General features: G+C 41.5%; 2 protein-coding genes and 1 long non-coding RNA gene across 7 annotated transcripts in view; 1 reads left to right on the top strand and 2 right to left on the bottom strand.

Annotated features, from left to right (window-relative positions):
• The window catches only part of LOC124864476, a 26,533-nt gene extending 21,276 nt beyond the window's left edge, over nt 1-5,257 (top strand). Inside the window, exons 5-6 of one of the 2 annotated variants that reach the window (XR_007037311.1) lie at nt 2,420-2,599; nt 4,826-5,257. This is a non-coding gene — a long non-coding RNA (uncharacterized LOC124864476). The remainder of the gene's footprint in view (nt 1-2,419; nt 2,600-4,825) is intronic. The other variant, XR_007037313.1, reaches the window with a different exon arrangement.
• LOC124864475 (neurabin-2-like) overlaps nt 1-16,791 on the bottom strand; it is a 48,802-nt gene extending 32,011 nt beyond the window's left edge. Inside the window, exons 1-5 of one of the 2 annotated variants that reach the window (XM_047359265.1) lie at nt 16,642-16,791; nt 7,135-7,530; nt 6,841-7,049; nt 6,433-6,765; nt 5,661-6,347 (exon numbers count right to left, since the gene is read on the bottom strand). In XM_047359265.1, coding sequence (XP_047215221.1) covers nt 5,661-6,347; nt 6,433-6,765; nt 6,841-7,049; nt 7,135-7,444 — 1,539 coding nt within the window. In that variant the 5' untranslated portion in view covers nt 7,445-7,530; nt 16,642-16,791. The remainder of the gene's footprint in view (nt 1-5,660; nt 6,348-6,432; nt 6,766-6,840; nt 7,050-7,134; nt 7,531-16,641) is intronic. The other variant, XM_047359267.1, reaches the window with a different exon arrangement.
• A 22,779-nt stretch (nt 16,792-39,570) lies between these two features.
• On the bottom strand, nt 39,571-68,025 carry LOC124864032 (calcium-regulated heat-stable protein 1-like). 3 transcript variants are annotated; one of them, XM_047358638.1, is made up of 6 exons: nt 67,713-67,883; nt 48,211-48,360; nt 46,837-46,945; nt 42,613-42,735; nt 39,841-40,036; nt 39,571-39,712 (listed from the first exon to the last, which is right to left on the bottom strand). In XM_047358638.1, exons 2-5 carry the CDS (start codon nt 48,290-48,292, stop codon nt 39,874-39,876), a joined length of 477 nt encoding a protein of 158 aa, XP_047214594.1. In that variant the 5' UTR covers nt 48,293-48,360; nt 67,713-67,883; the 3' UTR covers nt 39,571-39,712; nt 39,841-39,873. The 3 variants fall into 3 exon arrangements, with proteins under 3 accessions (XP_047214594.1, XP_047214593.1, XP_047214592.1); XM_047358637.1 differs by lacking the exon at nt 67,713-67,883 and adding an exon at nt 67,890-68,025 and having other exon boundaries at nt 39,571-40,036; XM_047358636.1 differs by having other exon boundaries at nt 39,571-40,036.
• Between the last annotated feature and the right edge of the window lie 4,064 nt (nt 68,026-72,089).

Here is a 72,089-nt window from a genome sequence, read left to right as displayed (position 1 = left end):
CAACTAGTTGCTATATCAGAAGATAGTCGTCTCTAGATGTTATTGCAAAGGCAAGCAGCATCACAGTCTGCACTGCCCCTACTTACTGTTCTGCATTCTGGGTTTTATTTGCCCTGGTAATCAAAACCGTGAGCTGGGACTGGCGTCACATCCCAGTGAACGGTTTTACAGGTGGAACAACCATGCAGATAAGATGGTTTTTCTGGTGCTGGGCACATTTACCAGGCAAGCTACCATTAGCAAGCAGGTCACATCCATTTAAGTGTGTTACAATTTATTTTTCCTGTACAAACCTTTAAGCCTAAAGCTTCACAATATACATGTACTGCTTTATTGTCTCAAAACTGGTCACCCGTTGTTGCACCTTTCGGCTGCAGCTTGCCACCTCCATGTGTTGATGTGTCCTTGGTCAGAACACTGAAAAGCAAGGTGACTAGAACTCAAATGGGTGTAGTCCTTTGAATGGTCGTTTGATAAGAAATAAGTTCTGTCCGTTTACCATATCGAGACAAAGCTATGCAATCAAGATGGAAGATTTATAGGTAAACCTACCAGGATGTGGAAGTGAGAGGAAACCCCAGGCTGAAATAAAGTCTAGGAAACCATCTAAACCCATTTAAGCTGAAGTCCAAGGTCACATCTGATCACAGCATCTGTTGCATTTTAAAAGAACACCACGTCTACGATGATGCATGAAGGAGGCCAGGTTTTGTTTAGGTTTTTTTTTTGCTGAACTTTGAATCTGTGTAAAGGTCTGAAATTGAGACTGTATCACACACATTTTCCTTTCACTCAACCTTCCATTCATATGTCTGGATACAGCACTCTGACCAGCCAGCTTCTTCAGCAAAGATGCTCCTGTTGGAATTTTGGGTTAATGTAATAAAATAAGCCATGATGAATCCAAACATTTTCCACCTTTAATGCGACGTACATATCTGCTGCACAATTCAACTGAAAAGGAAACAAATCTGTTACAGGATAAACTATTTAAAAAATCCAAAAGCTGCAATAACCTGGTTGCATAAGTGTGCACACCTGTAGAGAGATATTATGCTTGATTCACCTTCTGATCCAGTCTCAACATTTAGTCTTCTAGAGGTCACACCTGCCTTCACTTATAGTGAATCTGATTAACACTAAATCCGTTGGTAATTGGAGAAATGATGGAACAACAAGGACATTATAAAAGCTGCATATTTTTACAAATATAAGAAGTCAAGTCAAACTGTTCAGGGAGGCTGCCAGTAACATTAGCTGGAATTTTTGGCTGGTGCTGGTTATGCTGGTTCTAAATGTGACAACAATCTCATATACTCCCCATATGTCTGGACTAGGAGTAGGAGTAGGACTGAAGGACAGAAGCCTTTTCCAAGCTAAACACCCAGACCTGCTTAAAATCTTCTCAAACTTTGTGGGAAAAATTTATTCTGGTCTGACGAAACCAAGGTTCACATTCTGCCCACACCTCCAAATGACACAAAAACAACCCAGAGGAATGTGGTGGTGGCAGCATTATGCCCTGGGCTTACTCTTGTTTAGATGGAAATACTTTAGATGAAAAAATCATTTATTTTTCTGCATCACTGTGAGTCTAAGCATACACTGAATTTAAGAAAAGAATAGCATATGCAGATGACAACTGAAGATTTTGAATGGCCTACAGAGAGAGATTAGAACTAAATGTGACCAAAGAATCTGTGAGGTCCATGAGGAGGTCTGTGGACAAGAGATGCCTTCACATTCTGAGAGATTTGGAGAACGACTGCAAAGCAGAGTGGGTAAATATTATCGGGTAAAGATTGGAATGATGATGGCTTCCCACCACAGAAGACTGAATGTTAAAACTGAATCAAAAGGTGAAACAAATTAGTATAAGAACTTCTGGACCCACTTCTGGAACCAGACTGTTGCAGCTTTTTTACGTTTTACGCGATTTTTTTCCCTTTGATAGATTTATTTTTATTTCTTTTGAATTGTACAGGATAATTATCCCATTCTATACAGAAAAAAGGTTTGAAATGATTTATCAATTGTTACATCACAAAAACCTGACATTTTAGCAGGTCTGTATAAGATTTTTATATCCACTGTCAATCACAGTGTAGGAAATCTAGTTTATTGACCTAAAAGCCTCAGTAAGGGTACCATTCTTTCTATGCCATTTTAATTAAATTATATGATAACTGAATAATAATTATTAAATTAATCAGAATCAACTAACAAAAAAGTCTGATATGGCATTAATATGGAAAAAACAGGTATGCTCAAAGAGTTTTGGTAGTTTTTGTGATTCACTATAGACTTTAAAAGCTGCAAAATCATTGCAACACAAAATGTTGCGTAAGCTGTTTTAACCTCAGCAGTGACTGTATCTACAGTAAAATCTATAAAACAGCTTCTTTTCCCTCTTCTACAGACGTATGGCCAGAAAGGCTCTACAAGCGGACATGTGAGGCTTTCTCTGTGGTTTGGATGTGAAATATAAATCTGAGATGCACACCTGCAGCACGTGCCGTTTTAAACTGTTTAACTGCAACAGCTAAAACGCCTCAGGCCATTTCTGTACTTTACGCTGCCCTGAGGCAACACAATAGAGGTGAGTGGTTAAATGTTTGGATGGCTAGGAAAATAAAAAGAATTCCCTCTTCACATGAAAAATGCATTAATTTCTACAACCCTCATCTTAAAACAGGATGAGTAAGGTGATCCTCCTAATCTATGCACATTATCTTATCTTAGCCTTCTATCTTCTCAAGTGATATTAAACTGCAACACTTTCTAAACTTTTATTGTTCTCTGATAAGCCGTTTAATGCCCTGCATAACAGAGGAAGTATGTTGGCAATGTTATGGCTCTACCACTGCATGCAGAGACCTGTTTCCCAACGCTCAGCTGCAAACCTGCTGCAGTCCTGTCAGAAACAAGGAGAGTAGAGAGCAGGAACAAAAAAAGCTTCTGTCCAAAAAAGAAACCAAAAATTGAAAATGTTTAATCTAAACATTTAAAAAGAAGTGTTGAAACGTTTGACTTATAACGCACATCCAGACCTATGTTCTCGTACACATAGTCCCAGCTTGGCCTTCACTTAGCAGGAAATAGATGGTGAAAAAAATCCTCCCACTACTCTTTGTCTGTTTTTGCATTTGTATTTCTGACTGTTTTATTTGGATGAATTCCTGATTCTAAAGTGATGCAAATCTAACCTCAAGTATATAAAAAGATACACTATTGTGTTATTTATTCAACCAAGCTGAAGCACAAATAGAGAGGCCCTGTGTAAAAAGCAGCTTATAGAACCACCTTCAGCAGCAGTAACTTCAGGTAATTCTGGCCCGCGTTTTATTAACATTAAGTTACAGGATGTTTGTTGAGTCTGAATGACTATTCAGTCATTCTGTTCTAGATTTGCTGCTGTGTTTGGGATCATGGTCCTACTCAATGACCCAGTTGAGCCAAGATTTAATGTTCAAAGAGATGGTCTTGGTATACAGGAAATTTGTGGATAACTCAATGACTGCTGAGGCTTTTAAACAAGCCCAAATCATGACCCCTCCACCACCATGTACTGACCTGCTTTGTTTGTCAAACATCCCTAATTCTGCTCTCATCTTTCTGAACGACATTGTTCCAAACGTCTCGCAGTTCATTGAGCGGCAACGTCTCAAACCAAAGTCCTTTTTTTCTCTTAGCAACTAGTACACTTTTGTCCAAGCTGTTCTACAACTGAACAATATGATTAGATTTTACTGGAGATGGGGCCTGTAGAGTCAGAAATTGAGCTCTGGGTTGTTAGCAACTGCTCTGAGCCCACTGATCTGACCTTGGGGTGAACTTGCCATGTCCACTGGTTATCTGCTGTAGAATGACTGAATTCAGATTATTTGGAAACAGCTTTATAACACTTGCAAGATTGTTGAACAACAACAATTGCTTGTCTAGGGCAATTGCTGATGTCTTTCCACTTTGGCACTGGGTTAACAAACACCCTTACACTTCAGACCAGAAACTACCCAAACTTCTGCTTTTATGGAGTTGATCATCATTTCTAATGATCAGTTAATCAAATATATTTGATTGGATGATGCTACTTTTTTTATGGATGGGCTATTTTTAACTTCATTTTTGTTCAATAAATAATGACTATTAGAATATTTTGATTTAGTGGCCTTAAAACTGAATTAAAATAATTTTAGAGGCTAGTAAAAGTCAGATCATTTTTATTGTGTCCTCATAGGTAAACCCAAGAAAATATTCTTTCTTTCATCCATGACTATACATAAAATACTTTTTCAGTTATTCACTAGATTATTTGTCTATTGAGCTCGAGAAGATAATACACACTTCAATATACCACATACTATTGCCTTATAAACATTCTGATTAAGACAGAGATTCCTACATATTGACATTGACCCAGATCCCAAATCTGCTTTTTCACGTTTGATTCCATCTCTTTGATTCCTGCTGTAGAAATGTACTGACCTTTAAAGATTTCATTAGGCCCACATGCATTTGTCTGTGCTAGTTCTGCTAAAGGACACATTCAGTATCATTGCTTGCTGCAGCTTGTGTACATGAGGGTCAACATCGATGGTGTTAATAAGACAATTGAAAATGCAGCAGTCATTTCCAACTTAAGCCCTGCATAGCTACTTATGATTCTAAAAACTACCAAAATATTACCTTGTGGCGCTAAATGATCCAGCTTTAAAATCGTAGCATTATGACGGATGATCTATTTGTTACTAGTTGTTACTGATCTGGTAGTTACTTTTTAAAACTACTAGTTATTTGTGCACATTATAATTATTTTCTCCAACAGAACAGCTCTACAAGCTCCAAGTTGAACAATGTCCCGACACCAGGCTGAAGCCCATCATTTCCTGGACAATGAGGAATTTATACCTACTTCAAGTTGTAAAGAATGCACTCAGATGCACCAACATGCAAGGCCAGCCGGACCAAAAGCCTCAACACAGACGCTCAGATTAAAGCACGTTCTAAGACTGTGCAGGATCTTCTAAAAGTTTTCAAATCCCTTGTACATGTTTTTGGGGGAAGGAAGTGGAGGGAATTGACACATGGTTTTTCAGGTGCTTTACAAAACCACCTTTAATGGCTATTACATGTGCAAGTGTGACTTTGACTGGGACATTATAAAAGATAAACATGATTTAATCTAAACAGTTCCACTGTGGCTCTGGCTGCATGTTTACGATCGTTGACCTGTTGGAAGGTGAACCACTGCCTAGTCCCAAGTCTGCTGCAGCCTCTAACACTTTTTCTTGCTTCATCCATCTTTCCATCAACTTTGATCAGCTTCCATGTCCACGTTCCCACAGCATGATGCTGCCACCATCTCCTTTCCCCATTGGGATGGTGTGCTCAATGGGACGTTTTGGGAGGTTTGAAGTTGTGCCATACTCTGATGCTGTTTGTTTGTAATGTTTTCTAACAAAACTCTGAGGCCTTCTCAGGATGGTTGGATTTTTACTGACATTAAGTTACACTCAGAGGGACTCTATTTTAAAACTTTACATGGCAGGAGTCATTCATGCTCTCTAAGAATGTTTTACCATCTTTTCATATTTAAAAAAAGTATGTCTTAGGCCTTAGTGGGGTAGAATGTAGAGGGATGAGAAACAAAGGCTACTGACCTTAATTGGTTCTGTGCTGAAACAAATCTTTCTGCTGGGTGGTGGAGCTTCCTCTTCCTCGGGGAGGCCGGGCATTTCAGAGCAACTGCTCTCTGGCTGATAAGGTTCCTCGTCTTCTTCGTCGTCCTCATCGTCCAGCTGGCTTCCACCTGAATCCTCCTCACCGATTCCGCTGTATGCACTGATATCTACGAGATCTCCCTCAGAGTAATCCTCCCTGCGTGAGCCATCCTCGTCATTCTCATACTCCTCCTTTTCCCTCCATTCAGAGTCTTCTCCTTTCTCGCCTGAGGTGGGAGAGGAAGGTGGAGGTTCTTTCTCTCCCTTTTCCAGACAAGCATGAACCTCAGCCTGCCCCAACGTCCCTCCAGATGCCTCAGTGGAGAAATCCTTTTCTTTGGCCTGGGACTCCACCATAGTTGTACCCATTTGTTCAGTTTCTTCCTCCTGGGCACCGGGCTCAGATTTAGCCTCGAATGAGGCAGATGTTACAGTCACGGTAATTGAAGACACTGATGAATTTAAGTAGCTGTCTCCGGACAGTCCAAACCCATCCTTCTCTTGACTTATAGCCTGTCCCGCAGTGCTCCTTTGTACAGAACCTACTTCTTCCGGTGGCTGAGGTGCCATGGTGCTTGTAGCTTCTGCTGTCATCTCCTTTTTGGCCTCCTTACCAACAGGATGTGCCTTTTATTTCAGGAAAGATGAAAAGATTCTGTTTTAATTCAATTAATTTAAAAGCTTTGTTATATACGATTTCAACAATTCCTACCTTTTGTTCAGATGCATCTGCTCTGGCTGGAGGTTTGGGTTTTGGCCCTAAGGCAGGGGCTGACCGACGCTGGGGGAGGTAGAGATTGCTTTGCACGTCACCCTTTTCAAACGCTGCGCTTAGCTGGCTCACAGTGGGGCTAACCGCCTCACTTGGGCCAACGGAAGCCGCAGCAGAGGGAACAGTAGCAGGACTGGGAGCAGGAGGATCATCCAGTCGATCTGGGGCTTCAGTGGACCCGTTAAAGCGGGCCACGACATCTAGACGGCTGCCCTGAAAGCCAGATGCCCGCTCCTTTGTCAGCAAGATGCGGTTGGTAGCGGCCTGCTTTTCCTGACGAAGAAGAACTGTCAGTCTCAAGCCTTACGACAAATGGATCAGAGTAAATTTACACATTAAGGAGCTCACCTGTAGAGTCCGTTGTTCAAAGATTCTCCTGGTCTCCTGGAGCTTGGATAGACCAAAAGATGAGCTTCCGCTCTCTGCACCTGTTTTAGAGTCAAATCTGTTGACTCTCTCTGAGACTGTATCCCCAAGCTTCAGCAAGGCGCTGTGGTTGACATTCTCATTGAGACTAGAGGCCCTTGGAATAGATAGTTTCAGTGCCTCGTCCTTACCTGCAAATGATAAAAAAAATTTATTAAACAAACAATTCTTTATTTAAAAGGGGTTCATCAAAAAGTACCCATGAAGGTTCCTTACCTAACATTTTGGCACCGTCCTCTTCATCACCTGGTGACTGCATTTGCATGAACATGTTCTTGATGCGGTGGACGTTGGATCCATACCGCTTGCCCCTTCCAGTCGGACGGGGCAGGAGGGGAGGTTTGGAGCCAGAGTTAGGGGCTCCATTGGCCGCATTGTTGAGGTGGTCAGTTGCCTTCTTCAGAACTGCCAGCCCTGCCTCATAGGCATTGCGGTGGGGCGAGGGACTCCGCAGATTGGAACCCCCGTTGTTTCCACCTGAGGTCCCATTCCCCACTGTGGCCGATGGGGGCTCAGTCTTCATCATTTTTGGTAAGTCACAAGCCCCCGGGTGAACAGCAGATTAACAGTGATAAAGGGGACCACATCCTGGTGCTGTTTTACATTCCCCACCTGTAAACAGAGGAATGTTGGTTGTTCATATTGTTTCATGTGTTTTTCTTTTGGCTGCTGGTCAGTTTGCCACTTCGTTATTTGTTTTCTACGCTTTGTCGTCCCTTCCTAATTTTATTTACTACTCATAAACCAACACCTTTGTAGCCATGAAGTTACACCATGGCATATATGTTTATTTTTCTTTGTAGCCAGAAATGAATGAAAATCCACCGTTTTAGAAATGCTCAAATCTCACAAATAACTCCATTTATTTACTATTATCTGAAGACTTACACCATATCCATCTATTTTGGTTCTGATCCCAGTTTGGGTGAGTCAACTCTTATAGAAAAGGCAACCTACAGCTGGAAAAAAACGAGCACACATTCCTTTTGTTTGTATATTTCAAGTAACAAAACACAAAGCTTCAAGTTGTAACATTTAGAAAACAATAAACACAGAAAAGACTGATTAACAACAAAGCCCTGATTCAAATCAAATAACAGCCTTAAGACACTATGCAAAAACTGATGTCAGCTTCTGAAGTTTGGAAATAAAACAATAATTATATACGTATATTAAGTAGAAATCTGAACATTGATTATTTTTAAACCACGAAAATAATCAATTCAAACAATAAAACACTGCGACCTAAGTTGGTTTTCAAAGTATACTGAGGTAAAAGTTACAGTTTCAACACCCTTTTCACATCCTATCGTCTCCACAATTAGATGTTCTTTTAACCAGAAAAAACACCAGGGACCACAGTTTTTCCGCCTTTCTGAAGCATTAAGTAATGCAGGGCTGTCCCTCCCCCACTTGTTGCTGTACACAGCTGGTCAAAAAAGCTACAAAAACTTTTCTATAGATTACAAGAAAGACAAAGTTGGCTGTTCAGAAATACTTCTAATCTCGAGAAACCCTAACAGTTACGGTGTGGTTAAGAGTGCACCAACCACCACTTTTTAAATGCTATTGCTATGTGGAAATTACAGCTGGCCAGCATCGCAGCTGCCTGCAAGCTGACCGAGCAGATAGTCCTACTAATTAACCAACTAATATCTTTTTTTGACAATAAATGTTTGAGATTGTTATGACTGTAATATTTAATGTATTTTTCTTCTAGATGCAGTAGGCATAATTGTTGCATTCCTGTTTTGGAGAAAAGCAATTAAATTATGGTATACATTTTTGTTTAACATGTTTGCGTAACTACTGTGAAACTGTGATATTTTACTGAAGGTTATCATACAGTGAGAATCATATACTGGCCCATGCAAATGATCCAAAAGGTCATTCATTTGACAAATATGTGCCCGCTTGTCACTATGATAACCAATTGAAAAATAAATATTTTGGAAGTTCAGATGACGTTCTTGATAGAGCCATGGACAAACCTATTTTTTCCAGCAGTGTCTGTGGGATTTGTGTGAAAACTCACAGCTGAGGTGTGAGGATTCATACCACCACTGAGTCTACATCGGCTATAATTCAACATACTCTAAATTCAACATACTCTTTGCCAAACACACTGTCTGAGATCTGTCACTCAGCAAAATTTAATTATCTCTGCAGGTTCACATTTATAGGACTGTAACTTATGATGTACAATCAGGATGTCATCAATAACAACTTCTTGACTCTAATGAAAAAGGTTAGGAAAAACAACTTTAGTCTGCTACATGAAGAAGCAACACTTAGTGTGAACTAAACATTGAATCTAGCAAATTTCCCTTGTTTGACGTTTTGATCTCTTCATCAAACATAACTCAGTATATGCTCATGGGCCGTTACTGGTGCCCAGGTATAGCAAGTAGATAGTGGTTAGACTTTAAATATGAATCCAGAGATGGGATGGATGGACGGACAGATACTTTAGAAATTGAGATGCAGGAAAACTTTTTTGTTTCTTTTGCTGTTCCTACCCAGCCCTAGAAAACACTTAAATAAAATTCCATGCTTTTCCAGACTGTGTTGGAATCCTGTTTGAAACATCAAGGAGCAGTGAGCAACCCCTCCCCCACCTGTTGCTCCACACAGCTAATGGGTTGGCTGAAAAAGAAAGCATACGCTTTTCCTTTGCTTTTAAAAAATACAATGTGGCTGTCTGGAAAACTTTCCGATGACAAAATACAGCGTGAAAACCAAAGGAGAGCGACTACCTGAGCAGATAGCCCAACTAATACATCAACTACTATCTGCTTGTAGAAAAATAAATGGCTAAGAGACTCAGAACACCATTACCCTTTTACACAGCCAAGGACAAATCTAATTTAACTTAGTATAATAACCTGTTTGTTACATGTGTGTCATTCTATACAGAGAAAAATGCCAAGAAGGCATTATTCTGCAATTTTGCTTATATCTATGCATCAAAATATTAATATAATTTTATAGATATGTTATTACTTTAAAAATCTATCTGAAATTTTATTTTAACAATAATGTGAATAATAAACGTTTTTGTTTTAAATGAAAGCAAAAGTGTGGCATACTTTAACCATGTTATCATACTGAGAATCTGTCATTGACCCAAGCTTAGTCAGAACCAATCTTTACTTGTATTGACTGTGATCAGACTTCCAAAGGGGTATCTGAAAACACGTTGCAGAATAATAAATAAGGTCAATCACGTTGGTACGCCACCCCATTGTAAACAATGCTTAAAGGAAGCCTGGGGAACAGGAAAGAGTGTTTACAGTACTGTCTGGTCCCACAGCAGCTCCGGATGGCACTGCTGACACACATTCACACTGCAACCGCAGTCTTGTGACACTTTTTAGCCAAATAATAGATTCTCACATACCGATCATGTGGAGCAAATACGATGCAGGGCAAACAATCTTTACCGAGACCTATTGAACAACACACACACACACACACACACACACACACATGAAAACACAAAGAAAAGCATGTGGCTATTACACGGCTCCTCGCCTCTTTCCTGTTATTGTTAACATGAAGTTGGTCGCTCCTGCTTTAAGTAAAAAACATGGAAGAAGAAAAGCTGAATCCAGTAACTCCACCTCTGTGTGACCTGGTGCATCTTTTATTCATTGGTGAGGAAGAAACAACAAACTACAGCCGCAGTGCTCTCCCAAGAACAACTCCATCTGCCTCCTGCTGGGTTTCTAATCCCCTGCGGTTTGGAGCTGCTTCTGCTTTTCAGACATTATGATAACTCCTAATTGCGTCTTTGTTTTTCCCTATTTGAAGATGGAGACTTTTATGGTTTGGTTAGAGGAGAGACAGCTAACAGAAATGTAAACCTAAGCCTCACTTGGTTATGTCCAAACTTAGCTTCTTACAAACCAGTTCTTCGTTTTTGTTTAGCTTCTAAAATGGGAACAAACCACATCAACAAAATAATCTGGTTAGTATTTACCTTTAAAATTAGTTGAGTGAGTACATCAAAAACTGGTTTGACTCTAACTAACTGATCAACTACTTTTCTTAAGCTGTTTTCCTTTACATAATTTCTCCTCATATATATTAGTTCAAATCCTACCAAATAAAAAGTGTGCTGCACCAATTCTACTTGTTAAAATCACAGTTTCACCGTGGTTTCATCAATGCACCCGGCAGTACAGCTTAACTAATACTAACTTTATATACCTATTTATGGAACGTGTGCGTGTTTAAAACTGTTCAGATGTGAGTTCGCTTCGTTCATCCTGGTCAGTGTTTACATCCCACCGCAAGCTAACGTGCAGGTCGCACAGCGCATGCTCGCCGACCAGATACTGAGTGTGGAGCGGACCAACCCGGACTCCTTAGTAATCGTCGCTGGTGACTTTAACAAAGGTAATCTGACCCACGAACTCCCCAAATATAGACAGTTTATAAAATGTCCGACCAGAGAGGACAACATTCTGGATCACTGTTACACCACCATCAGAGACGCTTATCACGCCGTCCCACGTGCTGCACTGGGCCAATCCGACCACATCATGGTCCACCTGATTCCTGCATACAGGCAGAAACTTAAGCTCTGCAAACCTGTTGTGAGGACGACAAGGAAGTGGAGCAGTGAGGCTGTGGAGAATCTCCAGGCGTGTTTAGGCTGTACAGACTGGGATGTGTTCAGGACTACTACCAACAGTCTGGACGAGTACACAGAGGCTGTGACTTCCTACATCAGCTTCTGTGAGGACAGCTGTGTACCATCATGCACCAGGGTGAGTTACAACAACGACAAACCCTGGTTCACAGCTAAACTCAGAAGGTTAAGACTGGATAAGGAAGAGGCCTTCAGGAGTGGGGACAAAGACATATACAGAGAGGCAAAGTACAAGTTTGGCAAGGCAGTGAAAGAGGCCAAACGACTGTACTCTGAGAAGCTCCAAAACCAGTTCTCAGCCAACGACTCTGCGTCTGTCTGGAAAGGGCTCAAGCAAATCACCAACTACAAGCCGAAAGCCCCCCACTCCATCAACGACCGACGCCTCGCCAACGACTTGAACGAGTTCTACTGCCGCTTTGAAAGACAAAGGGACAGTCCTGCAACCATCTTCCACGACGCCCCCCAACAGCTGCAGCCACAATCCACCACCCCCACCTCCCCAACCTCAAGAGGGGCCTTGGCACCTCCAACCCCCACCCTGAAGTTCCCCCCCACCAGCCCCCTACCCACGCCGAGGACGGCTCTTTCCATCCAGGAGAGGGACGTCAACAAACTCTTCAGGAGACAGAACCCCCGGAAAGCTGCTGGTCCGGATTCTGTCTCACCAGCCAGCCTGAAGCACTGCGCTGATCAGCTGTCTCCAGTCTTCACAGACATTTTTAACACCTCACTGGAGACATGTCATGTGCCAGCCTGCTTCAAGTCCTCCACCATCGTCCCTGTTCCCAAGAAGCCAAGGACCACAGGGCTTAATGACTTCAGACCCGTCGCCCTGACCTCTGTGGTGATGAAGTCCTTTGAGCGCCTTGTGCTCTCACACCTAAAAGACATCACCGACCCCCTCCTTGACCCCCTGCAGTTTGCCTACAGAGCCAACAGGTCTGTAGATGATGCAGTCAACCTAGCCCTTCACTTCATCCTCCGGCACCTGGACTCCACAGGAACCTATGCCAGGATGCTGTTTGTGGATTTCAGCTCTGCCTTCAACACCATCGTCCCAGTTCTGCTACAGGAGAAGCTCTCCCAGCTGAGTGTGCCCGACTCCACCTGCAGGTGGATCACTGACTTCCTGTCTGACAGGAAGCAGCGCGTGAGGCTGGGGATGCACGTCTCTGACTCCCTGACCATCAGCACCGGTTCCCCCCAAGGCTGTGTTCTCTCTCCTCTGCTCTTCTCCCTGTACACCAACAGCTGCACCTCCAGTCACCAGTCTGTCAAGCTTCTGAAGTTTGCGGACGACACCACCCTGATCGGACTCATCTCTGATGGTGACGAGTCCGCATACAGATGGGAGGTGGACCATCTGTTGGACTGGTGCAGCCAGAACAACCTTGAGCTCAACGCTCTAAAGACAGTGGAGATGGTTGTGAACTTCAGGCAGAACCCAGCCCCACCTGCCCCCATCACCCTCTGTGACTCCTCAATTGACACTGTGGAATCTTTCCGCTTCCTGGGAACCATCATCTCCCAGGATCTCAAGTGGGAGCCAAACATCAGCTCCCTCATCAAGAAAGCCCAGCAGAGGATGTTCTTCCTGCGGCAGCTGAAGAAATTCAACCTGCCAAAGACTATGATGGTGCACTTCTACACAGCCATCATTGAGTCCATCCTCACCTCCTCCATCACCATCTGGTACGCCGCTGCTACAGCCAAGGATAAGGGCAGGCTGCAGCGTGTCATTCGGTCTGCTGAGAAGGTGATTGGCTGCAGTCTACTGTCGCTCCAGGAACTGTACACCTCCAGGACCCTGAAGCGGGCAGGGAGGATTCTGGCTGATCCCTCCCACCCCGGTCACAGACTCTTTGAGACTCTCCCCTCTGGCAGGAGGCTGCGGTCCATCCGGACCAAAACCTCACGCCACAAGAACAGTTTTTTCCCATCTGCCACCAGCCTGGTTAACAAAGCCCGGAAACCACCTTGACACTCTCCCTTTCCCCCACACCCCCCCTTTTTTTGCTGACAGGACACCTGTAACCTGTAACTCTATGCGTTACATTAACGCTCAGCTTGGACTCCTGCTTACTTGCACTGCTTTACTTGCACAATGATCACCTGCACTGTTGTATTGCTCTTGCATCTTATACTGCTCTATATTTACTCTCACTCACTTAAAACTGTGCACTTATATTTATATTATATTGTAGATATGTTTGTACTGTTTAATTTGTACTGTATTGCACCGACTACGCCAAAACAAATTCCTTGTATGTCCAAAAACGTACTTGGCAATAAAGCTTTTCTGATTCTGATTCTGATTCTGATTTGTTCTTAAATACATTCTGTTGTGGCTTCTGGAGCTCAGAGGTCAACTCTGCCAGTAGAGGGTAGATATTATCTAAGAGAATGCGACTTGATCTTGACCTATGTAATTTTGGGTGTTTTGGACCAATCATGGCTCAGTTTGCACCGGTCTTGGGGATGTTACGCTCCTGCTTTGACATTTGTCCGAGCTACCGCACCCTGTTGGCGGTCAGACACCTCGGAGCCCCTCCGGTCCTTGGAACCCCGAAAGCGATCACACACTCTATCTAAAGACTCTTAAAGGAACGACTGGTTTTTTTGGAAGGGACGAAATGGCAACTCTGGCGCGTATTGACCCAATGCCACTGATGTATCAGTAGTACAAAAAAAAAAAAATCGACATTTGTTGTCATCCCCCTGTTGGTTTGGAATTGTGTGCCAACTTTGTTGCTATATTTAGCAAACCTTCAGAACCCTCTAGTAACTTTTTTTAATTTACCAGCAACAAATCTCATGACTTTTCCTGGTGTTATCTAAGACGTTTGTGGACTCTAACCTGAAAGCAAGTATTGTTTTTTGTGTCCCAGCCATGTCCCAAAACACTCAGAGGTGGCCAGTCCTCGTGCAGCAGCAAATTGAGAACAGGGGGTGTTCAAGCCATATCATTTCCCATATTGATTATATAATTGAGTTATCTATAACATTTATATGCTGTTATTTTGATAGACTTGGGCAAAAACACAGACTCTTTTCCAAATCTTGATTGTCTTTTTATGACAGAAAATATTTCAGGAGAGCAGAATTTGTCTTTCTTGTACACAAAAAAAGTGTATTAGCCTTCTTTTAGCCTGCTGACAGCAGTGCACAGCAATTGGTGGAGGAGGCCCTGTGTTACCATAAGCTCTCTACAGCCAGGAATTTCAGTTCACTCCAGGACTTTCTCTGACTTCACGTTAAGACTGCAGAAACGGGGGCGGTGTGTGATGTAGAGGTAGATTGCGCGCCCCACGCACCAGAGGCCATAATCCTTAATGCAGCCGTCCGGAATCCAACCTTTGCTGCCTATCACCCCCACCTTCTTTCTCTTCCTGTTTAATGTCCAATAAATGTGATTAAAGACCACTACTCCAACAAAAATGTTTAAAAAAAAACCAAATGCATGACAAAATATTGTAGCAGTTTAGACATGTTTTAGTTGGTATACTTTGATACCATTAACCAGCCATGCTTACTCTAAACATATTTTGAATAAGCCAAAGAAATGGGCTTTATTTACTCCCTTCTTGTGATGTTATTCCTCTATTCTACATCAACAACTACAAACACATGCATATGGCCTATTATGCAAATTGGGCAATTGCCTCATTTAGCAACTATTATAACAGCTAATAGCGTCTTTTCTTACTGAGCAGTTGCCACACTGGTTTTGGAGGCCTTCAGCAGCTACTTAGCTCCATTATGCTTTGGGTTGATTCTGATAATGTGCTAATCCCAGTTTATTACATGTCATAAAAGCTGGTAAAAGATTTAGATCAGCCTCTGTCCCTTCCCTTCCCTTTAATTGGTTCTTTCTGCTTTAGTGACTTCAGTAATATAAATCCCTGGATTCCAGTGTATTATATTCTCTCATAGCATCTAAAATCAGGAGATCCTGGGCTCCCCCAGCAGATGCTATGCGCACTCGCTGCAAGTCAGTTCAACACATTCTAAAATAAAAGCAGCACAAATCATCCTCCTCATCTTATGCAGACAGGTTTTTCACACCCAATCCCTGCTTTCCTCCTCATCAAACACTGACAACATCCCACACATACACACAGGCATCTGCGTGTGACCAGTCACATCTGTCTGTTCGGATCAGATCGGCACTGGTTCTAAAACCACTGCGGTCAGTTATGTTTCTGAACCGGCCTGAGTGATGCCTGCACAGCATCTCCCCATCACTGCCTGTCTGCGTGCGTCACAAACACGCAGCGTCCAACAGAAGGCGCATTATAGTAAACACAATGAGTCCGTCTATTCCCACGACAATCCCCGCATCTGTGCAGGAGACACCGGGCCTGGACTGGTGCGAAGATTCATTCTGGGCTGGGAGAAAGGCTTTGTTGGCCAAACTCCTGCTGGGAAACAGGATTTTTGTTTGGAGGCGTTTCTTTTCCGAGTGTGCATATATATTTGTAATTTACAGTTGATCCTCACTACCCTGCTCTCGTTAATTCATGTTTACTATATCGCTATACATGCATTTGCAAAAATTTTACTTTACAGTTAAATTTAGATTTAGATTCAAAATTTTAATACATAACATTTCAGCCGAATTAATCAAGCGAGGCTGTAGGATCAACACAAGTCAAAGTTTATATTCTCAGTAATGATCATCTCTGCTGGGGATGTTAAAATATTAAATTACTGATTTTTATAAGGCAGTATGGCAGGGCGCGTATGTTCAATCAAGCGAACTGGGATGTTCCGGGTGTGTTTTCTCGCTATGATCTGTCGAGTCGTTTCGGGCCACTCGGTTCGGACATGAACAGTGGAGGTCCAGTCTGGTCTGCGGCTGAATAGTTCGGTGTCACCGGCCGGTTTGCGAGCCGGAGGCAGACAGTCAGCAGGCCCCGCTGGGTGTCTGCTGCTGAGCTGCAGCGCTGCTTCCTTCCTGCGTCCTCCCCCCTTCTGCCGCTGACAAACAACACATTTAAAAAGCGGAACACTGAGCCACCAACACCGAGCCCGGAGGTGACCCGTTCCCCCGCAAGCCTTACCTGGTAATCCAGTTAGTTAAAGCAAACCCGGTGCCCGTTATGATCTGTAGCGGAGACAGCCCATTGTCCTGCCGCTGTCGCCGATTCCTCCTGTGACTGCCTGCCTCCTCGCTGCTGCTCCTCCTCCTCCTCCTCCTCTTTTCGCTCATCGTCTGTTTTCTTCCATCCCTTTCTCCCCAGCTCTCCATTCCCTCTCCCTTTCTCCTTCTTCATCACGGGCGCCTCCATATAGCTTTGGAAGATGGGGGCCTCTAAGATACAACATTATTGGAAAATTAGAACTGGGGCCACTCAAAAAAACCACTCAGTCCAGTAGTGAGGTATAGACATTTCGATGTGATATTAATTCACACAGACAAATAGATGTATACACATTCAAAAAATGTAGAATATTTTCTCTCATATAAAGCTTAGGTTTCATTAACTTTAAGTTAAAAAGGATCTAAATCTGTCTGAAAAGAATAGAATAGAATAGAAATATTCTTTATTGTCCCACCAGGGGATATTCATGTGAACCAGCTACAAAGTGAAAGGCAAACGGAAACATGCAGATATACACAAAGGTCCATAAGGTTAAACAAACAAATAAACAAATAAATAAAGTACAGTAAGGGGAATTACAGCAAAAGTAAAAAATACTGACCATTTCAAGTTATTCTCAAGTTAAGTAGGGCCTAAAGGAAAGAGTTCTAATGATTCACCTTGTTTTTCACAAATAGAAAAATGGTTTCATAAACCTCAAATTGCATTTTCTAAGGATTCTCTGGTCAGTTTTAAACACTGATTCTGAGCAGGTTAATATTTCAGATGTTAAACTGGAGATGATCAAATACAATCCAAACTTCTTCAGAAGATGCAGTAAAAGCTGATTTAGTACAGAATAATAAGCTGTGAATCAGACACCAACTTCAGCATCATAAGCCACATTGTTCATAACACAAGGAGTCCTTTTTAGTGCAGGACCAGGAGTAAGTCACAGATCTTTAAAAAGATTTTTTAAAATCTTATTAAAGAAATTAATAAAACAATCAGCCTTTCACAGTAAGCAGTCTCAGAGATGACAAAGCAACGTTTGTCATTAAGGCTGCAGCAGTGTTACAGCGACACCTGCTGGCCAAATGTATGATATGCTGTTAGAGTGCAGTGAGACCGTTGCAGCTGACGCAGATGGATGAGAAGTGCAAACATGGAAGTAAAGCTGAACTGAAGGCACCCTAAAGCAGCTATTCTGCAGTCAGATGCTGTCTCATGTGGTCTGAGGTCAGGACAATGTGCCAAAGCAGACCAGCTGGCTCTGTGATGGCGGCTCAGAGACGAAATATAGGACTGAGGTACTTCATCAGATTAATTGCTTTGAATGGGTAAAACAAGAGATATAAATAATTAATATAATTTTACTTAATAATGGTGACTCATTTGAAATGATTAACAACTTTTTACCTATATGCCTAAAAAACTACTGTCCCCCTGCAGGCAGACACTAAACATCCCTGCTGACAATAAACAAACCACCAGCCCATCTCAGACTGTTTCAGCACAAGCTGGACTTTATGTAAATACTAAATACTACATGCCACATTCCGTCCATATGTTCTCTTTTTCTATAAGTGTTTTTACATTTTGTAAATGTTTATAACCTACATGTGTATCTTTTGAGCCGGGTCTCAGAAAAATTTCACTATGGTAAAATAATGAAAATAAAGAATCTTGAAAGAAACTACAAGTAGTTCAAAATTTAGAACTTTTACAATTTGTCCCTCAGATAAAAATAAGTAAGCTGCATTTGAATTCAGGTCTCCTGAACCAGTACTTTGTAGAACCACTATTCACTGCAGTCTTTTGTGTGCTTTTTTCCCAGCGTTAAACATTTAAAGGCCGACATTTTTGTCTATTCTTCTTTGCAAAATGGCGCAAGTTCAGTCAGATTATTGGATAAAAATGCTTTGATTGTTGCACCATTGTCAGATGATGGATTTTTAAAGCTTGGGAAAGTGCTTTATAATAATGTGTCTGCAAAGGCTGCAAGGAGAGGCTAAATGAGATTGTTATAAATTAAAAATGACAAAACTGTATGCTACTAAATGAGAAAAGTTAGTTATGTGGAAATACTGTTTAAAAAGAAAAAAAAAAATCAGCAACTCTCACCTTTTCTTATCCTTTTACCTTACTAAACACAGCACAGACAAACATAAATTACTTCTGATCAGTTGTTGTTCCTTTGCAGTGTTTTGCTTGTAAACCAGCCTTTTTTTAACCAGCCTCAGCTACAGTTAGTTTTATAATAACTACATAGGTGGTATGTTAGGTGTGCATAATGTAATTAATTTAAGCACTCATGATACCAGGCTGGATCAGGATTCTGGCCACAATCATTGTAAACATCTGTATAAATTATTTTTTGGTTCCACATTTTGGATATAGTTGGCTATGGACTACACATACTTTGTTTATGATGCCCATTTATAAAATTTCAAGAAACCTGCACATGGGATGTCAAGTCAAGTCAAGTTTATTTTTATAGTGCTGTTCGGCAACAAGGCATTCAAGGCGCTGTACATAAGGAAAAACATTACAATGATACAGAAAATCAAACAACACAGGTAATTAAAAAAATAAAGAGAATAGAATGATGGATAATATTGGACTGAAAACGTAGCTTATAATGTTTAGATGGCCCAGTTAAAGGCCACTCTAAACAAATAAGTTTTTAATCTTGATTTAAAGCAACTTAGGGTTTTGGCGCTTTTACAGATTTCTGGGAGTTTATTCCAGATTAGTGGAGCATAAGAACTAAAAGCTTCTTCTCCATGTTTGGTTCTGGTTCTGTGTATGTAGAGTAGATTTGAGCCAGAAGACCTGAGAGGTCTGGCTGGTTGATACACTGACAACAAGTCTGTAATGTATTTTGATGCTAAGCCATTCAGTGATTTATAGACTAACAAAAGTATTTTAAACTCTATTCTCTGAGCTACAGGCAGCCAGTGTAAGGACTTTAGAACCAGGGTGATGTGCTCCACTTTCTTAGTTCTAGTGAGGACGCGGGCAGCAGTGTTCTGGATCAACTGCAGCTGTCTGATTGACTTTTTAGGCAGACCTGTGAAGACACCGTTGCAGTAATCAATTCTACTAAAGATGAACGCATTAATTAGTTTTTCAAGGTCCTGCTGAGACATTAGTCCTTTAATCCTGGAGATGTTCTTTAGGTGATTGAAGGCCGACCTTGTTACTATCTTTATGTGCCTCTGAAGGCTCAGGTCTGAGTCCATCACTACACCCAGGTTTCGAGCCTGATTGGTGGTTTCTGGCTGTATTAATGAAGCTGTGTGCTAACTTTTAAACGCTCTTCCTTTGGTCCAAAGATTATTACTTCAGTTTTGTTTTGATTCAGCTGAAGAAATGTTTGACCCATCCATGCACGGATTTCTTCTAAGCATTTACCCAGCGCTTGAATGGGTTCATGGTCACCTGGTGACATCGTAACATATAGCTGTGTGTCGTCTGCATAGTTATGATAACTTATGTTATTGTTTATTAAAATCTGAGTTAGGGGGAGCATGTAGATATTGAATAGAAGGGTCCCTAAGATGGACCCTTGGGGAACGCCACATGTGATTTTTGTGGTCTCTGATGTAAAGTTACCTACTGACACAAAAAAGTCCATGTCCTTCAAGTAGGATTTTAACCAGTTGAGTGCTGTACCAGAAAGACTGACCCAGTTTTCCAGGCGCTCTAATAAAATGGAGTGATCAACAGTGTCAAATGCTGCACTAAGGTCCAATAATACCAGCACTGTGGTTCTTCCACAGTCTGCATTTATACGGATGTCATTGAACACCTTGACAAGAGCAGTCTGTACTGTGGTGAGCAGCAAGCCTGACTGGAAGACATCGAAGCGGTTGGTCATAGTTAGGAAGTTGTTTAACTGTTGAAACACAGCTTTTTCAATAATCTTACTGATGAAGGGGAGGTTTGATATAGGCCTGTAGTTCTGTAGTAGCAGCTTGTCCAAGTTGCTCTTTTTCAATAGAGGTTTGATAAGTGCTGTTTTTAGGGCCTGGGGAAAAACACCTGACAAAAGGGACGTGTTTATTATTTGAGTTAAATCAGATGTTATTACAGGCAAAGCTTTCTTAAGGAAAGCTGTGGGTAAAAGATTGAGACAGCAGGAAGAAGAGCTTAGTTGCTGTACGATTTCTTCTAAGATTTTGCAGTTTATTTGGTGAAATTGAGAAACTTTGTCAAAATCAGTTCTAGTTGGAGACAACATTGGTCCTGGAGTTGATGTGCTGACTGCCCCTCTGATCTTTTGGGTTTTTTAAGTAAAGAATTTAGCAAATTCATTGCAGGCCCTGGTAGAGTGGAGTTCAGATGTTACAGTTACAGGAGGGTTTGTTAACCTGTTGACCGTGGCAAATAATGCACGAGCATTGGTAATGTTTTTGCTGATGATCTCAGAAAAGAAAGATTCCCTTGCATTTTTCAGTTGTAGGTTATATCTATATATTGTCTTTCTTTATAGATAATGTAGTGAACCTGGAGTCCAGTCTTTCGCCACCTGCGTTCAACTTTTCGACACTCCTTTTTTTCACTTCTGACTGGTGGAGCACTTCTCCACGGAGACCTTTTCTCCCGAGAAACGACTTTCACTTTAATTGGAGCAATTGAATCAATGATGTCCGAGATTTTAGAATGAAAGTTTTCTACCAGCTCATCTACAGTGTTACAGGGCAAAGTGGAGGTAGAAGAGTAAATCTGGTTAAAGGTTTCAGCAGCACCGTCCTTAAAGATGCGTTTTCTTATCATGTCTCTTTGGCAAACTGAGTCATTGCAGATGATGCTTTCAAAAATAACAGAAAAGTGGTCAGATAGGGCAACATCAGTTACAGACAGCCTGGAAATGTTTAGACCCTTAGTGATGATCAAGTCCAAAATATGTCCCTGTTTGTGCGTTTGCTGTTTAACATGTTGAGTCAAACCAAAATTTCTAAGAGTGTCACATAGATCTATTGGACTTCTGTCTTCAGGATTGTCCATGTGAATGTTGAAGTCTCCCACAATAATTAAACAGTCATAATAAACACAAATCACAGATAAAAGCTCATTAAAATCACTGATAAAGTTTGCTTTGGACTTAGGAGGCCTGTAAATATTCAAGAACATTGTTCGGACAGGGCTCTTTACCTGGAGAGCCAAATATTCAAAAGAGTCAAATTTGCCCAGAAATACTTTTTTACACTCTAATAAATCTTTAAACAAAGTGGCTACCCCTCCACCTTTTCTTTGCTGTCTCCTCTCACAAAGAAAATTGTAGTTCAGAGGCGTCGCCTCTATCAGAATGGGAGCTTCATTAAATTCATGTAACCATGTTTCTGTTAAAAACAGAACATCAAGATCGTGGTCAGTAATGAAGTCATTGATTAAAAATGATTTTCCTGACAGAGATCTAATGTTCAGTAAAGCCAGTTTATATGACTTAGTTGCTGATATTAACTCTCTGTCTGGTTGTACCTGACAGTTTATGGCTTTTGTTGATTGTTCATTATTTTCTCATATCCTTTTGGCTTTGTTCTTTCTGTCACGTATAAGCACAGAGATTTTACAACTATCTCCTATTAGGGGCCCAAGTTTTTCCTGGAGATGCTCATTTCTGATAGAGTTACCACTGGGGCCCAGACTGTATACAATAAAAATTCTATTTGTTAGTTTAAAGCTTGAAAGAGTATGTCCGTTTGGCGTTTGGGGGGCCGGAGTTACGCGACGGACGGAAGGAACTGCCTCCCATATTCTAGTTTAGGTCCATATGCACTAGACACATTGATTGATGTGAGGTGGGTTTTTCCCACCTCAACAGGGGGATTGTTATGGATGTATGATTCTGTAGCCTTTTCTAATAATCTCTTTGCTGCCTTAATTAAATATATCTGCCCTTGTTGCTTATCTGCCGCACCACTCACTGCTACAGCTTATACAACATCCTTAGGTGCATGACTACAACCATGGGCTTCATGGACTCAGGGGGTCCGGGAGTGACAACCGCCTGTCAGATACCAATAGTTAAGGGGACGGGCCCTTCAAATCAAGGGTGTAAGAAAGAGGGGGCCGTGATCAGGCTTACTGGATTGACAGAGGATAAACCATAAGTGAAAAGGTGGCCCGCCGTCTGAGCCGATATCCTTTACAGTAATTTTTGTGACTTAATGAATAATGTTGATATTAAAGGAATCAGAATATTTGATTTAATGGTATGAATGCTGTACAGATAATCGCATACAGTACAGACCAAAAGTTTGGACACACCTTCTCATTCAAAGAGTTTTCTTTATTTTCATGACTATGAATATTGTAGCTTCACACTGAAGGCATCAAAACTATGAATTAACACGTGGAATTATATACTGAACAAAATAGTGTTGTGCAGGAGCTGGATACAGTACACAGCTGATAGTCCTACTGAATAGACTGTTAGAATTTATATTATGGCAAGAAAAAAGCAGCTAAGTAAAGAAAAATGAGTGGCCATCATTACTTTAAGAAATAAAGGTCAGTCAGTCTGAACAATTGGGAAAACTTTGACAGTGTCCCCAAGTGCAGTTGCAAAAACCATCAAGCGCTACAAAGAAACTGGCTCACATGAGGACCGCCCCAGGAAAGGAAGACCAAGAGTCACCTCTGCTGAGGACGATAAGTTCATCCGAGTCACCAGCCTCAGAAATCGCAGGTTAACAGCAGCTCAGATTAGAGAACAGGTCAATGCCACACAGAGTTCTAGCAGCAGATACATCTCTAGAACAGTCAACAAGCAGAAGAGACTTGTTTGGCCTAAAGAACACCAGGAATGGACATTAGACCAGTGGAAATCTGTGTTTTGGTCTGATGAGTCCAAGTTTGAGATCTTTGGTTCCAACCACCATGTCTTTGTGCGGCGCAGAAGAGGTGAACGGATGGACTCTACATGCCTGGTTCCCACCATGAAGCATGGAGGAGGAGGTGTGATGGTGTGGGGGTGCTTTGCTGGTGATACTGTTGGGGATTTATTCAAAATTGAAGGCATACTGAACCAGCATGGCTACCACAGCATCTTGCAGCAGCATGCTATTCCATCCGGTTTGCGTTTAGTTGGACCATCATTTATTTTTCAACAGGACAATGACCCCAAACACACCTCCAGGCTGTGTAAGGGCTATTTGACCAAGAAGGAGAGTGATGGGGTGCTGCGCCAGATGACCTGGCCTCCACAGTCACCGGACCTGAACTCAATTGAGATGGTTTGGGGTGAGCTGGACTGCAGAGTGAAGGCAAAAGGGCCAACAGGTGCTAAGCATCTCTGGGAACTCCTTCAAGACTGTTGGAAAACCATTTCAGGTGACTACCTCTTGAAGCTCATCAACAGAATACCAAGAGTGTGTGGAGCAGTAATCAAAGCAAAAGGTGGCTACTTTGAAGAACCTAGAATATAAGACATATTTTCAGTTGTTTCACACTTTTTTGTTCAGTATATAATTCCACATGTGTTAATTCATAGTTTTGATGCCTTCAGTGTGAAGCTACAATATTCATAGTCATGAAAATAAAGAAAAGTCTTTGAATGAGAAGGTGTGTCCAAACTTTTGGTCTGGACTGTAAGTTAATGAGAGATTGATTAAATGAAATTAGTTAAGCAATAGAATGAAAGTATTAATAGGACCTTGCAGGTTATTTTTAGTAATGTGTTCACCTCTCCATAGGTTGATTTTTAGGACATGTTATAAGTTACAAATGGAGGCTGCTTTAAAGTGAAAAGTTTTCTAATTGTGCTAAACAGGTACATTGTTTTTGATTATGATGAAATATTTTTGACTAAGATCCATATGATTAAGCCACTATGTGGCCTACTTTAATGATAATAATAGTAGTTCCTAATTACCTACAATTGGGTGTAATCAGCCCGGTATGAACATATGATTCTGTATTCCGTTTTAAGACTAACCTTTTCAGGTAGCTGAACCTGCCAAAGGACGCTTGGGGATGGATGTCGCTCAGGGGGCAGAGAAGATGGACGAAGACAATCAACACTTAGACATTAACTGATTCACATGTTAGACAGGATTTTCTGCTGTGCTTCAGGCTGTTGTCCTTTCCCTCTTTTTTCTAAATCATACACATACAGGTTTGATGGGGTTAGACTTGTCTCCACTAGGTGTATCAACTGTTGCTTACACAACCAGGGGTCTACCGGAGAGATGGCGTTCCTCCCTGTGGGGGGAGGAACCACGTGACACCTGGAAGGAGATTCCCTGGTCATATATAGGTTTAACACACACTTACAGGGTTGAATGATTGTTTCGGGGGGGTGGGTACCCAGTTGCAGGCAGTCCACTGCCCAGTGCCTAGGGGGTTAACTGATCTAAATTAGTGAGGTGCCTTTAAATGACACCTCATCAGGGGAGTTGTTAGGAATAACCTTTATTAATATGACTCATAGCTGTTTTTCCCATTTATACTATAGTGAAATAAAATATAAGTTCTAATGTTTCCCTTTTGTTACAATAGGATAAGAATGCTCATAAACATACAGTTCAAGGATAAATGGCCCAAGGTTTGTCATAAATGACCTGAAGCTGGGGCACTGGGTTTGATAGTGGAGCAGCCGGTATAACTGGGTTGATTAGAAACCTACAGCACACTTAGATTAAGGATGGACACCAGCTACTACACAACCTAACAGATAGACACCACAATGGTGACACATAGTCTACTGATAATCACTGAGGGAGAGCACATCCATAGCATTGGATTGCCAGATATAAAACTACATGTGACCTAACGAGGCTCTTCGTCATCCTCTAACAGACTGCGATGGTCCGAGACGGGAGCCTCAGCTCTGATCTCTGTAATCATTCCTCTGCCTTAATTTAGATTAAAGAAGCTAAAAGTTAGAAACTGGTTGAAAGTCGTTCCTTTAAGAGTTTTTAGATAGAGTGTGTGATTGCTTCATGGGGACCAAGGACCGGAGGAGCTCCGAGGCGTCTGACCGCCAACAGGGTGCGGTAGCTCGGACATTACTGTGAAATACTTTCTAATGCTCCCCAGTAAAATTGATAAAAAGGTTAAGATGCCTAACAACAAGTACTTGGTTATGCAAGGCCTTCCTCTGAGTGAGACCTAATCACTGGAAAAAGCTCGTGGCACAGAATTTCTGTCTTTGTTTTAATACCTGTCGATATCTCAAATGCTTTGGCTATGGAGCCTATTGCGCCCTGCACCTGAATAGCCACTCACCGTAATGTGTGTTTTATCTTTGTCTTCTAATTCATACTTGTTTTGCTGCTGGTCTTGATTTACTTCTCATTGTAATAATATAAAAAGTGATTAAATGTCCAGTAAGTCTTTATTTTATTGGTGTCTTACAGCAAAGGTGCCATGGTATTACAGTTCTAAGCTTTAACTCACTGGATTCTACAGTATGACCAGTTTGTATCATGTTGGTTTGTAAAGTAAAATTTGTACAGCATGACAACTGAACATGGTTTTCACAAGGTTAATTTCTAACTTAAAGGACCTTTGCCAATACTGCTGTGAAGAGGAACATCAAACTGACTTTACATGGGTACATACATAAATTAAAACACTGAACATTTTATTACATTAAAAAGGAATATAGTTCTGTTGGTAGTTTATTCTCATATAAAATGCAAATTAAATTTTTGTTTTAGATCCAATGTGATGCATATAACAGATGGTTTCATCAGGCAAGTGTTGGAAGCCTACCAGCAGGGGAATGCTTTGTTTATTTGGCGTGTTCTTAGAGGGTTTATGGAAAGATTTCTGTTGGCTTTTTGGAATTTGCCATTGTTGTTTAAGATTTGTTTTGTAGAAGTTAAATAAAGTAATAGTTATATAGAAGGTTGGAGGTTATGAGTTCTACAGTAAGGGTGACCTGTTTGCTTGTCCTCTCAGGTAGGGCACATTGGTTTCTGTGATATACAGCAAATGTGTCCAGATTCACAGGATTTATTGTCCATGATAAGAGGAATGAACACACAAACTTGCTGGTAAATTAATTTGTTCCCATGTTATGAGGGGGGAACAGAATATTTCGGACAGTCAAAATATATTTTAGATAAAAGATCAAAAATTAGCTACTAGAAATATGTTTCATTAATCCAGTATTTTGTCTTATTTTACATTAGAAGGCGATTTAACTGAATAATAAGCGACACTTTCATCTTTTCAGGAAGCCTGATTGTTTTCGTATCGAGTCAACTTTCATTTTATTTATATCTGTAATAAAAAAATATAAATAAACACGATGTATTGGTGACTGACTGATGTCCGTCAGGTTAAAAGTGAACATGACACAAGTTGGAAAAGACTTAGATTCTCTCTTTGATCAAAAGAAACGTATTTATTCGTTTTTTTCCTTGAAGCTGTAGATGAAAACATCAAGTAACAAACTTGACATGATTACGTTTCGTCGTTTTACCGACAATTCGATCAGAAAAGCTGTGAAGACAGTCGGATCCACCGGTTGGAATAGATCTTCGCAGGGGAACAGAATTTTGCACAAGAGCAGAAAACCGGAGGGATAATGAAGGAGATACTTTTATTTCGGCCACCATACCTTAGACCACGCACTTTGAACCCCGACCCCTGTCGCCAACACAGCGCCATATTGCAGTTACATCTTAACTGAGAGAACGTTGCAGTGACTGAAAACTTTGAGATACAATAGCCAATAAAGATGTCTTTGTTTGTTTGTTTTTGTTTTTTTTTGCATTCTTCATACCTACCAAGATTTTAAAATCTTAAGAGTTTTTAGTTTTTATTATGTTAGCTGGTCAGGGTTAGGTTTAGGAATTATAACCATTTATGAATAAGCTTTGTAGACATAATTATTTCTAATGGATCACATTTCCAGCACAAAAGTGACAATCACGTAATACAAATCTAAGTTAAAATATAAGCTTTTAAACTAGGTAAATCTATTTCGTTTCAGACTAGTTCCTTGTGGTTAACTGTGTGGCTTGTAGCTCTAGAGACAAAGCTGAATTTATTCTTTGCAGCAACTGTTGCAGATCTTTGTTTGAAACAAAAATGTACGTGCAGAGACTTACAGACTGGGTTTCATTTGGACTGCAGGACACTCAGACTCTAACATTACATTCACTAACATCTCTCATTAATGTGGGCACTTTGTCATAATTTATTAATGTTTCAGTTTCATGTACAGGTCCTTCTCAAAATATTAACATATTGTGATAATGTTCATTATTTTCCATAATGTAATGATGAAAATTTAACATTCATATATTTTAGATTCATTGCACACTAACTGAAATATTTCAGGTCTTTTATTGTCTTAATACGGATGATTTTGGCATACAGCTCATGAAAACCCAAAATTCCTATCTCACAAAATTAGCATATTTCATCCGACCAAAAAAAGAAAAGTGTTTTTAATACAAAAAACGTCAACCTTCAAATAATCATGTACAGTTATGCACTCAATACTTGGTCGGGAATCCTTTTGCAGAAATGACTGCTTCAATGCGGCGTGGCATGGAGGCAATCAGCCTGTGGCACTGCTGAGGTCTTATGGAGGCCCAGGATGCTTCGATAGCGACCTTTAGCTCATCCAGAGTGTTGGGTCTTGAGTCTCTCAACGTTCTCTTCACAATATCCCACAGATTCTCTATGGGGTTCAGGTCAGGAGAGTTGGCAGGCCAATTGAGCACAGTGATACCATGGTCAGTAAACCATTTACCAGTGGTTTTGGCACTGTGAGCAGGTGCCAGGTCGTGCTGAAAAATGAAATCTTCATCTCCATAAAGCTTTTCAGCAGATGGAAGCATGAAGTGCTCCAAAATCTCCTGATAGCTAGCTGCATTGACCCTGCCCTTGATAAAACACAGTGGACCAACACCAGCAGCTGACACGGCACCCCAGACCATCACTGACTGTGGGTACTTGACAATGGACTTCTGGCATTTTGGCATTTCCTTCTCCCCAGTCTTCCTCCAGACTCTGGCACCTTGATTTCCGAATGACATGCAGAATTTGCTTTCATCCGAAAAAAGTACTTTGGACCACTGAGCAACAGTCCAGTGCTGCTTCTCTGTAGCCCAGGTCAGGCGCTTCTGCCGCTGTTTCTGGTTCAAAAGTGGCTTGACCTGGGGAATGCGGCACCTGTAGCCCATTTCCTGCACACGCCTGTGTACGGTGGCTCCAGACTCAGTCCACTGCTTCCGCTGGTCCCCCAAGGTCTGGAATCGGCCCTCCTCCACAATCTTCCTCAGGGTCCGGTCACCTCTTCTCGATGTGCAGCGTTTTCTGCCACACTTTTTCCTTCCCACAGACTTCCCACTGAGGTGCCTTGATACAGCACTCTGGGAACAGCCTATTCGTTCAGAAATGTCTTTCTGTGTCTTACCCTCTTGCTTGAGGGTGTCAATAGTGGCCTTCTGGACAGCAGTCAGGTCAGCAGTCTTACCCATGATTGGGGTTTTGAGTGATGAACCAGGCTGGGAGTTTTAAAGGCCTCAGGAATCTTTTGCAGGTGTTTAGAGTTAACTCGTTGATTCAGATGATTAGGTTCATAGCTCGTTTAGAGACCCTTTTAATGATATGCTAATTTTGTGAGATAGGAATTTTGGGTTTTCATGAGCTGTATGCCAAAATCATCCGTATTAAGACAATAAAAGACCTGAAATATTTCAGTTAGTGTGCAATGAATCTAAAATATATGAATGTTAAATTTTCATCATGACATTATGGAAAATAATGAACTTTATCACAATATGCTAATATTTTGAGAAGGACCTGTAGTTAAATAACGTGTAGTAATCAAATGTGGCCAGTGGAGGGCAGCACACTGACGTTTTTCCAGTGCTGTTGCCAAGCAAATATGGAAGACAAGTGCTGCCATGATCACGTAAAGTGAAACAAGCTGTCTTTCTGCATGAAGTGGTAAGACTGAAACCTATGCTGAATTCATAAAACATTTTCACATGTTTAATAAATAAATACAAAGAATCTGTTTACAGTAATAAAGTTCTAAATGATCATTTGTGATTCTGTGAACAGTCAGGTCTTTGTAATCCTCAGTGTATCAATATTAGTTATCTGTACATCACCTTTCTAGTCTATGACCTGTTGCTGAGCCTCAGAATTACATGTCTCATTTTGACCCAGTGCTTTGTTTACCTCCCTCAACAACATGTGACAGGTTTCCATCTTAGGTAAAATGTTGTGAAACCAGTAGGGGAGGCGAATTAGTACTGCTTTTGTAAAATCAAAGACAGACAGGCAACACACAGTTTTACATTAGATCAAATCAGGAAGCAATAAAAAACACTGACAAAAAGAAAAAAAAGTACTAAGCTAAACATGAGAAGAAAGCAGAAATGTGTGTTTATTGAAGGAAACTGTGTTCATGATTGTAAGGAGACACTAAGGACAGGCAGAAACTCTAAGATCAATTCAATTCAGTTTATTTATATAGCTCCAATTCACAACACATGTCGTCTCAAGGCACTTCACAACAGTCAGGTACATACATTCCAATTAATCCTAATCATTGAACAGTGCAGTCAGATTCAGTTATTTATTCAAATTGGATAAAAAGTTTTTCTATCTAAGGAAACCCAGCAGATTGCATCCAGTCAGTGACTTGCAGCATTCCCTCCTCCTGGATGAGCATGTAGAGACAGTGGACAGTCACTGGCGTTGACTTTGAAGCAATCCCTCATACTGAGCATGCATGTAGCGACAGTGGAGAGGAAAAACTCCCTTTGAACAGGAAGAAACCTCCAGCAGAACCAGAACCAGGCTCAGTGTTAGCGGCCATCTGCCACGACCGACTGGGGGTTTGAGAGAACAGAGCAGAGACACAAAAAGAATACAGAAGCAGTGATCCAGGAGTACTTTCTATGGGAAGGAAAAGTAAACGTTAATGGATATAGTTCCTTTAGTCGTTTCATCTAGAAAGAAAGAACAGATAAACTTTAAGCCAGTTTTCAAGCTTAGAGTCTGAAAGAGAGCACATATAATTAGTTACAGTAAAAGCTCAGTCAGTAGCTATGTGTAGGAGAGAGAAAGGGTTAAACACTGAAAGACAGGGCCATGTGGATCATCGGTAGAGGGTGAGCATTAAGTTGTTGCCAGCAGAAGCTCGGACGATGTCCCCCTCCAGAAAGGTGTCACAGAGTCAGGCCAGGTGTAGCTTCTAGGAAGAGAAAAGAGAGAACATAAAGTTGCCACAGCATTTTGAATCAGCTGAAGGCTTTTAACTGCATTTTGTGGACATCCTGATAGTAACGAATTACAAACGTCCAGGCTTGAAGTAACAAATGCATGGACTAGTTTTTCAGCGTCACTCCTGGATAGGATATTTCTAATTTTGGCAATGTTCCGGAGGTGAAAGAAGGAAATCCTAAAAACCTGTTTAATATGGGATTTAAATGACATCTTGTTCAAAAATAACACCAAGATTTTTTACTTTATTACCGGAGGTCAATTCAGTGCCATCCAGGTTAAGTGATTGACTAAGCAGTTTCTTTTTTAAAGACTCCGGTCCAAAGACGACAATTTCTGTCTTGTCTGAATTTAGAAGCAGAAAATTTAAAGTCATCCCAGTTTTTATGTCTTCAAGACATGCTTGTAGTCTATCTAACTGGTTGGGCTCATCAGGATTCATGGATAAGTAAAGCTGAGTATCATCAGCGTAACAGTGAGAATTTATCCCATGCTGCCTGATAATTTGACCTATTGGAAGCATATATATAGTAAAGAGAATCGGCACCCTGTGGTACTCCACAATTAACCCTGGAGTTTAAAGATGATTTATCATTTACATGAACAAACTGGAATCTGTCAGACAAATAAGATTTAAACCAGCCAAGCGCTGTTCCCCTGATCCCTACAGCATATTCCAGCCTTTTTAAGAGAATATTATGGTCGACTGTATCAAATGCAGCACTGAGATCTAACAGAACCTGAACAGACACAAGTCCATTATCTGAGGCCATAAGAATATCATTAGTGACTTTCAGCAGAGCTGTTTCAGTGCTATGATGAGCTCTGAAGCCTGACTGAAACTCTTCAAACAGGTCATTGCTGTGTAAATGCTCACACATTTGATTAGCAACTATTTTCTCAAGAATTTTAGATAAGAATGGAAGATTGGATATAGGTCTGTAATTTTTAAGTCATCTCCATCAAGCGAAGGTTTCTTAAGTAAAGGTTTAATTACAGCTAACTTAAAAGCCTGTGGTACATATCCATTTACTAAAGATAGATTAATCATATCTAAAATGGGGCTGGTAATCAGAGGGAACACTATCTTAAATAATTTGGTTGGGATTGGGTCTAACATACAAGTTGAAGGTTTAGATTAAGCTAATATTTCTGATAACTCAGGAAGCTCCACAGAATCAAAACAGTCCAAACACAGATCAGGTTCTGCAGTTATTTCCAATGTTGTCTCACTTGCTGAGGATGAAGTAATCATCTTCGGGAGTATGTCAAAGATTTTCTTTTTAATAGAATCAATTTTATTTAAGAAGAATCCCATAAAGTCATGACTGCTAAGAGCTAAGGGAATGGATGGCTCTGTTGAGCCATCCATTCCCTACTAAATAATTAGTAGGAGTTGACTCATTTATAGTAACATAATCCTCTTGCTGCAGCCAGGTTTCTGTGAGGCAAAATAAATCAATCTGATTGTCACAAATCAGGTCACTAACTAGCAATGTCTTTGAAGAGAGAGATCTTATGTTCAGTAAGCCACATTTAATTGTTTTATTTTTTGTTTTAGTCTGAGTTGTGTTTATTTTTATGAGATTTTCCTGATTTCCTCCTCTCAGGTTATTTTTTAATCTATTCAATTTTGGCCGTGGGCGAGACACTGTCTTAATAGGGTAATGGGTGGGTAGCAGTACAGAAGCTGCAGAGAGGAGTATTAAACTACGACCCTGCTTCCTGGTCTGAACCCTGAGTTGTCAGAATTTTGGAAAACTAATAAATTCGGCCAGATTCCTAGAAAGAAGAGCAGCTCCATCCAAAGTGGGATGGATGCTGTAGATTTGCTTATAATAACCAGTCCATTCTGATTGCGCGTCAGGCATTTATTATTAGCCAATATAAGGAAACCTGCATACAGGCAGCAACCAGTACAGAAGAACTGTATGTAACTAGAAACACCACGAACCACAATGACACCTACTGGATACTCCAAGTAACTGTAGCAACAGCCAGCAGCATGGACAAACGTAATCACACTGTTATCTACATCCCCCTTTTTAAGTTTTAGACCTTCAGGCAAAAACAAAGCTAAACAGAATCACTGTTAATGTAAAAAAAAAAAAACTCACTAGGTCATTAGTTACAAAAAATAAAGATTCATGTTTCAACTTAACTGAACAGCAATCACTGTCTTGAATGCAACTTCACGACATAACATGAGAATAAAACATGTTTTCAAAAGCCAAAATACAGCATCTGTGTACTTTCAATCTAAGTATTTACTGTTTGGTTTAGACACCGTTCCAGACCTGGTTCGGTATAAGTTGTCATCAAAATGGGCATTTGACAGGTGTGGATGTTTTATTCAAAGTCACTCTGTCATTAGTCTTTTGTTTACACTGTTTTGTGCCAAGTTGTGGTTGATTGAGTTGAACTTGAGTCTTTTCATGTTTGTTGGTTAGTGTTTTTTCATTTTTAGATTTGTCCATTTGTAGATATGTCCAGTTTATTTGGTGCTGCAGTGTGCTCTTGTGGCTGTGGCTCGTTTACAGGCAGGAGGTGTTGTCTGCTGCGCATGTATTCCTTTCCATGTGTCTCCACTATGTAAGAGCGAGATACAGCACATATCTTATGCACAACTCCAATCTTGTCATGTCCTTTTTGTGTTTGCAATCTCACCACCTGGTTTTGTGTTAATGGGCTGAGCAGCTTGCTGGACTTGTCATAATGCTGTTTTTGAGACCTGCGCTTTTTTGTGAGTTGGGTTTTGATAATAGTTGTTACCTTAGCTGCTGGTAATAACAGCTTCTTACAAACAGGAAGAGTTGATCGTGTCTGCCTTGATAAGAACGTTGTCTCGTGGCATGTTGCGTAGGTGTAATAGATTTAGGTATAAATCAGTCCCATCTCTTTTTGATGTTTCAAGAAGTCTTTTAGCACTCCGAACAGCTCTTTCACTGAGCCCATTTGACTGAAGAAGCTCAGGGCTACTTGTGACTTATTCAAACTCCCAGGATATAACAAAATCACGAAAAGCCTGGCTCGTGAAGTGGGTGCCATTGTCTGAGTAGAGTTTCTGCGGTATTCCGTGTACTGAGAAGAGGCATTTGAGCTTGTTAATCACTAAGGCTGATGTTAGGTTTTCCAACTTGTCTATTTCAAACCATCCGGAATAGGAATCCACAATCACGAGGTAGTGGTGGTTGTTCCACTCGAATATATCTGTGGCTGTGATGGACCAAGGGAGATGTGGAATGTCGTGTAACTTCAGCGGTTGTTTCTGCTGGAGAGGCTTTACAGTGTTGCAAATACTACATGACTTGACTTTGTCCTTAATGTCAAGAGTTTATTGTCAACCAGAACACACTGTCCCTTGCTCTCCTTTTTGTAGACTTCATGCCTGGATGTCCCTTGTGCAGTTCCTGAAGGTAAATCTCATGTAGCGATGCTGGGACAATGGCTCTATTGCCTTTCATAACAATGTTGTTTGATTTCTTTGGGTACACTGCTCACTTGTTTTGGTCACTCCTACTGGATGTAACGTGCCAGAGTTTGCAGAGTTGCATCTTTTGAGGTATGTTCTGCAAGCTCTTGTAAACATCTTTGTGAAATGAGCTGAAGTGTCATTACCTCAAAGTTGTGTTGTTCCTCTTTGAGTGGCTGAATGTCCAGCCTTGGTGTGCGAGAGTGTGTCCGCAATGTAAAGGTGCTTGGCTTTCTTGTAGACGAGAGTCAAGTTAAATTTCTGTAGTCTTAGCATCATGCGCTGCAGTCTTTGCTATTTTACGCTGGGTAACACCATTCTGGTATTGCTGCACTATCTTTCTGCGCAACAATGGTGGAATTGGTGATCCTCTTACCATCTTGGCTTCAGAGAGACACTGACACTCTGAGAAGCTCTTTTTATACCCAATCATGTTGTCAATTGACCTAATTAGTAGTGTTCATTGGTCTTCCAGCTGTTCGTTATATGCTCAATTTCCTTTTTCCAGCCACTTATTGCTACTTCTCCCAACTTTTTTGGGATTTGTTGACACCATGTAATTTTGAAACATTTTTCCCTTAAAATGATACATTCTCTCTGTTTAAACTTTTGATCTGGGATTTGTGTTCTATTCTGAATAACATATGTGATGTTGGCACCTCCACATCATTGCATTCGGTTTTTATTCACAATTTGTTTAGTGTCCCAACTCTTTGGAATCTGGTTTGTAGTTTCACCATGATAGAGAATAGCAACATGTGGCAGATGAAGCCACCCATTTCCGGCTCCAATCTGTCATCAATCATGAACAAAACATCAAGATACTAAACCCCGTGTTTAAGGTCGAGTCTCTCCCCTAATTTGGAGTTCTGTGTTTGCCTTGCAGCCTCCCCCTGTAGGAGCACCACTTCTAAAGGTTAGCATGCTGGAGGCATGTTAATGGAATGTCCGAACCCCTGAAGATACCATAAGTAATTTTATTATAGAAGAGCAAGAGCTTTACTCTTCACTCTCCTTGAATGACGAAACTCCTTACCTTTTCCCTAAGCCTCATTTCAGCCCCTGGCATCTAGGATCTCATGATCACAGAAGAAGGCTGGAATGTAGATGGATCAGTAAATTTTATAAGTTTGTTCTTTTGGCTCAGCCAGTTCTTTAGCAATAGAGGGCTTAAATCAGTTTATCCATCTCCTGCTCCATTCTACCACCACACCTTAACACCCCAAGACACTTAAAGTCCTCTGAGGCAGAGACCCCTAACCTGGAGAAGGCAATTAACCTTTTTCGGATCATCATATTTTTATCCTTCATTCTTCATACCCATGCAAAACGTTCCAAAGCATACTTAAGGTCGTGATTTGATGAGGTCAACAAAACCAGAGTCCGTCCTCTCCATTCCACCTTGAGATCCTTTCTAGACACCACAAACAGGATCAGGAATAGGGAGCAGCCCAGATCACACTGCAGCAAGCTCAATGTTGTGCCAAGAATGCAAAGATAGCTCTTGCTTTGGTTACACAAGGACAGGATAGCCTAAAAATAAAACATTCACTGCATATATTAACAAAATATGTGACAATCAAACTCCCATGAGTCCTAGGTAACACTTCAAGGATAAAAATCTGGCCAGACAAGATTTTAATTCAACTAAACTTCCACAGCAGCAGCTGAAGCACTTTCCCTTTTAAATCCTGACAGCTGGAGCAGTTTGTTCCGTGTGGATGAATCTGATATGTAGAAAAATGATCTGAAAGGAACATTAATTTTCAACTTTTTTCTATGCCAATTTCATATGAAACAATATTACAAAATAGTAAAGTGTGTGGTACTGAGATATACTAGATATTAAAAAACAAAATCATATACAACTTGTCTATGAAAACAACAAGCAGTATAAACAGGACAGGAACTGTTGAAAATCCTTTATTTCACCCAAACATGATTCAATACATACAGGTCCTTCTCAAAATATTAGCATATTGTGATACAGTTCATTATTTTCCATAATGTCATGATGAAAATTTAACATTCATATATTTTAGATTCATTGCACATTAACTGAAATATTTCAGGTCTTTTATTGTCTTAATACGGATGATTTTGGCATACAGCTCATGAAAACCCAAAATTCCTATCTCACAAAATTAGCATATCATTAAAAGGGTCTCTAAACGAGCTATGAACCTAATCATCTGAATCAACGAGTTAACTCTAAACACCTGCAAAAGATTCCTGAGGCCTTTAAAACTCCCAGCCTGGTTCATCACTCAAAACCCCAATCATGGGTAAGACTGCCGACCTGACTGCTGTCCAGAAGGCCACTATTGACACCCTCAAGCAAGAGGGTAAGACACAGAAAGACATTTCTGAACAAATAGGCTGTTCCCAGAGTGCTGTATCAAGGCACCTCAGTGGGAAGTCTGTGGGAAGGAAAACGTGTGGCAGAAAACGCTGCACGAGAAGAGGTGACCGGACCCTGAGGAAGATTGTGGAGAAGGGCCGATTCCAGACCTTGGGGGACCAGCGGAAGCAGTGGACTGAGTCTGGAGTAGAAACATCCAGAGCCACCATGCACAGGCGTGTGCAGGAAATGGGCTACAGGTGCTGCATTCCCCAGTCCTGGGCTACAGAGAAGCAGCACTGGACTGTTGCTCAGTGGTCCAAAGTACTTTTTTCGGATGAAAGCAAATTCTGCATGTCATTCGGAAATCAAGGTGCCAGAGTCTGGAGGAAGAATGGGGAGAAGGAAATGCCAAAATGCCAGAAGTCCAGTGTCAAGTACCCACAGTCAGTGATGGTCTGGGGTGGCGTGTCAGCTGCTGGTGTTGGTCCACTGTGTTTTATCAAGGGCAGGGTCAATGCAGCTAGCTATCAGGAGATTTTGGAGCACTTCATGCTTCCATCTGCTGAAAAGCTTTATGGAGATGAAGATTTCATTTTTCAGCACGACCTGGCACCTGCTCACAGTGCCAAAACCACTGGTATATGGTTTACTGACCATGGTATCACTGTGCTCAATTGGCCTGCAAACTCTCCTGACCTGAACCCTATAGAGAATCTGTGGGATATTGTGAAGAGAACGTTGAGAGACTCAAGACCCAACACTCTGGATGAGCTAAAGGCCGCTATCGAAGCATCCTGGGCCTCCATAAGACCTCAGCAGTGCCACAGGCTGATTGCCTCCATGCCACGCCGCATTGAAGCAGTCATTTCTGCCAAAGGATTCCCGACCAAGTATTGAGTGCATAACTGTACATGATTATTTGAAGGTTGATGTTTTTTGTATTAAAAACACTTTTCTTTTATTGGTCGGATGAAATATGCTAATTTTGTGAGATAGGAATTTTGGGTTTTCATGAGCTGTATGCCAAAATCATCCGTATTAAGACAATAAAAGACCTGAAATATTTCAGTTAGTGTGCAATGAATCTAAAATATATGAATGTTAAATTTTCATCATTACATTATGGAAAATAATGAACTTTATCACAATATGCTAATATTTTGAGAAGGACCTGTACAGTACAGACCAAAAGTTTGGACACACCTTCTCATTCAAAGAGTTGTCTTTATTTTCATGAGTATGAATATTGTAGCTTCACACTGAAGGCATCAAAACTATGAATTAACACATGTAGAATTATATACTGAACAAAAAAAAGTGTGAAACAACTGAAAATATGTCTTATATTCTAGGTTCTTCAAAGTAGCCACCTTTTGCTTTGATTACTGCTCCACACACTCTTGGTATTCTGTTGATGAGCTTCAAGAGGTAGTCACCTGAAATGGTTTTCACTTCACAGGTGTGCCCTATCAAGTTTAATAAGTGGGATTTCAAGCCTTATAAATGGGGCTGGGACCATCAGTTGTGTTGTGCAGGAGGTGGATACAGTACACAACTGATAGTCCTACTGAATAGACTGTTAGAATTTGTATTATGGCAAAAAAAAAAAAAAGTTAAGAAAAACAAGTGGCCATCATTACTTTAAGAAATAAAGGTCAGTCAGTCCGAACAATTGGGAAAACTTTGAAAGTGTCCCCAAGTGCAGTCGCAAAAACCATCAAGCGCTACAAAGAAACTGGCTCACATGAGGACCGCCCCTGGAAAGGAAGACCAAGAGTCACCTCTGCTGCGGACGATAAGTTCATCCGAGTCACCATCCTCAGAAATCGCAGGTTAACAGCAGCTCAGATTAGAGAACAGGTCAATGCCACACAGAGTTCTAGCAGCAGAAACATCTCTAGAACAACTGTTAAGAGGAGACTGTGTGAATCAGGCCTTCATGGTAAAATAGCTGCTAGGAAACCACTGATGAGGACAGGCAACAAGCAGAAGAGACTTGTTTGGCCTAAAGAACACCAGGAATGGACATTAGACCAGTGGAAATCTGTGTTTTGGTCTGATGAGTCCAAGTTTGAGATCTTTGGTTCCAACCACCGTGTCTTTGTGCGGCGCAGAAGAGGTGAACGGATGGACTCTACATGCCTGGTTCCCACCGTGAAGCATGGAGGAGGAGGAGGTGTGATGGTGTGGGGGTGCTTTGCTGGTGACACTGTTGGGGATTTATTCAAAATTGAAGGCATACTGAACCAGCATGGCTACCACAGCATCTTGCAGCGGCATGCTATTCCATCCAGTTTGCGTTTAGTTGGACCATCATTTATTTTTCAACAGGATAATGACCCCAAACACACCTCCAGGCTGTGTAAGGGCTATTTGACCAAGAAGGAGAGTGATGAGGTGCTGCGCCAGATGACCTGGCCTCCACAGTCACCGGACCTGAACCCAATCGAGATGGTTTGGGGTGAGCTGGACCCCACAGTGAAGACAAAAGGGCCAACAAGTGCTAAGCATCTCTGGGAACTCCTTCAAGACTGTTGGAAAACCATTTCAGGTGACTACCTCTTGAAGCTCATCAACAGAATACCAAGAGTGTGTGGAGCAGTGATCAAAGCAAAAGGTGGCTACTTTGAAGAACCTAGAATATAAGACATATTTTCAGTTGTTTCACACTTTTTTGTTCAGTATATAATTCCACATGTGTTAATTCATAGTTTTGATGCCTTCAGTGTGAAGCTACAATATTCATAGTCATGAAAATAAAGAAAACTATTTGAATGAGAAGGTGTGTCCAAACTTTTGGTCTGTACTGTATGTAGGCACAAAAAACTGCAGCGTTTCTGGGTAAAATAGGCACAACGATGTGCAGAAACCAGTTCACTAATCAAGCTACAACAGCATTTATTCAGAAACACCAACACTTTCTTCAGTGTTTCAAGATTCCAAACACTTCCAGATGCACTTCAGGGAAGTTTCACAGTAATAATGATAGCTTCGGTCCAGTTCCACACAAGTCAAACCAAGACCTAAAATCATTTTAAAGAAAACTGGGTTATGTCCAGGATCTAGCTAACCGCCGGCCGATAGGGGCACAAGCGGCTGATCACACTTCAATACGCAAGTATGAGATGGTTGGGATATAAACTTCATTCACATTAACTTTAATGGTCCAGTGAGGACAGCATGCTCAGCTGCTGATGACCTGTCCTCCCCAGGTCTCATGCTTAGTTCCTGGTTTCAGGTGGGTGATGTTCACCTCCACCGCCTGTACCTTCTCATGTTTGGGAGGAAGGACACAGACCTTGTAGGTCACTTCGTCGCCTTCCACTGGCACGTACTCTCCCTCGATGCTGGAAGGAGAAGATGATGAAAAACAAAAACGTAAGAAGCAGAACTTTAACCATGATAAAAACCTTTGTCCCCTTATCATGGGAGAAGAGGTGGAGGTGGTGGATTGAAGGCACTTTAGTGAAGCACCAGCTATTTTCATGATGCTGAATTAAGAGAAGTCTTCGTCATCGTGATGATTTTCCACCAAGGTTTTCCCTCTTCCAATGCAACTGTTCGTGTTTAAAGAGTTGTTACAGTTTAACAATGAAAATAATTATACCACACAGCTTAAAACTAGCAATAATATTGTTACAGACTAAAGTAGTAATGTGCAGTCTACATGTTTTAGTACGAGTTGTTTTCCACATTCTGTCAGGCTACAACCTGATGATTCTAAGTATTTTATTGAGATTTTATGACAAGCACATCACTGTGATCGAAAATAAGACATTTGCTGCAAAAAATATTTATATGATTTTGGCCTTTTTTCTTCTCAAATAAATATATGACAAGTGGGGTGTGCATTTGTATTCAGACCCTCTGAGGAAATATTTAGGAGAAGCACCTTTTACTGTAATTAAAGCTTCAAGACTTTGAGTTTGTCGCCATCAGCTCTGCACATCAAGACAATAACATTTTGGCCTGTTCTCCTTTGGAATAAAGAAAAATCTCACTGAATGAAGGGCATCTGTGTGAATCAACTCTGGCACAGAGATTGACAATCTGATTTAAAGCATGCTACTGCCACCACCATGTTTCACTGTGGGGATGGTGTGTAAGGTTAATGTGTTGGCATAGTGTCCCACCACACAAAGCATGTTGGCCAAAAAGTTTATTTTAGTTTCAGATGACCAGAGCACCTTCTTCCAAATGTTTGCTGCGTCGTTTCAATGTTTCCTTGGGAAAACCTGAAATGCCCAGCCTTGCCCAGCCAGTCAGTTTAGGTGGCCGATCATTTTTTGGTAGATTACCAGTTGGTCCATCGTCTTTACAGATTTACAGATGATGGATTGAACTGTGTTGTGTGATATGTACAAAGCATGGGAAATTATTTTATAACCTAACCTAACCCTGCTTTCAAGCTCTCCACAATTTCCTCAGTGACCTGCCTGTTTTGTTCCGTGGTCTTCATGATGCCGTTTGTCCTCTAATGTTCTCTAAGAAACCTCTGAAGACTTTACAGAACATCTGATTTATACCAAGAATAAACTATACACAAGTCCACTCTGCCTACAACGTAGGTGACTTTGATGGCATCTGGTGTCACTAGATTTTATTCAGTGGTATCAGAGTAAAGGGGGCTAAAGAGAACACACTTCAGAATTTCATCTGTAAAAAAACACATATTTGGCAACCATGCATTCCTTTCCTTCAACCTCAAACTTAAACACTACCTTGTGTTGCTTTATCACATAAATACCAAGAAAGAATCTTGAGGTTTTTGGTTATAATGCGGTTGTAATGAAACTAAATGCAGAAGAATTCAAGGGGTGTGAGTCAAGTTTAGCAGGGCAGACGTTTCTAAATGAAATGGTAACTTTGTAAATAGAGTATCTATGGGATGCACAGGACTGTTATTAGCACTTAAAAGATGAATCACAGAACAAAGCATCCTAAAAACTATGCACCCATCGACTGTAATTTGCTGTCATAAGAGGATTTCCGGACCTTCAAAAACTCAAATTAACTATGATCTGAAAAAACATAAAACAACAAGGGAAGAACAAATGGTTAAAAATGGATGCATACGTTATTTAACAGTTGCTTCAGTGTATTAACATATACCAAAATACTCAACAGTTTTCTAACCTCAAAAATGTATTGAAACCCCTTAAAGTGATCCTTTTATCCATTTATCCTATCAGTTCATCCTTGTAGGGTTTGGAAACATCTAAAATTCCAGATCACTTTGATCTGCCTTCACAAAAGGTCAGGAAATGTGCATTAAAACTAATGAATCAGTGAAATTAAGCTGGTTATATACAGAAAAATACTCAATGTTACAATCTGTATATGTGTAGTCAAAGTTAGTTTAACTTATGCAGCTTGTAGGTAGATTATTTTTGTCTCACTTCTATTAAAAAAGGCTCAGATGGGCCTTTTTCAGTCTGTTTAATTCAACCTTTCTACATCAAAATGTGACATCTAACACCCCGGTTCATTTACTCTACTGAAGGTAAATCAATTCCAAATAAAACAGGCAGATTTGGTCAATCGTTTCATTACATTTTGTCTTAATATACTTATTTTTTCCCCCATCTGTGGCGGTGTGTCAGTGAGTTAGCATGTATGCTCTTCTGACACTGGCTGAAAACAAAGGCTTTATGGTGAAGGTCATTCCATATTCTGCTGTCCTCCTACACACTCCTTATTGTGTGAGGTTCCCTCTCCTCCCACACTGAGGCCTGGCAGAGCTCGATGATGGTGATTAAAACCAAAGCAGCCCTCTCACTTCACCTCATCATAGGTGAGAAAGCAGAAAAACAAACACATCCTGAGGTTTTTTCCCCACAGGAACAGGCTGAACCACTGCCTGTGTCCACGCAGACACACGTCTACACTTTGACCTAACACCAGAGGACACACACACACTTACTCTGAGATGTGGACAAAGATGTCGCTGCCTCCGTCTGAGGGTGTAATGAACCCATGACCTTTGGAGCGGGAAAAAGATTTACACACACCAGAAAACACAGGACCCTCAGATGCTCGGGCAGACCTGGAGAACATAGGTGAAAAAGAGGGAGGGATCAATATGAAACAAATGGTGTTCACATTCTGTATATGGATAGGGTGTCTGTTAACCTCCTATTAGGAATTTGCTCTGCTGGTTTGAAGCCCAGAAGATGTGGAGTCGAAGGTTTCTGACAACAACTGTTGATTTGTTCAAATTTGGTGCAACAAGACGCTGGCAGCAACATGCTGTGGGGTTGATACTCTGCGCAAGTGGGTGAAATAACTCTTCAACTGCATCTCAAATCAACAACTTACCAGTCAAAACATGGAAAAAACTGGGTGTTTCAGGAAGATAATGATCCCAAACACACATGAAAACTGACAATAGGCTTCTGGAATGATCTTCCCAAAGCCATGAACTGCACCCTATTAATGAACTCTGCCAATTCTGGTCAAATTTCAGATACTGTGTTTGAGGGGCAACTAGCTAAGGGACATTTAAGTGTTAGGGAGGTATATGTACATATTTAAGGGTGTCTTTGGTAATTACAGAAATTTCACTATTAAGTCAAACTTTTAAACCCCATTTGTATTTAAAAATGTATAATTAAATCAACAATTAAAAGGGTGTTCACATCTATGATGACTGCATGTAAACTAGAATTGTTTTATGATCAAGTCCTTCCATAAACATCCATAAATTTGCTTCCCATTCAGTCAGTCAGTCATTTTCTACCGCTTATTCCATAGTGGGTCGCGGGGGAGCTGGTGCCTATCTCCAGCAGTCTATGGGCGAGAGGCAGGGTACACCCTGGACAGGTCGCCAGTCCATCGCAGGGCAACACACAAACAACCATGCACACACTCATTCATACACCTAAGGGAAATTTAGAGTAACCAATTAATCTGACAGGCATGTCTTTGGACTGTGGGAGGAAGCCGGAGTACCCGGTGAGAACCCCACGCATGCACGGGGAGAACATGCAAACTCCATGCAGAAAGACCCCCGGCCTGGAATCGAACCCAGGACCTTTTTGCTGCAAGGCAACAGTGCTACCAACTGCGCCACAGTGCAACCCTGCTTCTCATTCAAATAGCGGAAATCTACAAATGTATAGTAGGAATATACCTCCTTTTGTCTTTGTTGTCAGGATATTCAACCCAAAAATATTTAAGTAATTCCAAAGGGAAAATGAGATGTATTAGCATCTTGAACCAAGTTTCCTCAAAGAGACATTATAGATGCTGATGGCACAGGCTGGAAGGCTCTTCTGTAGCGGTCTGTATTATGGCAGATCCGAAGAAGCCTCTCAAGGACCTACAGTTCCTTCTGTTTACAGCTTCAGTGTTAGGTCTACAATTCAATCAGCTGTCTAGATGAACACTGAGAAATGTATACTCCTCCACCACCTCCAGGTCTTCTCCCATGATGAAAATGGTGTTTGACATACAGGTCCTTCTCAAAATATTAGCATATTGTGATAAAGTTCATTATTTTCCATAATGTCATGATGAAAATTTAACATTCATATATTTTAGATTCATTGCACACTAACTGAAATATTTCAGGTATTTTATTGTCTTAATACGGATGATTTTGGCATACAGCTCATGAAAACCCAAAATTCCTATCTCACAAAATTAGCATATTTCATCCGACCAATAAAAAAAAAGTGTTTTTAATACAAAAAACGTCAACCTTCAAATAATCATGTACAGTTATGCACTCAATACTTGATCGGGAATCCTTTGGCAGAAATGACTGCTTCAATGCGGCGTGGCATGGAGGCAATCAGCCTGTGACACTGCTGAGGTCTTATGGAGGCCCAGGATGCTTCAATAGCGGCCTTTAGCTCATCCAGAGTGTTGGGTCTTGAGTCTCTCAACGTTCTCTTCACAATATCCCACAGATTCTCTATGGGGTTCAGGTCAGGAGAGTTGGCAGGCCAATTGAGCACAGTGATACCATGGTCAGTAAACCATTTACCAGTGGTTTTGGCACTGTGAGCAGGTGCCAGGTCGTGCTGGAAAATGAAATCTTCATCTCCATAAAGCTTTTCAGCAGATGGAAGCATGAAGTGCTCCAAAATCTCCTGATAGCTAGCTGCATTGACCCTGCCCTTGATAAAACACAGTGGACCAACACCAGCAGCTGACACGGCACCCCAGACCATCACTGACTGTGGGTACTTGACACTGGACTTCTGGCATTTCCTTCTCCCCAGTCTTTCTCCAGACTCTGGCACCTTGATTTCCGAATGACATGCAGAATTTGCTTTCATCTGAAAAAGGTACTTTGGACCACTGAGCAACAGTCCAGTGCTGCTTCTCTGTAGCCCAGGTCAGGCGCTTCTGCCGCTGTTTCTGGTTCAAAAGTGGCTTGACCTGGGGAATGCGGCACCTGTAGCCCATTTCCTGCACACGCCTGTGCACGGTGGCTCTGGATTTTTCTACTCCAGACTCAGTCCACTGCTTCCGCAGGTCCCCCAAGGTCTGGAATCGGCCCTTCTCCACAATCTTCCTCAGGGTCCGGTCACCTCTTCTCGTTGTGCAGCGTTTTCTGCCACACTTTTTCCTTCCCACAGACTTCCCACTGAGGTGCCTTGATACAGCACTCTGGGAACAGCCTATTCGTTCAGAAATTTCTTTCTGTGTCTTACCCTCTTGCTTGAGGGTGTCAATAGTGGCCTTCTGGACAGCAGTCAGGTCGGCAGTCTTACCCATGATTGGGGTTTTGAGTGATGAACCAGGCTGGGAGTTTTAAAAGCCTCAGGAATCTTTTGCAGGTGTTTAGAGTTAACTCGTTGATTCAGATGATTAGGTTCATAGCTCGTTTAGAGACCCTTTTAATGATATGCTAATTTTGTGAGATAGGAATTTTGGGTTTTCATGAGCTGTATGCCACAATCATCCGTATTAAGACAATAAAAGACCTGAAATATTTCAGTTAGTGTGCAATGAATCTAAAATATATGAATGTTAAATTTTCATCATAACATTATGGAAAATAATGAACTTTATCACAATATGCTAATATTTTGAGAAGGACCTGTACTCCTGTATCTCCTGAAATGTGCAATCGTCTCCTTTGTCTTGCAAACATTCAAGATGAGATTATCGTTTCCTCACCATACAACAAAGAGGTCAAACAGTACTCAGCTTCTGGTCCATCTCTGATATACCTCACAACTGCCATGTCATCTGAGTATTTCTGCAGATCACAGGAGTCTGTCTTGTATTGGAAGTGATCACTCTGGTGTACTGAGTGAAAAGGAATGGTGAGAGTACAGCCCCCAGTGCTTCTCCTGGTCTGTTGACCACCTGGTTGAACACACCCATTCAGTGTCACACGTGTGGCTTTATTTACAAGTTATTGTTTACCTGCAAAAAGTATAATGTGAAAGCATACCGCACCGAAAGGAAAAAATAAAGTCTGCTTTTGGTCCAGACCAAACAAAGGGATCAAAGGACTTTCCCAGTGTGAATACAACCTTAAACTTCAACTCCACTGAGATAAGGAAAAGTAATATATAACATGTGGTGACTTTTTAAATGACCACCTGAACATGAAAGACCGTTAAAGGACCATTGAGCTGCAAATTAGAAGATCTTTAACTAAGTGAATACTCCAACAGCTCCCTTGAACTAAAGTATCTATCCCTTCAGCCATCCATTGTCTAAATCTACGTGTCCTTCCAGGGTCATGGAGGAGCCGGTGCCCATCTCCAGCAGCCTTTGGGCAGGGTACACCCTGGACAGGTCAGTCAGTCAGTCCACCATACGGCAACAGAGACACAGGACAAGCAACCAGGGAAGGGAAATTTAGAGAGACAATTACACAAACAGCCATGTCCTGGAACTGTGAGAGGAAGCTGGAGTACCCAGAGAGAATCCAAGCATGCACAGGGAGAACATGCAAACTCCATGCAGACAGTCCTCCGGCCAGGATTCAAACCCAGGACCTTACAGCAGGACAACAGTGCTACCAACTGCGTCACCATGCAGCTCCCAACTAAAGTATGTGGGCTCAAATTTTTTAACCAATGAAGAGAATCTAAAAAAGTAAAAAGGGCCAAAGGGGTAAACGTCCTCCCAGGGAGGGTGTGTGTGTGTGTGTGTGTGTGTGTGTGTGTGTGTGTCTTACGCTGAGCAGGTCCTGTTCCTGCGTGTAGGCAGAGGGCTGGGGATGAGGAAGTCTCTCATTGGGGAAGGTGACTGCTCTCTAAGCTTATTGGTTGGAAGATGCAGAGACTCTGAAAATGGACAACAGGTGTCACATCATGGCAAATGTCCCACTGCAGTGAGCTTCGTCATGTGCCGGGTCATCTATCAATCATTCTAGACAAGTAACACATTGAAGTGACCAAGGACATGTCTATGTAACATGCTAGCATGACTGTCTTGGTTAAGAATAGTTTGTTCTACGTAGAGGTTTGCAACAAGATAACTGGTATATAAAAAAAACTGATTTTCATGCAGCTTGGGATGATTTCGGAGCAAGATTTCTAGCTGTCAGTAAGTCTATCTCGGTTTAAATCAGATGTTATGTTCTCTCAGAGAACACGAGTGAACAAACAGCATCATGAAGACCAAACAAAATAGCTCTGGAGAAGATTGAAAAAGGTTGGCCAGTCAACCTGCATGTTGGCCAAGCACCTAAACTTACAGGCAGGGAAACAGATAGATTAATAATTGAAGCAGCCAAGAGGCCAGTGGCAACTCTGGAAGAGCTGGAGAGATCCACAGCTCAGGTGGGTAAATCTGCCGTCGGAACAACTATTTTTTGCAAACTCCTCAAATCTAATCTTTATGGAATAGTAGCAACAAAACTCGATGGTCGATGGAAAGTCATAAGAAGTCCCATTTCTACTCTTGCCTAAAGACATGTAGGAGACGCAGCATACATACACTATGTGGCAGAAAACTAACACTGCATATCACCCTGTACACACCATCCAAATGGGAAAATGTGGTGGTGGGAGCATCATGCTGAGGGATACTTTTCTTTAACAGGGAAGCTGGTCAGAATAATGGGAAGATGGATGGAGTTAAAACAGGGAGATCCTGGAAGAGAACCTATTTGAGGCGGCAGAAGTCTTGAGAATAGAGCGGGGGACTAACCTTCCAGCAAGAAACATAAAAAAATATATACGGCCAGAGAATCGCTGGAACAATTTAGGTTAAATGGATGTTTTACAATGGCAGGAGGGCTTGAAAAGTTGCACACCACACTTATCAGATTTTTGTTTTTTGTAAAATCTATTTAAAACTATGTATCATTTTCCTTCTACTTCACTGAAGCGAAATATTACTGAAATATTCAAATTAGTATTTCGAGGATGGGAAGGGAGATGTAAAAGACAAAAAATCTTCTTTTTGCTTGCATTCATGTTCGCTAGGCCAGACAGAGTCACATACAAAGGATGATTTTCAGCTGGTATCTATATTATATGAATTTCATACAGTCATATGCGTTTCCTGAACAGTTTTGCAGAACAGTTAAACAGCATTTGTTTACCCGGAGAACTTGGGGATTTTGGAGTGGACAGTGGAGAGGTCACAGGCCGAGACTCTTGGATGGGGGTGGCTTCAGAAGACATGTTGGAAGAGTTGATTTCAAAAGGTCAGGAGGGTCACGGAGCAGCACTCTAAAGTTAGCACAGTAAAGCTGCAGGGAGGAGGACAAGATAATGACTTTAGAGGAGCTACACAGATACCAAAAATCTAAAGAAGATATCATCCTGAACGGAGGAGCTGTTAAACACAAGTTAGTCTAGTTTCCAGGTAAGAATTATCTTCTTCAGTACACTTCCTGGAGCAAAGCATCTCTCTGCCCCTGACAAACAAACTCTAAAAGCTAAAGCTGCGCCCAGCTGGTGGTAGGGTCGCAACCCTCGTTACCATGGCGACAAACCATTTGAGAACACTCAAATGCTGTTGTGGCCTGAAAGAGAAGGAGACCAGCCCTTTTATTCAACTCCTGGACTTACATCATCACCCATTAAAACCTCGCCGATTATATATCAACCAATTAGAGAAGAGCACAAAGAAAAGCTCTATTTATGCCTGCCATTTATTATCGCTGTATTTTTCTGGCCATTAGACAACCTGAATAAATGCCTATAATTACCACGCCTACAGGAGCACTGAGCCTTCTGATCCAGGATCAGCTAATTGGAGTTTCTGGAGCAGATATGTTCTATATTTCTATAGCTGATAACAGTGAAGAAACAACTGCTGGACGGGTCGAACAAATTGAATTAAAAACAATTCTAAGATCCCAGTGTAGCTAAAGTCTGTGTCCAAAAGAGAAGTTATTTTAGCTGGAATCACATGGGATCACATTCATAAACCCACAATAAATCACAAAGGAATCTTTGTTTTTTTTCCTCTCACTGCTGACTGTTTAGCTGGTTTTGTTACAAAGTCTGCAAACACAGAATTATCTCTCGTCTCCTGTTAAGCAGTTTTCCATAAAATCCCTGTCGGTTTTACATCATACAGAAGGCCTTCCACTGAACAACAAGCAGTGGTCATATCACTTTTACAAAGTGCAAATTTATCATTATGGCACAGCAGACAGCACGCAATTTTGATGGCATAAATATCTGCTTAGACTGCAATAAATACCAGGTAACTTTCTAAGTTTCATGGATCTAGGCTCTCTAGGCTAGTAAGTTATCTGGTGACCCATGTTCTTTATCACAGCATAAACACTTTTTTAGAAGGTCAGGTAGTGAGAATGTGTTAAAAAGTGGTACGTGTTAGGTGCTAGCAAGGAACCCAAACCTTAACACAGAAACACATGTGATTATAATACGTATTCAATCATAACTTATTTAAAAGAGGTTAAAACCACACGCGGGTTGAACTAAGTTTTTTAATTGACAAAATCTAGACAACCATTTTCCATCCACGTAATTTATTTTGCCTCGCTTTTTCTCGGTTATCTGAACACACTTTACTGGAACAGAGGGCAGAGTGATTCTGCCGTCTGATCGGACTAAACTCAATAAACAATGAGTTAATGCAATTGCATCCTCTCTGGACAACATGTTTCATTTATCATTACTGCCTCACTGAACAACAGTCTCAGTGTCTCCCAAAACCAGCTGTCATTGGACAGAATTTAAAACATCGGATTAAAATCTACTTTTTAATCTGTCAACAGCAAAACTACTGGTCCTGCATTCCCCAAATGAGACTATCATGGTACAGTTGCAAGAAGAAAGACATAAGAAGTACTGTTTGCAACTGGCCATGTAGGGAGATACAGCAAACATGTGTAGTAGGAGTATTTACATAATATTGTTGTATCCATTCATGTACAGCCTTCAGTCTGACATACTTCCTTGATCTGTCGGTAGGGTTAACTGGAGATCCAGACATAAACATGGGATTATTTCAGATGCGTCCCCTCAGGTACATAAACATGGCGGTGGCAGCATCATGCTGAGGGCATGATTTCATGCAACAAGAAAAGAGAAGCTGGTCAGAAGTGATGAGAAGATGGAAGGAGCTAAATACAGGGTAATCTTGGAAGGAAACCCGGTAAACGATACCAATGACTTAAGACTGTGGAAGAAGATTACCTTGCAACCAGGCATGGGTACCTTTCACATTTCTACCGTCCTCAACGGCGCCAGTTTTTGGTACTTGTGTGGGTGTTTGTGTGGTAATAAATGTTAATGTGTATACGATTTAAATCTCAACATTTTTCAATTAAACATATTTATTTTTCAATATAGAACTTTAACGAATATATAAAAACAACATCCAGCTGAGGATGGAGTATTGTAACATTTCAGTTGTTTCACAAATTTCTACAACATAAAACCCCCAACTAACTACGCCGCGATCTTTCTTAATAATGCACAAATTAAAACCCAGCGCCACATATTCCTACTTCTGTCATTTCCACTCTGGAAAAATTGTGTGATGGGGTCCATGGAGGGCAAATTAGTTTAAAACAAAGGAGCAAAAGAGGATGGAGTAAAAATAAATAAATGGTATAGTATTTTACAAATTGACAGTTAAGCAAACATCTTTGCTGTGAACTACATTTATTGTTTGTCTGTTCCTTGTGCAGTTTTTTTTTTTTTTTTTTTTTTTAAGAAAACCAACATGTCCGCTTTATCAGGCATGAGCCGAGCCCGCGCCACACTGACTGTATCCCCTGCTGTGGAGAAAACTCGCTCTGAAGGCCTCGTTAGTGTGGAGGCTCTGCAGTAGCAGTCTATTTACAGAATGAAAAGATTTATCTGCTTTAACATTAAAAACAAGGGATGGTATTTTCAAGTAATCAGTATTATAGGCCCCAACTAAAACTAAATCCAGATACCCATTAATTTACTGCATGGTTTTAAGTCAGCTGGACCATGTTTCGCCAGTTATTAAATATCACAGTCCGTTTTCAGGCCCACATCTTGGAAAAGCATATTATTGGCTGTGAACATTATTTTTTTGATCCAAACAATTTGGTTTGTCCCCAACAATGCAAGTGTCTTTCACCCTGTATTGGCTGCTGTAGCTCCTTGTCTGTGACCTGCTCTGCTGGTTTCCCTGCTCATGAAGCCCGCGAACTGGGAGGAGTGTTAAAACGCTCCCTAGCTCTCACTGACTGGAATTCTTCATCCACACCCAATCTATCTTATTCCCCCTCATGTAACACCTACCGCATTACTAACATGTCCACAAACGTTGGCACCTTGGAACATGTGCAACTTGAAAGACATCATGGGAGAGAAAAAACAGATCATCCAATGGCTGCAGCTGTAGTTCAGAGCATGCCATCTTCACTTTGGGCAGAGGGCCCCACGGACGTGGGACTCATTCAGTGCTCTCCCATCACTTTCCAGCTTAGCACTGACCGACCCATTTGGAAATCCCAGTACCCTCACAAACTAGCAGCCGAAAGTGGAATTTCTGACACCATAGAAGGCCTGTGGAACGCTTGGGTGCTGGAACCAGCTGACGGCTCTTCTTGGAACACACCCATCTTACCAGTAGAAAAGAAGGGCAATGGGAAATGGAGAATGGCCCACGACTTGAGAGCTGTAAATGCAGCACTTTCCACTCCTACAGTTCCAGTGCCCAATCCTTATGTTGCTCTTACCAATCTAAACCCTGAACATGCATGGTTCACCTGCATCGACCTTGCCAACGCTTTCTTCTGCCTGCCTCTAGCTGAGGAGTGCATAGATATTTTTGCATTCACATATAAGTCGAACAGGTACCGCTACACTCGTTTGCCGCAGGGTTTTGCTCTGTCACCAGGAATATTTAATCAGGTCCTTAAGAAATGACTGTCCCCTCCCACCGAACACCACATTGATTCAATATGTGGATGACATTCTTTTGGCTACACCAACTGTTTCTGAATGCTTGGAGGCCACGGATGTGGTGCTCTCACACCTAGTAAAAGCTGGGTACAAGGTCAGCAAAGCCAAACTACAAATTTGCCGGAAACAGTTGGATTTCTTAGGCAGGGTGATCTCTCAGCCCGGGACAGGAATGTCCCCTTCACATCAATCTGCTGTCCTTTCTCATCCAAAACCGGTGCGGGTGAAGGACATGCTTTCCTTCTTGGGACTCACCGGATACAGCAGGTCATTTATTCCAGGATACACTGACCTGACTGCCCCACTCCGCGACTTAGTGAAGAAACAGGGCATGCGCCATTTGACAGCGCCTCTAGAATGGACAACAGAAGCAGAGGAAGCATTTATTGCTCTTAAAACCAGCCTTTCCCAAGCTGCTCACTTGGCACATCCAGACTACACATTGCCCTTTCATTTGGATGTTTCTGTAACAGCACACACCGCGAACGGAGTGCTGTTCCAGAAAAAAGGGGGAGTAAGAACAGTGCTAATGTATATTAGCGTGATGCTTGACAACATGGAACAAAGACACCATGAATGTACCAGACATGCAGCAGGGTTGGCAAACATAATTCAAAAAACAGCCCATGTGGTGATGGGACATCCACTACATATTCTAACATCACATGGAGTAGTGGCATTTGTCAATTCCAAAACTTTCACACTCTCACCATTGAGACAGCAGAGATTGAGTAAGGTGCTGGATCATCTACAGCCATGAAGGGATCAACATGGCAGACAGAATGACAGAAGGAGAGCCCCATGTATGCGCTGAAAAAGTTGAGGTAAGTGAGAAAATCAGACCAGACCTACAAGGAGAACCAAGAAACCTGTACACAGATGGCTGTTGTTTTAGACATGACACAGAGGGTCTGAAAGCAGCCTATGCGGTGGTGGAAGACACAGGAACGAACTTTGTGACTCTTAAGGCAGAAGGGCTGACAGACACCCAATCAGCACAGAGAGCAGAGGTGCTAGCAGTAATAGCAGCCCTAGAACTAGGGGAAGGACAAAAAGTGAACATCTACACAGACTCAGCTTATGTCACGGGAGCAGCGCACGTGGAACTGAAGCAGTGGATGAGAACAGGGTTTAGAACAGCAGGACAGAAACCCATTAAACATGAGCCAGAAATGAGAAGATTAGCTGAGGCCCTACTACTTCCCCAAGAAGGAGCGGTCATAAAATGCAAAGGACATGATAACAGCTACACTAGGGTTGCTCAAGGAAATCAAGCTGCAGACCAAGCAGCCAAAACCAAAGCTGGATATCTGCCCATACACATCTAGATGAACTCTGAAGTTGAATGGACACCAGAACCGACTCTGGAGGAGGTGAGTAGACTGCAAAAGGGGGCCTCACCGGAAGAGAAATCAGTCTGGAAGGCAAGAGGGGGAAGAAAAGACCAGGATGAACTATGGAGAAGTCCAGACGGACATCCCATCCTACCCCCAGGGTTGACCACAACAGCGCTGGAAGAAGCACATGGACCGGGACATGCAGGAACTGCACAAATGATGAAGAGTCTTGAGCACTGGTGGCATCCATACCTGAAACAGACGGTAGGTCATTGGATAAGCTCGTGTAGCACCTGCCAACAATTCAATGTGAGACCCACTTTGAAGCCTGCACCAGGTAAGTTCCCTGTGGACCCGGTAGCAGGTAAGAAAATCATCATAGACTACACAGACATGACTGAGAGAGTGAATGGGTTCAGATATCTTTTGGTGTGTGTGGATGCGTTCACCAGCAAAAAAGGAAGACAGCAAAACAGTGGTGAAGTGTCTGATTAATCACTACATCCCTAGGCACGGTTTTCCTGCGAAAATCAGGTCAGATAACGGCCCACACTTCAAAAATGAAGAACTTAGAGAGGTTGAAAAGTTCCTGGGACTGAGACATTCCTTTGGAACAGTGTACCACCCCCAATCTCAAGGGAAGGTGGAAAGGATGAACCAGACAATCAAAACCAAATTGGCTAAAATCTGTGCACAGACCAAAATGAATTGGGTCACAGCATTACCTTTAGCTTTGATGTCAGTAAGAAGCTCAGTGAGCCAGAGATATGGGTTGACGCCCCATGAACTGCAGACTGGAAGACCTTTTCCAGGCCCAAAAACCAGGTTACCTTTTTTGACTGAATGTGAACAATCTATGCCTCACCGTGATTACTATAGATCTCTCCACAGCTTGGTTGCAGCATTCTCAAAACAGGTGGCCAACCATCAGAGGTTCAAGCCACCACCTCAGACGCGGAGTGGATCCTTCTGAAAGTCATCAAACGGAAGTGGTCAGAGCCCAGGTGGACAGGTCCATTCCAGGTCACAGAGAGAACCTCACATGCGGTGAGGGTCAAGGGCAAAGGAGACACGTGGTATCATTGGAGCCAGCGTGCAGCAGCAGAGGCACCACAGTGATCGCTGCCAGAGGTCCAGCAGAACCTGAGGGACAACACCAGCACACCAGAAGATCTTTCTCGCCCAATTCAAGGGGCAGAATAATCCCCTAGGGTGAGAAAGCGTTCATTTACACCTAAAGGTTAGTCTACACCTTAGGTGCACCGTCAGATCAGTGGTCCCACCAATAGGGGCAGAATAATCCCCGGGTGAGACCACTTAGCTCCAGGTCAGTCTACACCTGTGAGTGAAGACCAAGACATCACACAGAAGAGGCGGATGTGATTAAGATTTCCTCTCTTTCACTGGTGGTCGTAGCTGTTCTCCCACCGAAGAACTGAACTGAACACTCTGAACTTAAAAAAAAAAAAAAAAAAAAAGGTCTTTTGTGTTTCACCATATTGTTAATCCTTATCTTCCTTTACAGGTACCTTTGAAAATAATGGGAGATCAAAAGTTAGGACCCAGGCCCCTAAAGGGTTGGGTCACGGGAGGTATAGGTGTTTTAGCATTTTTCATTGTCACATTGATTCTAGGTTTGTATTGTGAACTTCCGTTCCAGACATGCTCTGACAGCCGCCAAACTGAGCAAATGTTCAAACGTGCAACCAATAAGGGAAAGGTGGACTGGTGCCTGGCTAAATATGAGGGGATAGAGCTCAATTATGTTTGTGGGGCCACCACCACCTTTTCTTTTGACCTCTGTCTGGTAGTGAATTACGGGAATGGCAGAACCGGGTGGGAAGGTTATGCCCTTTATTTATGCACGGACGAAAGATGGTCTAAGCACTGTAAACAATGGGGGAACTCCTGGCCCATACCCTTACCATGTGGCTCTTGGAGCGGGGTGACTAGTTGGACGGCCCTGGATGGACTCCTGATAAAAAGGCAGTACCCGGTAATTTTACAATTATCAGCATCCAGCGCGGCACGCCAGGTGGAGCCATTACCAACGGACGTAACCCCCTTATGCTCTCCATGAACGTTAACTGCACTCGACCCTCTGTACAGTATTTTACTCTTGCAGTATGGCAGTCAGGAACAGACACATGGGGACCAATAAAAATTAATTTTCGAACACTGTCTGTGCACCAGGACAACACAATTACCGTCCCACCGACAGTCAGGCCAAAATAAACCCCAGGTGATGGAACTTGATTACTCCACATTGAAACCTATAGAGGTAATTCAAATGGCCACAGGATATACCGAAGATAACCTTTGGCTTCAGTGGATAACACAAACAGCAAAAGAACAAAGTAGAGCTGAGTGTGTGGCCTGTGCCTCGGCCCGACCACATCTTACCACAGATCCCGCCCCTCTTTATCCAGAGGACACGTGGGGTTATAATTGTAGGATACAACTAACCAAGGAGGCCACACCAGCTAACTGCGCCACACTAGCCAGCATTTTTCCTTCCATTCCCAATAACACCAAAACAGGACCATTTACCCCTCAAAAAGGGAATGGTACTTATACTTGTTTTAATTTTACTGCTCAGAACCCTAAAATCAATGTGGGACAGATCCCCTCAGATTGGTGTAATAGGACCGCTTCAGGCGCGGGCATTGGACGTTGGGCAAGATCAGGACTCTACTATTATTGCGGAGACCATAGACTGCCAAAACAAATTCCTTGTATGTCCAAAAACGTACTTGGCAATAAAGCTTTTCTAATTCTGATTCTGCTCACTAATATCCCACAAGAGACTGTAGGATTGTGTGCCATGGTTAGGCTACAGGCACCACTGGTCCTGATAAGACCTAATCTGACATCTGCTACGACCACTCATGATAAGACCAGGGCGTTAACACGTAGAAGAAGAAGGCACGTCATGAAAAGGAGCGCAGGAACCTTTGACCTAAGTCAAGGCTCCCCCACTTACATTGATGCCATAGGAGTACCTCGGGGAGTGCCAAATGAATATAAAATCGCGGATCAAATCTCAGCAGGTTTTGAAAATATCCCAATAATTGCAGCCTTTTTTCCGGTTACCCCAAATAAAAACGTAGACCGGGGATATGTGTTGCACTTTTATTCCCAACAACACTGCACCTGATGGTTCCGTCTCAAAAGCTTTAGAAGGGTTAAAAACACTTTCCGCAACCATGCATGAGCACTCAGGAATAGACAATCCGTTAGAAGACTGGATGACGGGCATGTTTGGACACTGGAAAGGGTTGTTTATGTCCTTGTTTATTCCCATTGCTGTTTTTGTAGCTATTATGGTTACCTGTGGATGTTGCTGTGTACCATGTATAAGATCTTTGATTGTTCGCTTTATTACTACAACCATTGAAGGGAAAACCGCACCTCCTCCTTCCCATATGATGCCTTTGCTTGCGGTGGATGCTAACGAGGAGGAGGATGAAGATTAACCCGTAAGAGTAAGTTACAGGGCGTCTGATATGTATTACTGTCTAGGGAGCAGAAGGATGGTAGAATATTATTTTGGCATATTTGGACAGACTATGGAATAAAGCACGGATAGACACCCTCCAGTTAGAGGGGTCAATACTCTCTGTCAAGACTTAGAAGGTTGTAAGCATCATTGGGACTACAAAGGCCGGACAGGCAATAGTCCCTGGGCACATGGCATGGCATTGGAGGCAGGGTCAAAAAGCATGATGGCAAACATTTCCTTCTGCTCCACAGGTTGTAATGACTGTTCAAATCTTTTATGCAGTATCTCCAATTAGTGGTGAAGTCTTAGGAGACTTCAAAAGGGGGAAATTGTGGAGATATATTATGTGTGTGCATCATTATTATTATGTTCATAACCAGTGTGGGAAATAAAATGTATAACCTGTGTTAGTATAAGACATTGTGGCGTGCTGAATTGTTATTGCACAAACTTGGCCTTGAGTTTGATGAAGCAGAAAATACTGAGAGCTGAAGGAGTGTGTCAAAAGTAGAGACTGACTTACTCCCTGCTTATATCAGTAGATACGAGTGCAGGTGCTGGAACAATGACTGTCTAAATATGGTAAAGCTGGAAAAAGTGTATAAGTGACTACATGTGAGAAAATATTGTAATCAAGGGCGCTGCCCATTTTCATGTGTGTTTTAATAAAAGCAATGTGCCCAGTGAGAAGCTCTGAAGTCATCTCGGTGTGTGGCCTGATAACGAGAGCTTCCCTGGGTCCAGGTACTTTTGAATAACATACAGCTGTCTCCGTGTGATTTATTATAATGTGTGTAAATTCCTCCAGGTTATGGTGAATAAACGAACGCGCAGAAGGCCTCTTTAAAGAGGAACTTCAACATTGTTCATTAGGATTTCTAAAAACAACAGCGATGTGCAAGGAGTAAAACAATCTACAGAACATCAGACCCACAGAAGACTTGGTGCTGTAAATTTTAATAAAAAAAGAATGACCAAATTTTATTTTCAGTAACTTGTCTGTCATGCAGACAACAAAAAGACATTGTCTTTGTTACACCCCCTCATTCGCCAAAATTACCATGGTAGTCCCCTTTGGATACTCCGTGACCTAGTGACCCCGCTGAAGCAGCACATTCCAGTTCACTGGGGCACAACGAACTTGATCATTGAAACACCACACATCAGCTCTCAGGTCAACACATACTCAATACACACAACTCTGCAGTTTTTAGAAATAACTGACCACAGAGGCTTGGAATGGACACAGCTCCCTGTGTCCCATCTGAGCACTGCTCCCACTGTAGGCACATGTTTTCAGGTGTTTCTCTGGTCACTCAAACAGAAGCTCTTGCATTTCATAAGGGGAAAACTACAGGACGTAATTTTAGCTTTCTCCATTTGCTACATTTTGCATGCATATTACTCACAACCAAATTCCTATCAAAGAGTGTTGTCAAACCCCCAAACAGTTTATTGGTGTCCCAATCAAGGCTTTTTTAAATGTATTTATCAGACTCCCTGAATGAACTCCAATCCCAATACTTCTTGTTGTCAACGACACCCCCAGTGAACCATGCAGCCACATTTTGTGCCACCCATAAAAAACAAAACAATAAATAAAGCCATCTTTTGAGTGTGTGGCTTCCAAAACAGCATTCTACGCCCTGCGCAATATTTTGTTGTAAGAAATCTAGAGTTTACCCTAACAAACCCAGTGTTTTTCACCACTCACAAAGTCTATTACAGAAGAGAGAAACAGAGGAAGAGATTGCAGACTAAGCTGTCTAAGATCTGCATTGACATGTGTCGTGTTTTTTACTTAACTGCTGACAGGCAGATGAGAGGATGCCAGGTTCATGTTGGATATTAACTACAAACCCTATAGATCTCCTAAAGACTAAAGCAGACCAATAAACCAGTCATTTGAAATGGTCACAAACATAAGTGTCATCCTAATTGTTGTACTTTTTAAAATAAATCACCATTGAAGCCTTTGTAGCAGATGTTGGGGCCTGTTATAGGGTGAGACAGTAACTGAAATGAATAGATGAGGTGAACCAGCAACATAAGCAGTTCCAGGCAGTTCACTGTAAACCTCTATACACTAACACAAAGATTGGATACCATCTCTCTCAGAGGCATTGTGCTGCCTGTGTGGAGCCAGAAAGCATTTATGTCAGGCTTCCTGTGAATATGGATGCGAGTGTGGGTGGGTGAGTGTGTTCAACTATTGGTGTGTACAAGGCCAAACGAGATATGCCTGTGTGACAGCAAACAATGATTGCGATCTGAGAATTTCATGACTCATCCCACCAACGTGCGTCAGTGGAGCATCTCTGTAGTTTAGATTCACTCTGACTTGCATCAGCAGTCCCCTGGCCAAGACCTTAATTCAGTCTGCATTTATATGTACAAACCTAGAGCAATACCCTGCTGACAAGGTTAACACTGATGACTAATCTAAGCTGCACCTCTTAAACAAATACACACTAAACAAAGATCAACAGAACTGTCCCTTACAGATTTGGTTTTGTATTTTTAAATCACACCCATTGTTTCAACATTTTACTTATCAAAGATAATCTGAGTGAATACAAATGAGCATTTAATTTTTTTTAAAGGGAAAGGGACTATTCAAAGCAACCCGACTATGTGATAAAGTTACTGACCCCTAAAGCCAATAAGTGGTTGTGCCGCGATTGGCAGCAAAAAACACCATTAAATGTTTGTGATGACTGGAAACGCGCCTGTTGCATCACAATGGAGGCATTTTGACCCACTCTTTGCAGAATATTTTAATTCATACACTCTGAATGGTTGATGAATGGTTTAAAGTCAAAACCACAGCATGTCAATTGATTTCAAGACTGAACTACGACTAATGTTGGGCCCCAGTTAACCGAACGCCAGTGTGTGCCCCATGAAACCACCGCCATATTAGGTTGGTATTCACAGGACAATGCTTGAAAGACCGAAAGCTGTTTGGCTAATGATTCCTGATCAGGCGGTGCCCTGACTTGTTAGTGTAAAATTATATATTTTAACTCAATTGGTAATTTTGTTAATAACGAATAATTATTAATAGTTGCTAATAGCCAAACAATAATAATTGAACAACACTAGGTCACTCTAGAACGTTCATTTTCATTTTGTTGAGCAATTTCAAGGCAGAATTACTAGCGTGCTTCAGATCATCCGGTTGTGGCAAAACCCAAGTGTGCTTGACCTTAAGGTCATGAACTGATGGTCTACAAAACAGAACTCATGGTTCCATCACTATGGCAAGTCATCCAGGTCCTAAAGAAGAAAAGCAACGCCAGATCAACTCCCTAACACCACAATGTTTGACTGATGGTATGAACGAATTTTTCAATGATCAATCAACTTTATATCAACTCATAAGTCTATAACTTGCATCCTTATTTCTCATCCGTTCTTAAATTTCATTAGATCAAGGCATGATGTGTTGCATTTTGAGATCTTTCAGGCATTTTCTGGGTGTCAGGTTCTATTTAAGCGATTTTTTGATTCCACAGGTTAGGCATTAATCAAGCCTGGGTGTTGCTAGTTAAACCGGTACTAAAAATGTTGTTGAATTATGTTTCTTGATTTAACAAAGGGGTCAATTATATCTTCACATAGGGCCAGGTTAGTATGAATAGTTTTTTTCCTTAAATAAATCAAATCATCTGTTTTTGTATTTACTAGTGTTATTTTTGACCAATAACAAGTGAAGGAACTTTGAGGTTCTTTATAGTGACTAAGCATCTATTCTCTCTATTTCACTGATTGCAATGCTTACACAATGAAAGTGAGACTGTGGCAAGCTGCCAGTGATTGCAGCTCAGTAGACAAATATGACAGAGCAGGGCCATTGATTATGCCAGCAATGAGCCATGCAAACCCAACAGAAAAACTATAATTCACGATCAGTGTTCGGTCGTTTGCTAATAAGAGGAACGAACAGGCAGCACTCATTAGGAGCCGGCGTGTGTTTCGGTGATGTGAGGGATAGGTTCAGGGAGGGTAAGGAGCAGGACAGAAGGAAACTGGAGAGCACACTGGCCCAAAATAACATCAGGGAGGTGTGGAACGGGATAAAAGAATCACTGGTCTAGGACGGCAGTGATGGCAGGAGACCAACGAAAGGCAGACAAGTTAAACCTGTTTTACCAGGGTTGATGTTATGGAGGCCCACCCCTCACCCACTCCTCCAAATCCTCCTTGGGGGACATCATACCACCTAGACCCACCTCCTCCCCACCACGGACCTCAGCCTCAGGCCCGCCCACTTCGCACCCCTCTCCCTCTATCACCATTGTCCCTGCCTTACATGTTAGAGAACCAATCATCAGTAAGGAGGCTGTGAGGAGGTAGCTCAGCTGCCTATGTCCAGGCAAGTCTGCAGGCCTGGACAGCTTGTGCACCAAACTCCTGATAGGATTTGAGGCCCACCTGTGTGATGTTTTTCGGCACGCTTACCACCTGAGCCGGCTGGTTGTTCCTGCTCTGTGGAAAACAACATGCCCGGTTTTGTTGCCAAGAACAACCACCCAAACTCACACAGCGACTATAGGCCTGTGGCATTGACATCACATTCCACGAAGGCACTGGAGAGGCTGGTCCTAAAGCACATCCGATTAATGGTGGAACCACATTTGGACCCCCTTCAGTTTGCATACCAGACACATATTGCAGATAAGGACGCCATCGTCTACCTACTGCACAGAGCCTACTCGCACATGGACAGAGCCGGCAGCACTATAAGAGTCATGTTTTTCGACTTCTCCTGTACGTTTAACACAATAAGACCTGCTCCACGATGCAGCAAGCCCTGGACATGCATGTGAATGACTACCTGGTCACCTGGATTGGGGACTACCTCACTAGTCAACCACAATATCTGAGGTTGCAGAATACCACCTCAGATACCATATTGAGCAGCACAAGGGTTGATCCTGTGCCCTTTCTGTTCACACTCTACACCTCAGATTTCAGGTACAGCCCACAATTCTGCCATCAGCAGATCAGTGCCATCAGTCCTCTGACTAGTTTGGGCTGCAACACCGGTTACCAGGAGATTGAATATAGAGGCGTGGTGTGGACAGAACCACCTGCAACTAAAGTACAGGAAAAACTAAAGAGCTGCAGGTGGACTACAGGAAGAAACCCAACTCCTCTTGGAATCAATAAGGTATTGTTAACCTGGATTGAATAAACCTGGTCAAATGATGATGATGCTCATTTAGATGCTGCCCTTTAAGTAGAAAGGAATGTATGTCTAACAGGGAACAGAAAACATTTTACTAATACACTTTAACCCAGATTGTGCTTTAAATGCTACTTTGTTTTATGTGGCAATAAAGATGGATTTGTTTCCAACTGGTACAGTCCCATTTGACTCATGTGAGTGGAATTTGCCCCTTGCACAAACACCAGAAAACAACTATTTGCGAATGTTAATGTTGCAGACATTTTGCTCATGCACGAGTTTGAGAGGTAAATGAATAAACATGAGCTTCAATAAGATAACTCGACCTCTTGCTGACAGGTCTTTATATTGTCCCAACAATCATCCATACACATTTTATTCGCCGTTCCTGTCAATTGGTATCAACCTCATAAATGAACTAACTCTTCAACACACCAATTATAAGCTCATAAGCACATCATCATGTAGCAGAACAACAAAACATTACTTAAAATATTTTAACTGCTATTTACAGCACTGCGCAAAAGTTTTGGGCTGGTGTGAAAAACTGCTGCAAACAAAAGAATGCTTTCAGAAATATAAATGATGATTGTTTAATTTTATTAATTCACAAATTGCTAAGTGAGTGAACCCAAACATACAGCCAAGGTCATTAAGAACTATCTTCAGCGTAAAGAAGAACAAGACTTACTGGAAGTGATGGTTTGGGCTCCCACAGAGCCCTGATCTCAACATCATCCAGTGTGTCTGGGATTACATGAAGAGACAGAAGGATGTGAGGAAGCCTACATCCACAGAAGATCTGTGGTTGGTTCTCCAAGATGTTTGGAACAACCTTCCAGCCGAGTTCCTTCAAAAACTGTGTGCAAGTCTACCTAGAAGAATTGATGCTGTTTTGAAGGCAAAGGATGGTCACACCAAATATTGATTTGATTTAGATTTCTCTTTTATTCATTCACTGCATTTTGTTGATTGATGAAAGTAAATGATAAACACTTCCATTTTGAAAGCATTCTTTGTTTACAGCATTTCTTCAGACCTGCCTACAACTTTTGCAAAGTATTGTAGATCATTTTCGAGAAAATAATTTCACCCAAAAAGACAAAAGTTGAATTAAATCACATTAGGGTCAGGGCTACTTCACTGTTAATAATACACACAACTCGAAAACAACATTAATTTATTTAAAACATACCTTACTGTGTTATAATTTTTCATTATTTTCCCGCTTAAACTAATTTTAAGAGATAATAAAGATCTGTTAGGTTTGTGAAATCATGCTGAAATGTGTAAAATATTATAATTAAAACAAATCTTTATTAAATGCAGTGCTAAAAAAAATGCGCCCTGCTAAATGTATGAATGTACCTTGAAAGCCCTAACGATTATTTTTCTAATCAATTAATCTGTTTTCTATTTTTTGATTAACAGATTATTAATCGGATAGCAAGAGGTGCTTAATTGGGGATTTGTTTTTAAAGAGTTTGTACCAGGCAAAGATAAAACTATGCTACTTGAGGAATTCTGGATAGGACACATTTACAAAGTATTTTTTTAATCTTAAATATAAAATGTGTATATTCTTTGTAGTTTTGGGTTAATTACTGCTCTGACTGCATTGTTATTTCAGGAAATGGCATGTTTTAGAGTCTGTATACTGGTCCAGGACCCATATTTATCTAGTCACCGTGTACATTAATCACAATGGTAAAGAAAGTAACCGTTTTCCCTAAAGTCCACTGTTAAAGAACTGCAGCAAACAGTGTCATCTTGTGGTCCTCAAGTCTCCGTAACATTTCAGGCGCAATTATAGCAACTGATTTTGACAGTGATGCCAGAAAAAGCCTTTTCCTTTTCCTACCATAACAAATGTAAACATTGCTTGCTAAACTCTACTGGGATTTTAAATACATCTGTGGCTTTCAGATCACAATTCTACAATTTACACAACTATGAACCCCACATCATCAATAACTGTTCTTTCGTATCATACAAGGTAATTGCTGAGATCACTGGCCAAGTGACTATTTAGATCAGCTAGCTGGGTTTGCAGAACCAAGGCGATGTAGCCTACACCTCACAGCATTCATCTGCATAACATATGTGGAATTACACCAGGAGGAACCTCCACACAATGCACTGAGCTGTGCTCTGTTAAGCAATCTTCCATTTACTTAAAAGCAACCAAACTGTGCACCAGATTCTGATAAAAACTATAGTCCTTATATCAGACAGACACTCGAGGAGGAAGTGATGTCTCCACTCTGTGCAAACCGCACACCAGCAGACGTGTGCTGCTACAGCTGCGTTGTACTGTGCCAGACTCATTCCAGTCCCATATTAGCATCCTCCAGAGGTGGATCGGAGGCACAGTATTAGTGTGTTGACTGCAATGCCCCATTCTATGTCAAAAGCCTTGAGACCTTTCGGTTGATTGTGTAATAAACACATGTAGAAAAGGGAACAAAAGAATGATCTGATTGGGCTTCAAATTGAGCTTTTCTTCAGCACAAACTTAAGGTGGGTTTAGCAAAAAAAACAAAGAATGAAGATAAGGAAAAACACCTCATGTCCACCATTAAGTTTGGCAGAGGACCTGTCAAGCTGTGGATTGTTTCTCTTTCAAGGCTCAAGGAACCTTGTCAGAGTGTATGGCTTCATTAACCAATACCAGGGGATTACATATTTACAACTGGTGGCCTTTATGTTCACTCAGCTTTATCACAATGATCCAAGCCATATGTCAAAATCATCACAGAATGTTCACCATATCTTCTGGCCATCTCATCACTAATCCTAAACCGAGTGAATCAAAGACTCGGAATGATCTATATAGACTTCGAAAGCATTGGTCAAATACACCTCACTTCATATGTTCCAACCTTGTGAAATGTTATTGGAAAAAAACGATGTTCTATTGGCAAAGAAATGTGTTGCCAATAGTGATTTGGGTAAAAATAGGTACTATCCAACATGGGACTCCCTCCAACTGGTTAAATGAACTCAAGGTAAAAGGTAGAATTTCTCTAAAATCTTTAGTTTGACATATAAAATAATAAAAGTTATTCTAATACTTATTACACATCTTTACCAAGATTACCAATGAAATTGTCAGCATCTGTGTGAAACACTATTTCCATCATAGGAGAAGAAATGGAGGAGTATAAATACCTCGGTGTTCACCTGGATAACAGACAGGAGGGGAGATGCATGTGTGAAGCCGTCTACAAGAAGGGACAGAGCAGACTGTACTTCTTGAGGAAGCTTAGGTCCTTCAATGTTTGCAGCAAGATGCTGCATATCTTCTATAAGTCTGTTGTGGAGAGTCTGATCTCTTCTGCCATCATCTGCTGGGGAAGCAGCATCAGGGACTTGAAAAAGCTTATCAAACTAATAAAGAAGGCTGGCTCTGTTCTGGGGACTCCTCTGGAGATCACTGTACAAAGAAGGATTCTTCATAAAATGAAGAACATTATGGAGAACCCTGAGCATCCTCTTCATGAGACTGTTATCTCAGCAACAGAGTGTTTCAGTCAGAGGCTTCTTCAGATCTGCTGTAAGATGGAGCGCTACAGGAGATCCTTCCTGCCCACAGACATTAGCATGTAGCAGCTCTTTGTGGAGAACTGCATAATATGATAGAACAGCATTTAATTTCCCTTCGGGATTAATAAAGTATTTTTGAATTGAATTAAATGATGGTTTAAACAAATAAACTCATCAATACCTTAGTTTCCTATTATTACCCTGTTCTTTCCACATTACCACAGTTGGATTGGGCGATGGTCTTAAAATTTCATTTTGTGCTATTTATTATGATAACAATAAAAGTAATGATAAAACACTTTTTTTGGAGTGGTTTTTTGCTAATTGTCTTGCTATGCATGTCAAATCAACCATAGCCCTACAAACACTCCTATGAAAACACACTCATTTTTAAATAGGCTTCTTTAGGACACCAATCAATTACAGAAAGAAGTGTGATTTCTTTATCACTAAAATGCACACAGGAATTGCATTTAATCATGTTTTCGAATTTATTGATGCACCAATGGAACAATGACTGGAGAGAATAGTAAAAATAACAATTCCGATAACAGACAGTTTTGGGGGTTTTCAAACATCCATCCATTTTCTATATCCACTTCTTGCATTCAGGGTCACGGGGGAGCTGGTGCCCATCTCCAGTAGTTTAGAGGAGGGGTACACCCTCCTCCTCGAAACTACTGGAGGAGGAGGGGTACACCCTGGACAGGTCGCCAATCCATTGCAGGGTGACACCGACACACACAGGACAAACAACCATGCACACACCCATTAACACCCAAGTGCGATTGAGAGTGACCAATTAACTTTAACAGTCATGTCTTTGGACTGTGGCAGGAAGCCGGAGTCCCCAGAGAGAACCCACGCATGCAAGGGGAGAACATGCAAACTCCATGCAGAAAGACCCATGCCCGGAGTCAAACCTAAGACCTTCTAGCTGCAAGGCAACAGTGTTACCAACTGCGCTGCCGTGCAGCCCGTTTTCAAACATCATTAATTGAAATTTATCGCTCTCATTATAAGTTCAAATTTTAAATGATAGTGATAAATGACATATGTTCACCCCTACCCCACAGTAGATTATTATTATACATTTATGGACTCGAGACGCAACTTGGGATTCCTACAATAAAAAGTAAGTTTTATGGCATCAAAATGCTTGAAAACAATCTCCACATTTGGGATGTTTTTGAAGTCAGTCTAAGAAAAACAAAATAAAAAAACAATTAGAGCTTTTGAAATAACAAATAATAAAATGCAGTCAAATAAATGTATGTAATTCTTTCAACTTTCAGGGTGCCGGGAAATCGTGAACATGGCTGTACGTGTCAGAACATGCAATTATACAGATGAATGCGCTCAACAACATAAACTCTCAGAGATTGTAAATCACATGTATGTGAACCCGTCTACTGATCTGTGTGCAGATCTGAGGAGGATGGCAGAACTCTTTAAGCTTATAACCCCCATTTCTGTGTTCAAATGGTGTAGTCATAGTCACTGCTCCAAACCATCTGATATTTCTGTCCTAGGCACAGATGGATTCAGATCCTCATCTTGGCCTTTTTTTAAAAACTTGTTTTACCAGCAGCAGGCCTGAAGTATGCCTCAGAAAAAGAAGAATCTCCTTTAAACTACTCTTAAGTTAAATGTAGCTGAGGCATATTAACGTTTTTTGTTTGTTTGTTTTTAAAATAGCGACAGCATCTTTCAGCCGTTTATTTCAAAGCGGGACAGTATTTTCCCCCTGTAATCCACAGCAGCAGTATTTTCTCACACAAATACCACGTTGATCGAGCCTGCTGCCCCCTTTTCTTGGTATTCTGCCCCCACCCCCATCTTTAAAGGAAATGACCGCCATCCCGTGTCAGGAAAACCCAATCCCGCACTTTTTTGTCAACATAAAAGTCATTCATAGTAACTGAAGAACGAAAGCAACCCTTTACAGCTAAAAAGTTCTGTACCCGACCACTGAATCCATATGTTGACTCAACAGAACTCAGACTGAAACTTAGCAGCTAGCTTCTGACACAATGTTACTCAGCTAGCGGCGCGGCATTCACAGTTTGTTCTTATGAAGTGTTTAATTGCATCACTCACCCTAATTCGTCCAAGTTAAGAACTGACAGTTGGTTCTAAAGCTAGAAACCAGTGTCAAAACCGACCAAAATGAGCCCAGGGTTGGTTAATTATTTTGCTTTATGTTCTCCCTCTGCTGCACAAAAAGTAGAAGGAATGATATTCATTCTCCAGGAGCCAAACACCCTAAATACTCACTCTCTCCGCCTCTGTCTCCCTCTCTTTTTCCTTGAATGGGCGTAACTGTATGTATGGAGACGTCATCAGTTACCGTAACAACCGCTGCAGAGACAGTGAAAAAAATAAAACAACACATTTCCGTAAACATCAGATACAGAGCGCAAAGCAAATGCGGCAAAGGGTGTGTGTGTCTGTGTTGTGAGTGAATAAATACAAAAAAATTACTCAGCTTTTTCTTCTTTTTTAAATATGCATTATTAAAATGGGCTATAATTTAAGTTGTTTACATCATTATTGTTTATATGACTGTTCAATGAATGAAAGTTTCTACTTTCACTCCACTTTTTAGCTAACAAACATCTGTGGGGGCATTGGAGTCAAAACTTCAGTCAAGCCACATTTCATGGCACATGTCTAACAGTTTGTATGTTTAAAGACGGACAATTTCTGCACTCTCCTTTGCAAAATAGCTGAAGCTCAATCAAACTGGGATAAGAGTGTTTGTAAACATCAGTTTTCAAGTCCTGTCACAGATTCTCAATGCAGGTTAGGTCTTGTGGAAATATAAATGCCTTATCATTAGTAGCTAAAGCTAAGATGTATTTGGGATTTGCTGCTTATAGATTGATTATTATTAGGAGTTTTTAGTTATGCTTTTGAGAGTTAGAAAAATCCTTAAACAGTAGCTTCTAATGTGGTCACACAATGAGTGTTTATTATTCAAGGTTAAAGCTTGCAGGTGTTTTCTGTCTATATTGTGAGAAGCCGGCAGTGTATTAGGGAGGCATGGTACTCCTCTCCCTGAAGATTCCTGAAGACGTGTGGGAAACAATTCTTTAATTAAATGATGAAATGTATCTCTGTTTCTTTGATACTGTTGCTGGGGAGACATCCACAGACAGAATGATTGTGTATGTGTACTGCATAGCAGCGTGGGGTATAACATGTAATGTAACGCACCCCCCAAGGAGACAACACACAGACGTTTCCAGGTACTCGTGTAAGTGTGGTGTCTCCTCTCTGAATTCAGATTGGTTTTAATAAACTTGTGGAAACGTACAACTGATCTCTGATTGTCCTTTGGGGTGCCAAATAAAAAGAATCGATGAGAGGTGAGGAGTAATGTAAGAGTTAACTGACAGCCAGTAAAGTTTTCCTACCTCGACAGTCTGGACTTGTAACACAAATATTCTTTGATCTAAACTAGGGGTGCCAAAGTCCAGTCCTTGAGAGCCACTATCATGCAGCTTTAGTTTAAGATTCGATTGAACTAAATTGCAACGAAGCCCATTTAAAGCAACAAATTCAAATCACTAAAGCGTCTGATGGAGGTTGAAAAGACATAAAAAATACACACACAAAAAAAACAATCAGTGTTGGTTAAATAAAGCAAGTAAACAAAAGTAAAAAGATTGAGAATACAGAAAGCTTTCTGACTTACATACGTATATAGTTGTGTTTTTTTGCAGTTAATATACAGATACACTACTACAATGTGCCCGCCTCAGTCTGGCATCTCCAGCATTCGGGAGACACAATGAGCCTTGCCCTGTATAACCTATGTGGTGACTGATAAACTCTGTTTTGTAATTTGAATTTATTTGATTCTGTTCTATGTACCCTAGACATTTGTTTTTTGATATTCTGAAGTGCCATGTTCCATTACTGATCAGTGAAAACTATGTCAAGGTCAGTTTTCCAGGCTGTTCGTACAATGGGGAACCCCTTATCCATGCCCTTTAACAGCAGTGAATAATATTCGGAAACCTCATGGCCTTCCCCAAAGACTTTCTTGATGTAGTTGAGATAGTTTATACAGGGGTTGGACAATGAAACTGAAACACCTGTCATTTTAGTGTGGGAGGTTTCATGGCTAAATTGGACCAGCCTGGTAGCTAGTCTTCATTGATTGCACATTGCACCAGTAAGAGCAGAGTGTGAAGGTTCAATTAGCAGGATAAGAGCGCAGTTTTGCTCAAAATATTGAAATGCACACAACATTATGGGTGACATACCAGAGTTCAAATGAGGACAAATTGTTGGTGCACGTCTTGCTCGCGCATCTCTGACCAAGACAGCAAGTCTTTGTGATGTATCAAGAGCCACGGTATCCAGGGTAATGTCAGCATACCACCAAGAAGGATGAACCACATCCAACAGGATTAACGGTGGACGCAAGAGGAAGCTGTCTGAAAGGGATGTTCGGGTGCTAACCCGGATTGTATCCAAAAAACATAAAACCACGGCTGCCCAAATAACGGCAGAATTAAATGTGCACCTCATCTCTCGTGTTTCCACCAGAACTGTCTGTCGGGAGCTCCACAGGGTCAATATACACGGCCGGGCTGCTATAGCCAAACCTTTGGTCACTCATGCCAATGCCAAACGTCGGTTTAAATGGTACAAGGAGCGCAAATCTTGGGCTGTGGACAATGTGAAACATGTATCATTCTCTGATGAGTCCACCTTTACTGTTTTCCCCACATCCGGGAGAGTTACGGTGTGGAGAAGCCCCAAAGAAGCGTACCACCCAGACTGTTGCATGCCCAGAGTGAAGCATGGGGGTGGATTAGCGATGGTTTGGGCTGCCATATGTAATGGAAATTCTTTTATTAAGTGTCCCAAAGTGTATGACCTTTAGGTTACTTCACTCCTCAGAACATCTGTGTTAGAGGAGGAAGCTGTAAAAGCCATTATCAGAAGTTTGATGGTTAAAACCCATGCTTTAGGGTGATGCCTCAGGAAGAGCAGATGGGTCTGTTCATAGATAACTTTGTTACCTCTGATCCGAGGAGGGTCTATCGCCATAAAACACAGACTCTTTGAAGTTGAGATAACACTGTCATGTTTGGTATAAATACTGTGTGTAAATGTTGATCGGGGCTCTGCTTTACTGACTAACCTCAGTGACAGGGTCTTCAAACGCTTAATGCCTTTGAATAAAACTTATAAAGACAAAGTCCGGATTTTCTCTTGTTGTGAGTCAACTTCTCTCACACTTTGATAAGAAAATTCCACAACACATATTATGGCATTCCCTTGGCCCAATACAGGTCCTTCTCAAAATATTAGCATATTGTGATAAAGTTCATTATTTTCCATAATGTCATGATGAAAATGTAACATTCATATATTTTAGATTCATTGCACAATAACTGAAATATTTCAGGTCTTTTATTGTCTTAATACAGATGATTTTGGCATACAGCTCATGAAAACCCAAAATTCCTATCTCACAAAATTAGCATATTTCATCCGACCAATAAAAAAAAAGTGTTTTTAATACAAATAACGTCAACCTTCAAATAATCATGTACAGTTATGCACTCAATACTTGGTCGGGAATCCTTTGGCAGAAATGACTGCTTCAATGCGGCGTGGCATGGAGGCAATCAGCCTGTGGCACTGCTGAGGTCTTATGGAGGCCCAGGATGCTTCGATAGCGGCCTTTAGCTCATCCAGAGTGTTGGATCTTGAGTCTCTCAACGTTCTCTTCACAATATCCCACAGATTCTCTATGGGGTTCAGGTCAGGAGAGTTTGCAGGCCAATTGAGCACAGTGATACCATGGTCAGTAAACCATTTACCATTGGTTTTGGCACTGTGAGCAGGTGAAATGAAATCTTCATCTCCATAAAGCTTTTCAGCAGATGGAAGCATGAAGTGCTCCAAAATCTCCTGATAGCTAGCTGCATTGACCCTGCCCTTGATAAAACACAGTGGACCAACACCAGCAGCTGACACGGCACCCCAGACCATCACTGACTGTGGGTACTTGACACTGGACTTGTGGCATTTTGGCATTTCCTTCTCCCCAGTCTTCCTCCAGACTCTGGCACCTTGATTACTGAATGACATGCAGAATTTGCTTTCATCCGAAAAAAGTACTTTGGACCACTGAGCAACAGTCCAGTGCTGCTTCTCTGTAGCCCAGGTCAGGCGCTTCTGCCGCTGTTTCTGGTTCAAAAGAGGCTTGACCTGGGGAATGTGGCACTTGTAGCCCATTTCCTGCACACGCCTGTGCACGGTGGCTCTGGATGTTTCTACTCCAGACTCAGTCCACTGCTTCCGCAGGTCCCCCAAGGTCTGGAATCGGCCCTTATCCACAATCTTCCTCAGGGTCCGGTCACCTCTTCTCGTTGTGCAGCGTTTTCTGCCACACTTTTTCCTTCCCACAGACTTCCCACTGAGGTGCCTTGATACAGCACTCTGGGAACC

The sequence above is a fragment of the Girardinichthys multiradiatus genome, chromosome Y, assembly GCF_021462225.1.
Source record: "Girardinichthys multiradiatus isolate DD_20200921_A chromosome Y, DD_fGirMul_XY1, whole genome shotgun sequence".
NCBI lineage: Eukaryota > Metazoa > Chordata > Actinopteri > Cyprinodontiformes > Goodeidae > Girardinichthys > Girardinichthys multiradiatus.
The sequence above is the reverse complement of the archived record's forward strand: the minus strand, read 5'-3'. Positions and strand labels throughout refer to the sequence as shown.

What these genes read in the sequence shown, in the direction of transcription:
- LOC124864032 (XM_047358637.1), bottom strand. Translation starts at nt 48,292, where the DNA reads ATGTCTTCTGAAGCCACCCCCATCCAAGAGTCTCGGCCTGTGACCTCT. An exon ending in AGGAACAGGACCTGCTCAGC is followed by an intron (nt 42,736 to 46,836) that starts GTAAGACACACA and finishes TATGTTCTCCAG; the next exon opens with GTCTGCCCGAGCATCTGAGG. An exon ending in ATCTTTGTCCACATCTCAGA is followed by an intron (nt 40,037 to 42,612) that starts GTAAGTGTGTGT and finishes TTCTCCTTCCAG; the next exon opens with CATCGAGGGAGAGTACGTGC.